At 38.2% G+C, this 68,053-nt stretch overlaps 1 protein-coding gene and 1 pseudogene across 1 annotated transcript; one reads left to right on the top strand and one right to left on the bottom strand.

The window, feature by feature from the left end:
- Positions 1-18,517: 18,517 nt before the first annotated feature.
- Positions 18,518-22,655, bottom strand: LOC146318486 (uncharacterized; annotated as a pseudogene).
- Positions 22,656-33,660: 11,005 nt separating this feature from the next.
- On the top strand, positions 33,661-58,318 carry cnpy1 (canopy FGF signaling regulator 1). The gene is made up of 6 exons (XM_084732706.1): positions 33,661-33,839; positions 39,938-40,040; positions 43,021-43,136; positions 55,593-55,805; positions 57,345-57,441; positions 58,167-58,318. Exons 2-6 carry the CDS (start codon positions 39,947-39,949, stop codon positions 58,205-58,207), a joined length of 561 nt encoding a protein of 186 aa, XP_084588832.1. The 5' UTR covers positions 33,661-33,839; positions 39,938-39,946; the 3' UTR covers positions 58,208-58,318.
- The last annotated feature ends 9,735 nt before the right edge of the window (positions 58,319-68,053 follow it).

Below are 68,053 nucleotides of genomic sequence, written 5' to 3' on the forward strand. Positions count from 1 at the left end.
ACACACACACACACACACACACACACACACACACACACACGCACACACATACAGGCCTCAGTGAAAGGTTCCGGTGTGGAGATGAAGGAGTGTGTCAGATTATTGTGACAGGCAGTGAATGAAGATGTTGGGCTGTTCAGCCATGGTACAGTTTCTCCTGCTGACAGCAACACACACCAGACGCACTCAGCAGAAATGCAGCCGTGTCTAGTGTGTGTGTGTGTGTGTGTGTGTGTGTGTGTGTGTGTGTGTGTGTGTGTGTGTGTGTGTGTGTAATATGCAGGCAGAATGTGGAGAATGTGTGGTATGTACAGTGACTGTATTTATCTTTAAACAGTCAACAGAGGGGAGAATGATTATAACTTCAGTAACACTGATTGAGAGACCCACATGAACCTGGACTGGTCTCAGGACAGTGATGAGAGACAGCAGGTCCTCCCTGAACACACCACTCTGCACACTTTATTTCAGCTGTTGATTTCAGTCCTGTGCACATTGGGTGGACCAGTACTGGCTGATGTATTTTGGACATCAGACAGTCCAGGATCAACTGGCATCACATTCTGATCACAGGAAAGGAAACTCACAAAACAAGAACAAACAAACAAACCCCAGACACCTATTGCCCCCTGTGCAGCAGCGATCAAGCTCCAAAAGCACATCAGAGAATTCAGCCTTCTGTCAGAAATCTTTATGGGCATTCACAGCCTGGAGGCTAAATGCAGTGTTCAGAGTGAATGTGAAGAGAGGTTCTGCAGTAATGGCTATTGTGGGTAAACCAAAGTGTTTTTTGAACTTAAAAGCATGTAAACATTTTCTAGTAGATACCCCTAAAATTGGCCAAATGTGACTTTTAATTAAACTAATTAAATCAATTAATACCCTGTGTTGGTGAGATGCCCCCCAAAACTAGTCTCTTACTCAGTGCAGTACAGCATAGGCAGTATAGAAAATTATTGTATAGTCTGTTCCAAAATCTATTTGATAAAAGTTAAATCACAGATAAACAAATTCCATTGCCAAGGTGCTCTTGATAAATGTAGAAAAAAATCAACTCAACTGCATTCAGCTCTAACGAGTAGCAACACAATAGCAGAAGTTAGCCGCTTCCAGTAAATTAAAGATCTGAGGGAATTTTTCTTTATTAAAAAACAGAACTCTGTTATTTAAAAGTATAATCTGCAACATAATCCCTTCCAATCCTCGCTTATGACCCACTAGAAATGTGTGGTGGTGATCCCTGCCCTCTGCCTGCCTTTCCTTATTTTTTTCTCATTGTTTCGCTGTGCTCTGGAAATTTTACCAACCCAGAACATTGCTGTTTGTGTACTGATGCATTTCGAAACAACTCAGACAAATCCTGCTAATTCTGTCTTTAACTTTCTGATTCTGATGACCATACTTATGGCAGCAGTCTTATGTTAAATCAGACTAGGGGATATTTTTGTTTTTTGAGATGGTCAGTGTGTCACATTATTTGATCATGGAGTCATTATTTTTTGTAGAGACATGGCCAGCTACTCATTGTGCCCTAACCAATCAAAGCTTGCAGTCTTTCTTGCGTGATGTGCGGAGGTGATCAGTGCGATATCAGCGACCAATTCACAGTTCCACCTGACAGCACAATGAATGAATACTTCTGTTTGGTGACAGGGTTTTCTGGTTGAAGGTGAAGCACACATGAGTACTGGGTGATGAAGGTTCTAGTCAGTATGGAGAAGGTGGGTGTATGGATGAGAAACACACTGTGTTCAATGGGTGATGTCACACTCACAGATGGGATATATTTGGTGTAATTCTGCTACCTGAGGGTGAGGGGTCAAATGGCAACAGGTTCACATCTTTAAAAGTTCTCTGGGCTTCTATTGGTTAATGTCTTGTAACAGGCCTGTAGAAGTCAAACTCGTGAGAATGTAAAACCTCTTTGTTGGGATGTCAAGGCATCCCAGATGTCTGCCATATTCACATAGTCACTTAAACCAGCAAGTGTCATGTCCAATGTTTGTTTTCACTTCCAATATCTGTCTGATGGCTTAAATATTAAATCTAATCTAACAGCATGTAAACATGGAGCACTACAACTGACCAATGAAACCAGGACAACATTCATGAGAAACAGCATTGTGCATTCATAGTGGTGCTTTGTGCTCTAATCAGTTCTATTACATTCCTGTCAGGAGAGGCAAACCAACTAAATATCACTGGAGCAGATTTGAAATGTCATGTTGTAGACTATGACAACAGGAACAGTGCCAAGTCATCTAGTGTGTAATCCCACGTACCAACATAGAGCGGGAGAGCTGTGGACAAGGTTAATTGGTATTTTGAGGAAAACAAACACTTGTAGCGTCACTGTAAACAGAAGGAGATGCGCTTGTTAAAACCAAACACTCCACATACAAACTAAGAGTTGGGGCCACATAGCTGCAATTAGATCAAGGTGAAATAGTCAGTGGTGAAAGAGTACTGAAAATCTGTTCTCAAGTACAAGTACTGTTACATTGCTAAAATATTATTCAATTACAAGTAAACATGGTGTTAAAAATGTACTTAAGTTAAAGTAAAAAGTCTTTGTCTCAAAAACTACTTTTTAACCGTCACCACTCCAAACTAGGTTTGCAAATTGTGCATTTTTCCTGAACCAATAGTTGAAAACACTAACAATCAATTAATCATTAGTAATTAAGTGTCTAAGTTTAATTTTCCTTATTCAAAAAACGGACAAAACAATGTCAGATGATGTGCAATTACTGCCATGACTATTGATTAAATATCCATGAATACATTTTTAGTTGGTAAAATTATTAACAGCAATTAATTGATTAATGATTGATCATTTAGATCTTTACTCCAAATGTGTGTTGCTGCAGTGTTTTGTTTTATTTTTCATCCATATGTCCTGGTTTTCATTGGCCCGTTTGTGATCAGATCACCCAACTGGCTACTAAAATGCAGATGAAAGATTTGGATAATAATTCAAATTGTACTCAGTACTCAACTATACTAAGCATTTAAAAGCAACTAAGTAGATTACATCTTGTAATGCATACATTCGAGTAAAAATACAGACTTGAAATTCTATTCATAAAAGTATAAGTACCCAAAAAACTACTTAATTAGAGTAATTTAAGTATTTGTAATTAGTTTTTTCCACCTCTGGAAATGGTTTCCTACAGGATTTAATAAGCCATAGCAACTGTCACCTGGTTAAAGGGAACTGAATCATGTAATCGAGGAAGATTTAATAATTGAACAAGTTTTAAGAATTACAAAATCAGAAGACCCCTGCTCTCCATAAACTGATGTACAAAGTGGATGCACTGTAAAGATGAGAGAGGTAATGGCCTGTAGTAGCCACAGAAATGCTTTAGGTAAACATGGGGCAGAGACAGACTGAGGAAGGGGCCAGAAAGTGGAGCAGCTGACAGGGCAATCTTTCCTCAGGGAAAAACAGTCATTGATCTCTCTTTCCTTCTTTCTGGAAGACCAGTATTGCAGATGGCAAGGGCGACAAGAGCATCTGCAGGAAGCTCCCGAACTACTAACTGGTCTTTGATGAGATCAGAAGGGGTTCCACTTACTTACTCACTCACTACTACGGAGCAGAAGGAAGATTCTAGCTCCTGCTTGCTGGTTCCCTCAGTCCTTGGTCTTAGCCCACCTTTTTCACACTGGGAAAGGATGGAGGCTAAAGGTCAAAGCATTTGATGTTTAGACTCTGCAGGAGCATTTGACAAGGAAAGGTGAGCAGGCACCTAGTGCTCCTGAATAACATTATGGACCGGCAGGTGTTACTCACAAGTTGGAGAAAGTGAGCTGAAAGGTTGTCAGAGTGGCTACTGGCTCTGGTTCACAGATGGATGACCTCACGAGCTGCTCACAGATAGCTGAGTGAGTGGAGACCTCCTGCCGAACCCTCCAGTGAAGGTAAGCTGTTGAAGGCGTGTATGGCATTGAGGGGCACTGGTTTGTGACAACAGCTCTTATGTGACTGGATCTGAGGCAGACAGATTGTACTGTGATGCTGTGAAGCAGAGTTGAACCCAAAAGTGTGACGCAACACAGACAACAAACAATCAGATATAAGAGTCTTCTTTTGTAATTCAATCAATTTTTATTCTAGAAAACTAGCTTACTGGTAAACATTTAACTTGTCAGTTTGTTAGGAGCCCAATACTCTGAACCTACAGCAAAGTCAAAGTAACAAGGGTCTGGACAGAAAGCTAATGGTTTTGGGCATCCTCTGTCTAATACATTTGGCAGCAGATCAGAATCACAAATAATTTATTGATCCCAAGGGAGAAATGATAAGGTGCCAACCATTGCATCATTCAGGAAGTGTTTTTGTTTTAAAAAGAATTCCAGTGTCAACTCTGACCTGCTTTTTGCAGGTTCAAACTACACCACATGTCTCTTATGTCAGATTGTTTCTTGATCAAATCTGATTAAGGTATAAAATACATTTTTCAGTGGAGCAAGGTTTCCTAAACCCAGAACATAAAGGACATTGTATTTGCCGACGTACCAAATTTTACTTCATACAACTCTCAAACACTTAATGGTAGATTTAATCCCTCGAGTATGTGTAGTAAAAAGCTGGCGCTGGATCAAACCTGACAGGCAATCTTCTTTAACGCTGTGAATCCTAAATTACAGCCCTTCGACTGAACGTCAAGGTTAATTCCCTCACCCAGGGTAATGAAATGATTCCACATGACACCTCCAATTGGTGCCTTTGGAGCTGTGCCCAGCAAAGGAGCTTCCTGTCACACAGGCTGTAAAATAGACATGAGATGGAAATAAAATTGGCAAGGCGAAATTTGCCAGGAAAATACCTTTTTTGTTATAAAAATCCCTCAAGCTCTGAATTTTTGTGCTATTAATTATTTTAATGTGGCAAGGACTGAAAAATAGACATTGTACAAAATAAAAAGCTCTTATACACACACACACACACACACACACACACACACACACATATATATATACATATATACATACATATATATATATATATATATATATATATATATATATATATATATATATATATATATATATATATATATATATATATATAGTGTATACATATATATAAACACATATATATACATATATACATATGCATCTATATATATATGTATATATATATATATATATATATATATATATATATATATATATATATATATATATACATATATAAAGGAAAATGCAATATGCACAGCCAAATTGTAATGTTTGGATGGTAGGACAGTAAATCTGGTAGTACACCAGCTGTCATGTTTATGTGGCAACCAATCTGCCATTTCCCTGCTCCCCCTCACTCCATGCTCCACCAGTTCAAATGCCCCCCTTAGCCCTCACCATCCCCCAAAAACCATCCAAATACCCTCCCTCTGCCTGACACCACCTCCCCCCTGCTCCCTCCCATCAACATGACTCTTTTGTGTTCAATGCCATCAGGCAGATAATGTCACAGGCAGCCAGCTTCATTGGCTCTGTACCTCAGTGTAGTTAGACCAAAATCAAATCAATTTACAAATGGATCTTTTCCTCTCTGTTTTGGCCTTCCATCCGCACTGAACTGCTGCTTTGGTAACATTCTCCAGGGTGGATTCACTGAAATGATACTCTCACGGAAATGGTCTGGAGAAAAAGTCAGAAAAATGTCGCATTTAGTAAACATCGATGTAGACATGGATTTTGGGCAAATTGGAAGTTCTGACTATACATGTACATGACTGCAGTGAACCATTTCCAGGTAGAAACCTGCTGTCTTCACCTAGAGACTGTTTTTACAGAGGAGGACAGAGGACTGATGGATTGCTGAACATGATGATTATTATTGTTATTATAATTATTATTATGTCACAGTTACATTGACCTTTGACCTTATGGATATAAAATGTCTTCACCTCATCATTTTATCCTATTAGATATTTGTGCAGAATTCTGTCATAATTTGTGCATGAAATCTTGAGTTATGGCAAAACTTGTGTTCAGTGAGGTCACTGTTGCCTTTCACCTTTGACCTCCAAAATGTAATCGGTTCATCTTTGAGTCCAAGTGAACAGTCGTCACAAGTTTCAAGAAATTCCCTGGAACATTCCTCAGATATTGCAGTCACAAGAATGGAATGAACTGAAAACATAATGCTTCTGACCATAAAAAGCATAAGGGCAAAAAAGTAATAAAAAGTAGGTTAGAAAAAATAAAGTATCAAAAATTCTGAATCACGAAGGTCCGCCAGCATCCAATCATGAATGTGCACCAAAAACATTAGGCTGATTGGTTCACAAATATTTGAGATTTTTGTAGGTCCGTTGATCATGAACACACTCGCACTCATGCACACATGGAGGCAATTACATGATCATCCTGAGAACAATCAAATGTAAAATGTGATATTTGTGTGAATCTTGATGTACAAATCAACTGACAGAGGAGAAAAGGAAGGTGTTAACTGTGGTGGAGCTGGTAGCTTGAATCTGAGGGCTAGCAGCAGGGGAAAGGACAAAAATATGACAAAACCTGCACAGAAAATAAGATGAGGAAGAGTTAAGGTAAGAGTGCAGAAGTGAGAGAGAGACAGTGAGTGAGTGCACAACAGATCAAAAGTTTCCAGTAGTATTCTTTGACAGTCTTGTCTTGAAGAAAATGTGAATTAATTTCCATCAACTATGCAATTATAAGAGTTGGTTCATTAAACAATTTTAGAGGAAGGTGGCACAAAAAGATGGCATGTTGTTGAAAAACATTGTTGAAAACACAAAATATGACAGGTATGATTATATCTTGTATTAATTTAAGGATATTGGTCCATGTCACTGATGTTTTCATGTCCTGACATTTTTCATCTATTGATATACCAACTTTTCCATTTTACATTCATTTCTCATGTAGCCATTTTTTAAAGGGGTAGTTCACCCAAAATGAAAATTCAGTCATTATCTCCTCACCCTCATGACGACTGAAGGTCACCTTTAGTTTTTTAATCCATAAAAGTTTCACAGGAAAATAATGCTGCAGAATCTCCCAAACAATGGAAGTTAATGGTGACCACTTTTCACACATTAAAAAAAACGGTAAAAAAAAATTAATAAAATAGCTCCATACTGTTTGTCTGGTGTAATTCAAGTCTCCTAAAGCCCCAACATGCCAAGTGGTCTACAAAAATGTTATTTACACCATGTTTTTAACCTGAATCTTCACTGTAAATCCTTAGCTTGGAGCCACGTCAATGTTGACGTTCACAGTGTCTGAACTGGGTGTGTGTGGTGTGACAGTGTGCAAACGGCATGTTGGGGCTTTAGGAGACTTGGATTATGCCAGACAAACTGTATGAAGGCATTTTGTGTTTTTTTCCAGTTGTTTTAATATTTGAAAACTGGTCACCATTCACTTCCATTGTTTGGGAGATTCTGCAACACTGTTTTCCTGTGAAACTCCAGCAGTGTTTTGTGGACTAACAAAATAAACCCGACCCTCAATCAACATGAGATTGAGTAGATAAACTGAATTTTCATGTTTTGGTGAATTATCCCTTTAAGTGCACATTGAAAACATGCATAAAAAATTGTGGATGGAATCCCACGTAGTGTCAGTCTACAATATTCTCAGTGTCAGATCTATTGATCCATGAGCACAAAGATCATTCTGAAACGGACTGATCTGAAAATGATGCTTCATTATAATATCCTTGCCAATACAACAAATGAGGAATACACAGTCTGACCTGACCAACTGTGTCCTTTGGGCAACCACAAAACATACAGAGAGGAAAAACAATTATCTTGTCACTGTGACACCTCATTATACACCAGTGAGAGGTCAATAATCCTTTCAGTGCAGTAGAGTTTATCAGAGCTGCTCTTTAGTTTAGATTGAGGAGCTCTGAATTAGCCGTCACTGATAGCTGTCACAGCATGTTAGACACACAGAGCACACTCTGCTGTCAAGGTCACATTGTAACAGTGCTGGTTGTCCACATGACACTAACAATGATTATGGATTCATTAACAGCTTTCAACATGATTGATCTTTTTTTAGTTTTACTTTCTTTTTCCGTTTGTCTCCATTATTTGTTTGTGTTTCAAGTGGCCCCCTCAAAGATTTTCTTTAAAATGAATCTGTTGAGTCACCTACCATGTTACCTTGAGGAAAGAAGTAATGTAATAATGATTACTATTTAAATATTTGCAGTGTCATGAACTGAGCATTCTGGCTCATCAATTGCACACTGCATTTTTAAAGTCACTGGGAAACAACAACAACCTCCGAGCACGCTGAAAATGACAAATTAGTGCCTGGGGGATTCGGGTTTGTAATGGGTGTTCTTTGGACCCAATAGCAGCACATAGAAAATCTGGGGCAGTTGGTAATGACCTTTATTTTAACAGAAACAGAACAGGAACTAGAGCTGATGAAGAAACACAGGTTGCAGTTCGCTCTATGGGCTAGGAGCCCAAACACAGTCTCGGGGTGTCAGACTCGAGGAACGGGTAGAGCCAAACCTGGACACGGGGACCGAGGGAGAAGACTGAGGGAGAAGACGTGAGCCCTCAGACCCATACAATTCCGTTCTCTTACTAGCAGGAGTGACAGAGAGAGGCTTACTGGAGGCAAGGTTGATGAGGCGACGAAGCAGAGGAACAGATGAGGAGTGTACAGCAGGGAAGTCGGGACCAGGCAGAGAACTGTGACCGACAGACACACCAAGCAGCCACAGGGACAGGCAGGCAGAAACCAGGAACGCAGAGACAGAACTCACAGTCAGGGACAGAAGGCTGAGGTGAACATCTTCGGGGTGATGTAGCCATTTTAAATGCCAGAACTCACCTCCTGACATGCAAATGTTCCACCAAAACAAGTTATCTTGAGACACTATTTTGCAGCACCACCATGACTGCATCCAGGACTTAGCTCCACCCAAGAGGTTTGTGTGTGTGTGTTTTTTTTCCAGCTGGACTAAACCTGGACAACTAGACTTAAATGAAGAAACTGTTGGATTTTCTGCACAACATTGAACTGAATAGGATATAAACCACCATCAAAGGTACTTTAAAAACAGGTAGAGAGCACCATCATAGCATTTAGTCTGCTGAATCCAAGGAAGAAGAAGGGAATGTTTTCCTCTGTAGCAAAATGTGCATGTGTGGAATTCTCCAGTGCTGAACTCTGTGGAGAGAGGTCTGGCTACACAATTCTATGAAATGGGTGATGAGGACAACATTCCTAGGAAAAAAATGCTGTATGATGTTGCTTCTGATGTTATCTCTATAAACAACACCATCCTTGTGATTAGGAGACAAATACTGAATCATCATCAGATGATAGACAATGCGGTCCAAGATTGCTGCTATGATTGTGATCTTAGGGGCCATAAAACAAGACAACAGTTACCTTCATCACTCACCACAGTGAGGTGATAGATGAAGAGCTGCAGGCAACAGGCTGCACATCTCCATTCTCAGGATCATTTCACTTGCATTGCTCTCAGACCCATGCCCTGTACAGCATAAAATCAGATCATGGTTGCTCACAGAATAATAGAAAAGGCAAATTATTGCTGATTTTTTATTATATAATAATACAATTGTTTGTTTTGAAGAATTCTGTGAATTCCTATGTGCCCCCAAATCAACAAGGACTGAAACTGAGACTTTAAATTTGGCATCAAGTTGATACTACACAATAGGGAACAGAATTGCCAGATTTACATTGCATTTGCCTTTTGGGAACACAATTGTGTGCTGCAAACGTGGCAGTTTCATTATTTAGTAAGTTGCATGTAAGAGTGTCGCTAAGGAAAAGGTCACAGGAACAACACTATCAATAAATTTCATCCCCTGGGGAGCATGACTGTCAGTAAAGTCTGATATTCTCCAAACAGGACAGACCAGCAGGGTAAACAATGGGCTGTGAAAGAAAAAAAAAATCAGGAGTTTGTCTCAAATTAATGACTGTCCACAGGAAATGAAAGGGCAGTTGTGGTCAGCAGTGGGTCGGAGCTATCTGGACCAATGTGATGGACAAAGCGACTGGCTCTGGATTGTCACTGTCATCCTGAGGCTGAGTGGAACAGAATGTAAAATATCAATACTAATGATAACTTCATGCAGTCACTTCAAACTTACTTGTCTAATTGCATGTATGGGACATTATACAGAGGTCTTTGATTTCTTTGAAATGACACTGAATCAGGATAAAAAACAATTCTTCCCTTCACTGAGTCCAGACCAGGCAGAGCTGGATTGCACTGGGTCCACTGACTTTGTGTGCTCAATGTGTCAAACTAATCTCAGTGGTACATTTTGTACTATGCATGTGTATCTATCTATATATCTACCCTGTGGCATGTGTGTTTATCCAAAAGACAAACACAGTAGAGGAACTGAGGCTGAACAAGTTGTCAATACACTCTCTCTAACCTGCAGGAGATAATAAAGCCAGTCCTATTCAAAATTTCCTTCACCCCCACCACTCTTATCTGCCTCCACCCTTCTTATGGGACGAGGGCATTCAAATTGATCCCATAGATCCGACAGATATGCTGAGAAACAGACTCATTCTAAATTCATTGGCAGACTCATTGATTAAAGTGTCACCAGGACACTACCTCTGCTATTGTGTTCCTCTTGGATTGTTTGGTTTTAGATGACAAACTGGTCAAGGCTCCACCACATCCATGCTGTAACCTAGCTGTGGTTCTAGAATCATGTCTAATCTTGTAGATGGGAATGTTTAAGAGGTATTGAATTTCAGGAAAACATCCAAACTAAAATAAAAAAATAAAATAGTGAGCTTTAACATTTGCAAGATCACTTGATAGTTAAAGATACACAGCCATGTTGCAAAATACTGGGGGGTCTAAGACCTCTTCAGTGACGACAGAGAACCCCTTCCAGCCTGATAAGCACAGTTTCTTAAAATAAATTATTTTATTTTATTTATTAAAGTTTTTATTTATTTATTTATTCCATCTATCCATCCATCCATTTTTGACATTTGCAGTTGTCACTAAAATGTCTGAGTATTAGTCATATAGTAAAACAATGATTCACAAATATGAATACAGAAAAAGAATATAATTAATTTGTGCCTAGTCTTTGCTGACATGGGTGGGAAGACTACAAATGAAGGCAAGATGAAAGTGTGGCCAGATGCATTTTCTACAAAAACAAGTGCATTCACAAAACACCTTTCATTTATGTGAAACAGCCATGCATGTGTGTGTTTCTAAAATTATTCTCACTAATATGGAATAAGGAATTCTTATTATAATTATAAAGCCTTATAAATCTCAACAAACCTGCAAAATGTGCATGGGACATGATCACAGCTGTCAGATAGTCTTGAACAGAGCAGTCACATGGCAGCTGGCGGAAATGGATGAGAGCTGACTTTCTGATGGGTTTATGCATGTTCAGCCTAAAACACACCCATGAATTAATCAAGGCACTTAGGTACCACTGATAGGTGTATCCCGCTGTGCCCTGCTTTTGCAAGGGGTGGGACAGGACAGGATAGCCTGACACCCTGATGGAAAATGGTGGATTTGAACACACCCTGAATAAATTAAATCCATTGCACCTTGCACATTCAACTTGTACTTTAGATCAGTGTAATATAGGGCCCTAAGACTCTTTGTGAGGTTCTTTGAGCTGAATGCTACCATGCTCACAATAATAAAACTAAATGTTGGTGCAGGTATAATGTTCACCATGTTCACAGTCAAAACTGAATAAGCCTGTTGGATGAGAGGTGAAATGTCATCTAGAACTCTACCAAGTCCAGTTGCCTACAACAATGTTTTCTTCGAACATGTTCACAGTCTCATTTCAGCATGTTAGCATGCTAACATTTGCTAATCAGCAGTAAATACAAAGTACAGCTGAGACTGACAGGAATGGCATTCATTTTACAGTTGAGCAAATTAAGTGAAATCAAGTCAAGGGATCACTTAAAATCAATTATTGTATAGATATCTGTACCAAATTTCAGGACAATCCATCCATATTGAGATATTTAAGTGAGGATTAGAGTGGTGGACCAACAGACAGGTAGACATTAACATCAATAGACCTCGGCATGGCTAGAAAATATCTGGTGAATGAGAAAAACTATTTCAGGAAGAAGCAATGTGTTAGGTACTGTGTTTTAGAGGATAATTATTGTGTTATGTGTGCCTACAGTACCGAATGAGTGTGATGTTTCCTGTCTTTGTTCAAAACAGTCACATAATCCTTATTTGCCCATTTGTCAGTAGACAGATCACATCACAGGTATGTGCTTACTTTGACCTTACTCTCAAACAGAGCAAAGTCAACCTTTGCCTATACTGCACATACACACCATACACATATATACAGTACACAATGTATATTGCTCATTTTGTAGTTTGGTCTGGATGTCTTGTGAAAGGTCAGCATATCTGACACACTCCTGCTGATCTAATGACAGTATGTACTCTGGTAGCTTCTGAGATAATACACTACATCAAAGTATCCTCAATACATTCTCCATTGATTAGTGGCGGTGTTCCTGTCCAGCTACCAACCTCACTCTTACCACAGGTCTGAAGCAAACTGAGAAGAACGTGGGGTCCAAAATGAGTGAGGGTCCCTTTCTTTGTTGCAAAAATGTGTAAGAGTATGTTACTTTCTGTGTTTCTGTGTCTTTCTATCTTTTAAAAAGTACTTTTTTTGTTGTTGTTTTCTTTTTACAAAAATGTGTACTAATGTCAGTATTAGTATGTTTGAAAAAAATTAGAGGCTTCCAATTTGATCTTAAATTTATTATTTGTCAAATAATATGCATTTATCACCAAAGTTACAGTACAGTTACTCATTAAACAACTTTTCTTTAAATTATTTTTTGGGTTTTCATGCCTTTTATTTTATTGGACAGCTGAAGATATGAAGGAAAGGGGGACACAGGTGGGAGCCAAACCCACAGTCGCTGCAGAGGACCCACAGCATGGAGCTAACATTCCACCAACTAGAGCTGCCAGGCCACTACTCCTTAAACAACTTTATGTCCTTTTTGCAGTATTATCTGTTTGGGAGGCAGTTTGTTTCTTGGAACACATGAAGGAAATTCACCTAAATAAACACCAACATTGATGACCAGCAGCATAAAGAGTCTATATCAGGCCCCAAGGCAAGATTTTCTAAGTTGGCCCTGCTCGTCACAATAAGATGTAATATGAGGTAATGTAAGAAGTGAATGAAATAAGTGAAATAATGCAACAGCAACATGCACTGCACAGCTGACACCAAAGAGAACTAATTACAAGGAAAATAAACTCTTGTGATATAGAAGAGGAGTAAACATAATCAGCAACAGAGCACCTCAACACAGTTGAACATACAATATAATCAGAGAGTGAACCTGCACATTATTCATATCTGCATTAAGGCATTTGCCTATAAACACAAAATTCAAGTGTGTATGTTGATTGTTGGTCAATTATTTTTGGAAGCTTTGCCTTTTCATTCTCAGCTGCTTCTTTCAATGTTTTTTTTTGTGTTCTTTTGTGTTTGTACTTCACTGCTTGTTTCTCACTTATTTGCTGTATCGATACTTTGGTAGCTAACTTTTCTAAATGTATTTTGTCTTGCAGTAATATTGTGCATGTTCACTATTGCAATAACACAGAATTCCACATGGGCACACTTTGTACATTTTTAAACATCAAATCCCCCATTAATCCTAATTTAGGGTATGAGTCAATAAGCCATATGCTCGTATACATGAACTTATTTTGTGTTATTGTGATGTTGTTTATTTGGTTAATGACATCAAGTTTGTGATGCAGCTGAGTAACCTTTTTGGCTCATGAAAGGGATAGTTCACCCAAAAGTTCACCCTTTAGACACCACCTATTGCTAAATTGATAGTAATAAAAACTTTAAAAACTTTACTTAATCTTTTTAGATAAGAGGTTGCATGAAATAAATTTATCTAAATCCAGATATATTTTTTAAGTTGAGTGTACTTATAATTTTTAAGTAATTTCATCTTATATTTATTCTTTTGGCTTACATATTATGAGTAGAATTTACTGTATTTTTTATGTTTAGTGTACTAAAAAGAATTATTTATATTTAAATCAATTTTAATGTTTTACTTTTGCATACTAAAATTGTGTTTAATCTAATTAAACATTTTTAGTTATTTTTATTATCTTAAATTTCAATAGATTCTATATTCAGACAAATAAATCAAACCAAATATGTTTAACTCTTACATCATTACATCTTACATTATTATCATGGTCCAAAACAAGATACAACACCATTTTTGCAAACAAGAGTATCAGTGATTCACATTTTATAACAAAATGTACTAGTACCATCTGCTTTTTAAAAAATACTACCAGTAAACAAGTTCCATTCATAACAAAAAACAAAAACAAAAACAAAACAAAAACAACAACAACAAAAAAAAAACACTGCTGTTGAGATAACATCTAGACACTCAAACTGAAAGGACACAATGAGTGAATATAATATCTTTTTTTCCACAAAATAAGCACTTGCTACACAGTAAAAAAAAACAGAGTGTCAATTTAACTCTTAGAGAGTTTAATTTAACTCTGTTTCCGATAACATTTGGTCCCATTCAAAATTAGAGTAAAATTTACCAGTGTCAACTTTTCAGAGTTATTTCTACTCAATTCAGTGTCAAAATGAACAATGAAATGTGTAAAAATATTTAACACTGAGGTTTGTTCACACTGTTCAGAGTAATATGATTAAACTTTATAGAGCTAGTTTTACTCAAAATTTAGTTTGTAAAATGACACTCTAATGTGTAATAATATTTAATTTTTATTTCTCTACAGTTATTTTTTACATCTAGGTGATATGATGCTATTTTACAATGATGCTATATATATTACTGAATTGCTGTGATCTAACATATAAAATGGAAATAAACACAAACACGTTTACAGTAACAACTTGCTTTAATGCTCACCAGATGAAGCAATATGGGACACCAAAGAGAGCTGTGTCATTCACTCCATATGACATATGTATGTCAAAAGGCCTGGGATAATGCAGATTGTCAACATGAAAGACAACAAAATCTTGCTTTGTCCTGGTCACTTCATATGCATGGAAATGTTCTTGAAATGTTACTGTAAATAAAGGCAAAGTGAGAAGCAATAATTTCTCATGTATTATCAGAACTGACTCAATCTGGTAAAAGAGAGGCATTTCAGATTCAACTTTGCCACAAATAACCAGATGAGGGCGGTAAACAAAACCATTGTGTTTAGCCCAATTCACCTTCATAACTTGAACACTGGAGGGCACTTGCATTGCCTTGACAATTTCAGAACCTCCTTTTACCATTTCTAAAGACACCATTTTTCCAGGACCCATGTCTAATCATCTAGAAGTCATTGAAAATTGCCAAATATGTGCCAAATGATGCTGGTGTTTTTTGACCAGCATTTTGGTGATATTCTTAAATGACTTGAGCTGAATTGTGCTTGCCTTTATAGTACATGCACCAACTATGAAGTACAGGTCCTATTTTCTGGATGCAGCGGGGATAAGAAAATGGTGCTTTAATAAAAGTTTTTTCTGGGGATACAATGTTTTGAACAGTTTGTGGTGTTCCACAATCAAATGTTTTAAATATACACACAGACCTTAAGATAACATGGGAGAAAATAAAACGTTCATTATTTATAGTAATAAAAGACGTAGGCCCCAATGTTGGTCAGTAGAGGTTACCAAATCTCCAAAGAAGAGGGGAACATTCCTCAATAAACACCATGACTGACCTGCATTCAGTCCCAGATCATTAGACTCTCCACCTAAATTCACAGCAACTGGCCTATTGTCTCTCTCCATGAATCCATAATCAAAACTTTGTATTCTTGAATTCAGCTCCCCCAGTGTAACACGCTGTTCTTTAAAATACAAAAACAATAGCTTCAGTTCGTACTGGGCCACCCCTTCCAAAATGTCATGCATCACATCAACTGAGAAGTTCTCAGTTGTGTGAAAATATGTCAATGAATTCAATGAACTTGACCTCTTCACACCAAAAACATAAGGAAGAGATGGATTATGAGCCATTTCTTGACAGTGAGCAGTGTGGGTGTCTTTGGTGTGCAACACTATTTTGGAAGAATCTTCAGAGAATTCTGTTTGAAAGTCATCTTTTTCAGCTAAACAAAATCTGCAACAGTACCTTGCACTGAAAGACTCCACCAGACCAAACAAGCTATGTAACCCTAAATTATCACCAGTAACCTGAACCACACTGCCATAAACACGACCTCCATATAGTGGAATCTCAATACCATCATTCTCTAAAACTTTAATGTCTCAAACAACAGGAGCAAGAATTTCACTAAAACCATACCGTTTAAGATCTTGTGCATGAAATAAGGCACACAGGTGTATGTTGGCCAACATAGAATTCCATTGTGGAGAGACATTTCTTAAGGTAAAATATATTGCACCCAGAGGTTGCGCTAGACTTTTTCATTGTCTGTCATTTTGACTGACAGGGTCATAAAAATCCTGTCATAATCTATTTTTACCTGTCACTTTAATTTTTAAAATGCTAATAATTACATATTCAATAGCATTTACTTTTCATTCATTTTTAATTAATATTCAGTCCAAACAAGCTGAACAGAGAATCCACACCGTACCCCTTTTATCAACACCATCATCATTATTGGGCTTTTTGAAGAAACTTCAGCTGCTGACACTCAGCTGCCGTGACACTAGGTGCGTTTGAGATGATCCAGGCCTGCGCAGAATTGATCAGCAGTGATCGCCGCATAGTGCATGCCGGTTAGATTTGTGTCTTGACTTGATCCCGACTTGCACATGTGGGCAACAATAACCTCACGAGATCGAGGCGGCCACAGTTTGTAGTGCCAGATGCCGCAGCTGCTCTCCACCGACTGCAAACGCCTGGCTGTCACCTGATTGAGAAGCTGACAGGCTCTGATTGGCTCCTAATTTTGACAACAAACACCACGTGTTGTATAAAATACTAATTTTCTGTGTAATTGTAATATTTAACACTGGATATATTAGTCTTCTGTTGTGCAATGAAGTTTTAATCTGTCAGCAAGCAGATATTTTGTGTCTGATAATAATAAAGGTTATATATATTTATATTTATCAAAAGAACATTTTAGTGCTTTACAAGGCAGATAAAAGAACAGATGTTACAAGCGTCAAAAGGAGGATCTCTTCTATTTTAACTTCAATCAATGATCAAGAACGCACTTTATTTCTTCAGCTATGATCATGATCTGCAGACTACAGGTAACCTACAGGTGATCTAACAGGATGTTCGTGTCTCTTCCTCTACTCTCTTGTAAGTCTGTTGAAAACTGTCCGACTTGACTGCAGCTTTTTGTCTCCACCTCCTGCTGCGGCCTCCTGATCTCGTCTGCTCTCCAGGCGAGGCGCAGTTCATCTTGAATGTACCTAATAGCTAATTAATATGCTCACTCGCCACCAAGTGGTCAGGGGTGTGAATTGCGACCTGTCAAAAAATGACAGATGACCTTCAGATTTTTCCGTCACCGTTTTAAAAAACCGGTCAACGACAGAAAATATTCGGTTAACACGACCCCTGACTGCACCCAATTTATGAATACCTCGCTTGGAACCAAGAGTATTTGCAACCTCGAAGTCATCATAGAACATTTGGATCTGCACTGTGTGCTTTTCAGTTGAAAACAGAGGGTGAGTCTTAAATAGAGATCCATCACAAATATCTCTGAGTCTAGAATCATCAGTGTCTGAGTTTTTCAACATTTCAGCAATATGCTGACTTTTAAATATCAACTCCAATGTAGATAAAATTGGAACATACATGAATTTATCTTGAACAACTATCTGATCATATGTTCCAGTCTTTTTATTTCACCTTGTGTCAAATCTTGAGCCAATTACACATTCAACTGTTTCTACAGTTTCCCACTTGCCTGATAAAAATTTTGATCGCTTGTATCTGAATTAAGAATTGTGAAAGGATTCTCTAACTCCTCAAAACATGCTTCAACTTTCTTGCACGTTTCAGTTTCTCTTTCATCACTAAATACATGCTTAATGACAGTTTCTTTAGCATGCTGCTGGATATCTTGAACAATCTCTTCCATGGAAATCACAACAGACACCTGCTACCTTTAAATCTGAAATTTCAGATGCACAACTATTTACAAGAGGTGTAGAAGACACTGCGGAGTCTGCCTCCAAATGTTCAGACAACACATTAACATCAGTGTTATTACACTCAACACTTTGGTGTGGTGAAAAATCACCTTCTTGAACAGAATCAAATGAACCGCTTACATGGTACTTATTCAGATGCTTTCTGAAGCCTGAAGAGCTACCAAATGAACGTGAGCATCCCTCTTGGCCACATTTAAGATGAAGAGTCCGGCCTTAAGATGCTTTATAAGGCTGTTTGGTTTCCCATGGTCACTTCTGCAAAGAAAACACTTCATTGTTTGATCTCGACACTAATGCACCATTTTTGATCGCAACTCTGCAACTCTGGGAGTTTCCTTCGTTTCCCCCAATGTCAATATTGTAAATGATTGTTTGCAGAAACGTGAAAAAGTTAGCCAGGGAAGAGCTGCATGAGGTACCAAAGACGTAATGGGCCTTAAAAAGTTTGTCCCACTGAACCTGTTGCCTTACATGGAAGTGCATACTTTTCAATCACAATAAAGAAGGTGTGAACGCTGCTTCTTGCAGGCCCCTGAGCGAGGAGGTAGTGCTGGCTGCTTTGACTGATGTTACCGAGGTGCTGTTGTACACTGGTTCCAGCCTACAGCCAAAAATTCAACAGAAATATTTAGTGACCAACCTCTGACAATAGAGCACTGTGCATGAAATTGAGGTGATGAAAAGTATATTTTAAACAACTGTTCAGCATACTTTTATGTATCTGATGAGGTGTTCCACAGCCTGACATGCCAACATCTTCCCTGGCCTCTTCCTTCCCTGTGCAGATGGTGGCAGGAGATGGAGGAGCAGGAAGATGGCAGACATGTCACTGTCCCAGCCTAAAGACCAACAAAAGTTAGGTTAGCATTAAGATAAGATTTATTTGTTACATACACAATAATACAATGCACAGTGAAATGTGTTACTGTGCTTGTTCCCAGAAATAATGAAATAAAAAGACAGTGTAAGATATAAGAATATCAGATATATAAAATATAAAATATTTATGTCACATGTACATTAAATTGGCACAACTACAAACAATAGCAATTGAAAACACCCCCTGTCTTACCATCCTCAACCACAGCAGTTGACTCAGCATTGTGCATTAAATCCAACAGCTCTGTGGTGGGTACCAGTCCATGGCTTTCTGTTATCACTTTTGTCTTGAGATTGGTGGGCCACTTCTCTAAGAATTTGTTGGCTGTGGCCTCCCTAAACAGCAGTCGGAAATCTTGTTCTATCTGTAAAGCAGAAATACAGTGCATAGAAAGGAGTGATGAGAGACACTGCATTTGTGATGCCCACTGATGTGTGCACACATTTGTGAACTTAAATTATTTTTTGTTTCTGTATTAGCCCTTTGGGACAATATCTGACGGTAAAGCTATAAAGATGTGCTGCCCCGTTAGTTACTGTGTAATACAGATGGCTTACCAGTCCTGGTGTGTCTAGAAATCTTGGGAAGACTGAGAACACATCTGCTGTTCTCTTTTCATCATTGACCATTGAATGACAATAACTGAAGGTAGCTTTCATCTTCTCACGGACAGTGTCTACATCAGCAGAGTGTTTCAAAACAGCAATAACTGCTTCCACATCCTCATCAGATGACACTTTGTCAGCAGTGAAGGGTCTAGGTTGACGACAGCCTGGCCCACCAGCTTAAGACAAAACACAATTTTATTGACTCCTGCCTACACAATTCATCAACATCATATGTAACTGATAAGTAAACGTACTTTTGGGAGATTTGCTGACAGAGGCACCTCTTTCCTCTGCAGCTTTTCTCTGAATTGTCTTCAACCGCCATGCAAGGTATCCTGAACCGCTCTCTGGGTCGTAGTACTGTTCCTATAATTAAATACATGCAGACTGACTATGCTATCAGCATTTCTAAGGGCAATTATGTGTTAAATGTTGTAAGAACAATTTTACTTACATATCCATGTTGTGAATAGGGGTCTTCCAGATATGGAAACAGAGCAACTATCCCCTGTGCGTACATCACTCTGACACTTTTAGGGGGGGGGGGGGGGTGTCCTAATGTATGAATTCAATGATGACAATCACTCAGTTAGACACAGTTAAAAGCAATCTGAATAGTAACAATGTTTCTTTATAGCCTACATATATGATTCTTACCCAGGTGTTTGTGTCATCTCAGCACCAAGTATGTTTATCATCTTTCTTCTGGTGGCATCTTTCAGAGAATGAGTTTTTGCATATTCTTGCATGATGTGTTCACCACCAGGCTTTGTTGTAAGGATTTTTTCAATCAATTTAAATGGAAACAAAATATGCAGTCACAGATTTTTAAACCATATGTACAACTTGAAAATGGTAAGAACAATAATGATAAATAATAATGATAAATAATGATAATGATAAAAAACACTCCTCATTAAATGGAACAAAATCCAGATTAGATTTAACAACAATATCCACTACCCACCACTTTTGCCTCATAGTTTATGTGGCATGGCCTATTAGGTTCACTTCCTTCGGCAGTGGCTGCTTCTTCAGGAGGGTCACACATCGTGAAGTTCAGAATTATAGTATCTTCAGATGTTGCTGAGCATGATGATGATGATGATAGAGAAGCATCTGTGCATTAGGGAAAATGAACAAAACAGAAGCATATTAAATGTAACTGTTATTACTCCCATCCCAACCATTCACATATGTGAATGGTCAGTGATTACTAAGTTGTTCATTGATCAACATGACTCGGAGGGTTCCAGGTGACTCCTTCACTATTTTTCAAAGACCTCTCTGTCAATTGCTGTGTCAGATTGGTCTACCACCTTCATATCTAGCTGCCTGCCTTCTGGTATGTTAAATTTTAGGCACACTGAAGTAAAGGAAGGACAAGGATATTACAGAAATTATAACAAAACCTGAAAACTTTAAAGACCTTTTCCTTCTGATGAGAATCAAAATGTCAACTAAGTAGAGTAAGCCTCATGTTTTCACAAAATGGTGTTGTGTTGACGCTGAAATCAATAGGTCATTCCCATCCATTTTAAGGCACAGCAGAAACAACTATCAACTTAGATAATTCAAAAGGAATGGTTTCATGATGAATTAGATGTATCAACCAAGTAAAAAGTTGTGATATTGTTTTATCCTGATGTACTCACTAACCTTCTTTCATGAAGGCATCTAATATTAGGTCAGACAACCTAACACACTTCTGCTCCCTGCCAAACAAAACATGCTGCAGCATATTCTATTAAAACAAAAAAAGGGAAAAATAACAACAAAGAAAAAGCAGCTGAACAAGGAGTAACCTATTAATGTGCTTATATTGTTCCATAACCTGAGCCTACTTACCAACTATCGGCCCACTCTGATTGCAATTCACTTCATTACTGTGAACAACAAGGCAAAGTTGATATAGTTAGGTTGTGATCAAAAACTCCATCATCATCATCATCATCATCATGCTAAATTATCATCCCCAGAGTTTCTCACATATTTTGGAGGAACTATGGTGGGTGGTCTGGGGCCATGCTCCCCTATCAGAAAATGTCTACATTTTTAAGTCAAATGGATCATTCTGGCAAAATTTAAAAGTCTATGGTAAAGACAAAATAGTTCCTTCTAAGTCCATTAAGTAGTAGAACAGAAAGACTTAAAACGTGACTATTTTAGTAGGAGTCCAAGAGAACCTTTAAATATTTTTGATTGGGAAATTACATGCTCAAAGTTGTCCAGTTCTTCTCCAAGCAGTCCCTCTTTATCTTAAGTTTTTCAAAAAGTTAACAGGGGGATATCAGATAAACCGCTGATTCTAGAGCTCACTGCCATAGTTAGCTCAATAATAACAATCGTTCACGTTGTACAATTTACGACGTTCCCTAAACATCCCATAGTTACAGAAGCGGCTATAGTAGCATGAGTAGAGATTTAGCTAACTTCGGCGACAGCGGCTCACTACCCGCTGTAAACATACGTTATAGCCAAGCATTCGTTGTCACTTTACGGGTGAGCGCGTCTCGCTGTGCATAAGCACCACTTTACAGATTTATTTTACTTTATTCGTCATTCGAGAACGAGCAACAGTACAGTGTGCGTGGTGCAATGGCTGTGGCACTGTGTAAAATGCGCCACTGTCTGTGTAATGTTAGGCACCTGCATTCAGAAAAAATATGTAGACTAGTTAACACGTTACATACTGCTGGTGCTTCTTAACTACTGAATGAGAAGATGTCGAACTTATGAACTGCTAGCAAGTTAGTTGCTAGTTGCATGACAGTGTCATCCAACATAGAGATAGATGTTGACAACATGTCCTCAAATGACATCTATGAAATTATAAAACCGTGTTTAGTTGAAAAACAACTATTACACGATGTTACGGACACAGGAATATTAACGTTACTTACCGGACTGTGGCACCACTCCAGACAAGTCCCATGGCATGTTCCAGCAGATCATTCAGGACGTCATGCAGACTGGCCAGCCACCTACTAAATCAAAATGATCGGGAGGGCCAAGACGGCAGTGGTGTAGGTGAGCGTGTCTTTTGCTCTGTAGGGTGCTTCAGAGGTTTTGCAGTTATACAACCGATAAAAACTCTGCATTTTGCACAAAGACAGCACACATGTGCTAAGCTAACCAACTGTGACATTCTTGAACCGAATGGTGAAAAGGAAAGGTAAGAATAGCTCATCCACTGCAAGCACCATGATGGAGGGAGCCGACGAAACTATCTCAAACTCTCCTTCCTGGGGAAGCATTGATAACATGACTGCCACTGAGGTAAACGGAGAACAAACCTGAAATAATTCAATCAAAGAGGTATGGTATATTCCAATCCAAATCTTCAATTTGAAGAGTTTGAGACTTTGGCGATTGCTCTCCCAGATACTCCACTGAAACCTCTGACCAAGAAGGTGAAGCGCGCCGATCCTGGCAGCAGAGAAAGCGGGGAAATTCTCTGTCGGAGAAACATGACGATACTTTTCGCTCCATCTCTGACATTAAAAGAGCAACTGAAGCTACCTCAAAACAGCTGGAGAAGCTCACTTCAACTGTTCAACAGCTTACCTTAGACGTCAACCAGCAAAAACAAGGGCTGGTTAATGTGGAAAAAGTGGTCCGAAAACTACAAGAAGAAAATAAGGCTCTGAAAGCAGAGGTAGCTGAATGCCAATGGTACAGCAGAAGATGGTCTCTGAAAATACATGGAGTGAAAGAGGGCGAAGGAGAAGACATCAGGCGCAAGATTGTGGATATCCTGGGCAAAACTGCCCCAAAGATCCGACAGAGCCTGGAGGATGGGGTCAACATTGTTCATTGCGGATGGAGGCGGCAGGACGACTCAAATAGGTCTACCATTGTCCTGTTTGCAATGAGACGCCTTCGAGATGCTGTTTGGAGAGATGCCAAAGGCTCCAAGTTCCTGCTGGAAAACCGACTGAGAATCACTGAAGCACTGTCACCGGGGGATAAAGCTGCACGGGAGAAGCTGTGGCCCTTCATCTTCATTGACGGAAAAAAGTTGACCCCTCAGAGGTAACTTGAATGTATTATCTGAATTTCTCCCTTCTTTGGCTGTCTTATCACTCAGGAAAGTCATTGTAGTGGGAAACTAGGCCAGTACAGAACACTGATCATATTGACTGATTAATAGTATATTTAGTATATATTTAGTATATTTGTTTATTTATTTTTTTCTATCCCTGTTTTCCTTTTTTCTTAATATTGAAATATTTATAAAAAAAAAAAAAGAAAGAAAAAAGAGTTAAAAGAAGAAAGAAAAAATAACAACAAAAACGGTTCATTGGTTGTTGTATATGTACCCTCTGGCTTACTTTTTATTTTTTGCCTCTTTCCTGGACCTGTATTATCACTAAAGAAGTCATGGTTGTGAACAATTAAGCCAATGTAGTAAACTGACCGTTCTATTGCTTGATAAGCAAGGTAGAAAGGAAGAGAAAAAAAAAATGTAAAGTATAAAATGGTCAGTTAATGGTATGTATATTTCTGCTCACTTACTACTTTCTTATTGTTTTTTCTAGTCCTAAAAGTTTATTACAGAATACTGCAGATTTGTATTCTAAGCTGTCGTTTGACAAACCTTTTGAACTGGTTGTTAACCGCCACCTCTTCTTTGGTGGACCTTTCTTCAACACTTTTCAAGTCGTAAGTTCGTTTATTCTCAGGTATACCTTGTCTATAATTTTCTTTATTATATGGAGTTTATGTTCAACTCTCTCAATGTTATGTCCTTAAATGTCAGAGGTATTAGGGATAATACTAAAAGAAAAGCAGTTTTTTTGTCATGCAAGAGGTCTGAAGCAGATTTAATCTTACTACAAGAAACACATTCTAGCGACTCTGATACTAAATTTGGGAAATCACAATGGGGTAATGTCAGTCACTTCAGCCATGGCACAAACCACTTGGCCGGGGTATTGATTTTTCAACATAAATTTAAAGGGAATGTTCTTGAGTTCATATCCCCTGATTCTGGTAGATGGATTGTGTAGCGCCCTGAAACATGTTATTTCAGTTATTTCTTTCTTGCTAATTTTATATCAGTGTGTTCAGTTAAAAACATTCCATTTAAATAAGTGTTTTGGTTTAGTAATAGTAGTAGGAGTAGTATTCGTATTAAAATTATTACTTACCTGGATACTTACCCCATGTGACGGGAGAAGAATTGTTGTACTTACCCTTTAGAAGAGAGCGCTGTCACTTTAAGAGGGAGAGTCAAGGAGACGTGTAGAATGCAGGCTGAAGCAAAGTATGCTTGTACTGAACTGAGGATGTACGTTAATAAAAGTTGCAAAAAAGAAGATGAACGTGTTTTTTTTGACAGTTCATTTTAAGGGTGCAACAATTGCACTTGTAGTAAAGCAAGATAATGCCACATTCATTGTTTGTAATATATATGGTTTCAACTCTCAAGCCTCCAACAAGGTTATATTTAATGAAGTAATCTCTAAACTGAAAGGATTGCAACACAAATATTTAGATCCATACATAATTCTTTGTGGAGATTTTAATGAATGCCCAGATGAAACGACAGATAGATATCCGCCCAAACTTAGTCCAACATCACAAAGTACTAATCTTATCTCACTATTTTGCTCCAGCCTCTCCTTAACTGATGCTTGGAGATTTTTCAATCCCAACACAAAAGATTTTATATGGTGTAATAATAGGCGGTCCTTAAGATCAAGCATTGATTTATTTTTAATTTCTTCTTCAATCCTACAATTCATAAAAGACATTAATCACCTTTATGCCCCTTTATCTGACCACAAACAAATAACTTTGAAAACTTTCGGCTTCTCAGGAGACCGTTGGCATGAGAGGTTACTGGAAACTTAATAATTCTCTCCTAACAGACAAACAATTCAATGGTACAATTAAGAATTTGGTAAATGAAACTCTCAATGATGGTGTGAATAATAATTATAGCAAAAAATGGGAATTCTTTAAATACAAAGTAAGATGCTCGGCAATTAAAAGAAGCAAGGGATTCAAACAAGAAAGACAAAAGCATTAAAATGACCTGACTGAAAAGCTCACCCTTTTGCTCTCTAAAGACAATATCACTCAAGAAGAAGAAATTGAGTTAAAAAACATTCAGATGCAGCTGGACCAATTTTACTTGAATTTGGCAAAAGGTGCTTTTATTAGATCAAGAGCCAAATGGCTAGAAGAAGGCGAAAAAAAACAAATTATTTTTTTGCACTTGAAAAAAGAAATATTAAAAGTAAATTGCTATTGCTTTAAATTGTATAGCTGTTTTATGTCTTTTAATCTGTTCTTGTATTTTATTTCTGTACAGCACTTTGGTCCACTGCGGTTGCTTATAAAGTGCTTTACAAATAAAGTTGGATTGGATTGGATTGGATAAATCCTTAACTGCTCTATATATTAACGGTACTCTCTCAAAAGACCCGAAATTAATTTCTGACTTTGTCACTGACTTTTACGGAAACCTTTACAAATCTAACTTTAGTTCTAAAGACTGTGCAACTTTCTTAGAAAACATTCAAACAAAGATTCCTTTAATTACTCAAGACTTTAAATCCACATGTGAATCTGACCTATCAGCTATTGAATTCAAAAATGCCTTATTTTCAGTGAAGAAGGGGAAATCGCCCGGAGTTGACGGTTTATCTGTTGAATTTTACACCCATTTTTGGGATCTCATTCATTCCCATTATTATGCATGTATAATGAATGTATCACTCAAGGCGAAATGACTCCATCTATGAAACAAGGCATAATTTCCTTTATACCCAAACCTGAAAAAAATTCCACGATCATAGAAAACTGGCGACCAAATTCTTGCATTATCATATGCTAAGAGATTAAAAAAAGGTTTAGACACTATTATCAGTGAAACTCAAACTGGGTTTATGAAAAATAGACACATTAGCTGCAATATTAGACTTATATTAGACCTTTTAGATTATTCGGATGCTGTAGACTCTGAAGCACCTCTTTGAACATAACTTTCTCTTGCATTCCCTCAAATCTTTTGGCTTTGGAAATAGGTTCATTGATATTGTCTCCATGCTCTATAACGACATTAACAGCTCAATGATTATTAATTTGAGTACTTCTAAGAGATTTCAAATCAACAGAGGTGTTCGGCAAGGCTGCCCCATCTCACCCTTCTTATTCATTTTAGTCACCGAATTATTGTCAATCCACATCAAAAATGACATAGACTTTAGAGGAATCTTGATTTTTGACAAGGAATTAAAACTTTCCCAATTGGTGGATGATACTACAATTTTCTTAAGAGACAAGGACCAACTATCTATTTCTATTAACTTGATCAATCAGTTCTCCAGTGCCTCGGGCCTTAGATTAAACATGTTGAAATGTGAAATTTTATCCATCCATGACTGTGAATACTCTTCAATTGAAAACATTCCTGTTAAAGATTCGGTCAAATATCTAGGCACTTACATAACGAAAAATCAGATAACCAGACAGCACCTCAACTTTGCCAGTAAAATTAATAAAACAACCTAAATTTTTAATCTTTGGCTGCAAAGGGACCTTTTGATTTACGGAAGAGTTCTATTATCTAAAGCAGAAGGTCTGTCACGCCTTGTATATCCCTCTCTATCTTTATTTGTTAGTAATTTGACAGCCACACAAATTAATGAAATATTCTTAAACTTTATTTGGAAAACTAGATTGCACAAAGTTAGAAAAGCAGTTCTCTCAAAGGACAGAGATGAAGGAGGCCTTGAAGTATTAAACTTTGTTGATGTTGTTAATACTTTTAAACTCAACTGGCTAAGGAGTTGTTTGTTGGATTGAGACTCGATCTGGTACTTTATCCCGAACCATATTTTCAACCAAACTGGTGGCCTATCCTTTCTTTTAAAGTGCAACTTTCTACCCAACAAACTATCAATTAATCTATCTAAATTCCATCAACAAGCCCTTTTAGCATGGAAGTTAGCCTTTGTCCACAATTTTTCACCTCACAAAACTTTCCTTTGGAAGAACTGTAATATACTTAGAAGGAATAAATCTTTGTTCTTATTTAAATGGTACCAAAGAGATATTCTTTTTGTCTTTAATCTTTTTGATGAGAATGGCAATATGTTTACATATGAACACTTTATTTCTGTATATAATTTCCCTGTTCCTTTCAAAGAATTCAATGCTGTAACCCAAGCTATTCCAAAGGAGCTGTCTCATGCTGTGAAAAATCATCTGACTTTCAATGGACACGAAACTGCTCAACCTGCTGATGTTGGACGGACTAGAACTGAAGGACAAGAAGTGTAATAATAAACATATTCATCAAATATTTCAGAGAAAGAACAATACTGTACCTAGAGGGAAGTTCTTTTGGAGCTCTCAGATTGTGGACATTGGATGGTGAAGATCTTGGCTTTTACCACACAAATATAGCATTTCTTACGAAATCAAAGAAATTCACTTTAAAATTTTACATAAAATTTACTTTGTTAATTGTTTTATTGCCAAATTTACAGAAATAGATGATTTATGTTCTTTTTGTAACCAAAATACTGAAACTATTTCACATTTTTTTTTGACTGTAAAATCACAGAAACCTTCTGGTTAGATCTTAATCTCCACTTTTTCAACTCTACCAATATCCAATACTCCTTTACATTAAGAGATATCATATGCTACTACAATAACAAAAATAACAAAGATTTTGATTTTTTATTAAATTTTGTAATTCTTCATGCTAAATTCTACATCCACAAACAACATTTTTTTTACCAAATCTTGCCCCAATTTTAAAACCTTCCTTTTAGAATTTGAACACACTATGAAATCCTTATGTCTTATTGAAAACAATCAAACTTACTGCTCATTATGAAACATTTTTCCCATCCTCTGATTAAAATCTGTTTACTTATTTTTTTTTATTGTCCTGTTATAATGTCTTTATGTCTGTACCAACATTTTGTAAAGTCTTGTATCTTTTATTGCACTGTCCTACTTGTGGTGTACCTGCTTGTTAACACTTTACTGTTCAATAATAAATAAATAAATAAATTAATTAATTAATTAATTAAATCAAAATGATCAAGTTGTTATAATTAGGAGCTATATACAAAATACATTACAGCAAAAGAAACACTGTTGCTGCAAATAAAGCAGTAGAAGAAGAATGCTGTCAGAAAATGACTGATGGACTAAATGCGGTCTTAATGCTGCTGTTTATTCTAACATGAAAACTGCACATTAAACAATAAAACTCCATACAGCAGATTTAAACATGAGGAAGTCTGTCTGACACTGTCCTATGATGACAGAGACGTGGAGATCACTGAAGTTTCTGACCAAACCAACATAAAATGAGTGCAACTGATTTAAGATTGTCTGTGATAAATGATGATGAATTTTCTAATCAGTGATCTGATCTGCAATATCACCAAGACAAAACAGTAAAAAGTATTCAAATTCATTATTTTAGTATGTGGATTATATACCATGTCAATTTAAAGTGTTAATATGATCTGGAGCAAACGGGAAAAATGACTCTGCATCACCAAACAGAGGTTACCATGACAGCGCGATGCTGCTGTTACATTACATTATGTTACATTTTTACATTATATGGATTCGTTCAGTGATATTACAAACATACAACTCAGCAACTTTTCATTTTTAATGCCTTCCCTCAGTTTATAGGCTATTTTGCTCATAAACAACCTTATAAGGACAATAATTAGTTAAAGAACAGTGCTTTTTACAGACGATTTAATCTGTAACTCAGAACATAACCTGCTCCCGACCAGGTTATGAGTTTAGCATCATGGTGATCTAGCAGGTTAAAAGAGAGCCACCTTCATGACACTGAAAATCCTGGCTTTAGACTCAACATAGCTCGCTACCCCATTCTCTCCATTCTATTCATTCATTCAGCCATTAATTCATTCATTCATTCAGTGGGAACCACTGAGTTTGAAGGTTTTAAATGTTTTAACCAAACTAGAAAAATCACCAGAGAGAGACAAATGTACCTTATATGTTTTATGTTTCATTATATATTTTATTGGTGAGTGACATTAGTTTTTTCTAGTAATGACTTACCAGACTCCCAAATGAGATGTCCAGTATTTTCACCAAGGATGCCTTCTGCTCCTTTAAGGTTGACATCACTTGTAGTCTGTGTAAAATAATTACAATTATTAAAATATTCCTAAATATGTAAATAATTATGAGTAATCACAAAAAGTTTGTTAAGTGCACTTAAAGGTGCACAATGTAAACTCCCCAAGGAACTGTGATCTCCACATTTCCACATCACACAAACATTAAATAAATAGAATGGGCAGACATTTAAAAGTTTATTGAGCTTAGTGACCAAATACGTTCCAATTAGACAATACCTAAAAGTACCAACACAGTGCACACATCAGATCACAGCAAATTAATTTGTTGTTTAGTCAACATTAAATAGTGTCAATAAAATCTGCAACAAATAGCAGATTAAGAGATTCGGTCAAAGAACCCCTTTGAAAATGGTCAAATTTGGTCCATTTAGCCAAATTTTGGAGCATATTTTTTGTCTATTGTCTTATTTTTTTGTATCAAAAATGTTTTTAACTGTTTACAGGACCCTGTTTAAGTAAAAAATATAACACACCCATGGTTATAAATTGCTTGTTTACCAAAAATGCAGAGCCTGCATGTGCAGACTGTCTGAGCATGTCTGCACATGCACAGAACATATATGTGGAAATTAAACTGTACATATTTTTTTAATTATTTTTAACTGAATGAAATAAACTTGTTTTAAACAAGGGCAGTACATTTTAAAAGTACTTAAAACAATTAAGTAGGATTTAATAACACATTAAAATCAATGAAATAAGCCAGATGAAAACATGTAATATTTACTGTTTCAACACTGTTACTGTTGCAACACCGTTAAATATTATTTACACCCGGACAACTTAACCAGCCTGGATTTGTCTGGCTTTTGGATGTACCACACCACTGCATGTCACACTGTACTGAGGTCAGTTTCATCTACCTGTGCAATGAAGACCTCGACATTATGGATGACATTCAATTAGGAACAGCGAAATCAGGTCAACTCCCCCTGTGAAGACACCACCTGGCTCCCTGTCTCACAGTTACCAACACACAGACACCAACACACACACAACACACACAACAGACACGTATGAATGATCTAATACCACACTGTAAAAATACTAACTGAAAATGTTACTTAAGTAGAAGTATGTAAGTATAATCAGGAAAATGTACTTAAAGTATTCAAAATGAAAGTACTCAATGCAGTAAAATGCCCCCTGTGACTGTCTTATGAGATCATTAGACTCAGACAACAGAGTCTAATGGTGGCATCTTTCAAACATGCAGCCAGATCAGCTGATGCACTGCTGCGGGTGACAGCGAGTGACCGTCCCATGAAGAGAGGAGGACAAGGGGGATGAAATCCATGCAACAGCTGAAACTTAGGGCTGCTCCTGGATAATGTGTGGTCAGGAAAATGAAACGGATGAAATGGGACTCAAGCTGGCCAAGCAACAGGAAACCAGAGACATGCTGGATCTGATGGTTGACTCATATTACGAGCTGACAGGACGTGCAGGAGGAGGGAGGAGAACAAGCGCACACTTTTTCTTTCTACTACTTCCTCATAACATGTCACTTTGAACTTTGACCCTCTTGCTCATACAACCCATCACAAAGGATTGTGAAGAAGAAGAAGAATAATAGCAAGAATAGCAAGAAGAAGATGCTGGCTTGCATACTGCAAAATGTGACTGGATTCTGTGGGACATCGTGGTACTTTCCGTATATTGCATTTGACATACTGTGTATTGGAACATACTCACTGTGTGTTTACATCAACAGTGAATTGTCCATATTATCATCATCATCTTGTTGCAGCTGTTTACATTTAGTCTGATACAAATACAAAAAATCCACTTATTTCCTAGGTGCATATGTGTGTACAAGTATTTATTTTGTTTTACATTTTCACATTATTCAATTCTGAATTTAATTATCTATATATAAGTTGTATTATGTGTGTACTGAATCTTTAAATCCTTGAATTTTAAACTATTTTGTATTCGGGCTGCATTTAATGATTATATTCAGAATGGACTGGTCTTTTGATTATGTTCTCTATTAATCAACTGATTCTTTATTATTGTCACTATTACCGTATTTTTCGGACTATAAGGCACACTGGATTATAAGGCGCATTATCAATGAATGGGTCTATTTTCATACATAAGGCGCACCGGATTATAAGGTGCACTTCTTTACTTGGCGCAGGTCATCTTCTTGCTTCCTCCACTTCCGTACCATTGGTTCATTAATGTTGAATTCTCTTGCAGCTGTTCTATTCCCATGTTCTACTGCGTGACTGATAGCCTTGAGTTTGAAATCTGCTTCGTAAGCATGTCTCTTGACCGGTGCCATTTTGGGGTCCCTATACACACACCGTAATATTATGTTGAAGCACATTACGTATTACTCCGCGAGGCTCCTGACTACAGTAGCCGTAATGCTCCGACAATCCATCAAGTGGTGTGGCTTCATAGCTTACCAAAGTCGTACTAAAACATTTTGACAGATTTTTGAGGACTGTGTACCACATAAAATCGGTTCGAGGTCAGTAAGCACAACCAGAATCAATACATAAGGCGCACCGGATTATAAGGCGCACTGTCGATTTTTGAGAAAATTAAAGGATTTTAAGTGCACTTTATAGTCTGAAAAATACGGTAAACAGAGCTCATAATGACACCTTTAAATGACTTCTGTCTGTTCAACAGTTCAAACCTCAAAATGATTCAGTTTACTGTCATTTAAAAGACCAACATGTAGGATTTAGTGTCATCTAGTGGTGAGTTTTCAGATTGCAAACAACTTGTCTCTCCCTCCCCTCCCACAAAGCAACAACAGTCATTTAAAAAATAAAGGCAGGACGTTGCTCAAAAGGCACCTAATTTTACCCACTATCCTTGATTTATGTGCCTGCAGTGATTAAAAATAATATAAGCTTAAACATTGACGGATTACTAATTAAGTATTTTGGCAGGTACTTACTTCTTCCCTGTATTCTATTTTTACATTAGGGGTCAGGTAATTATACAGTTATGAAAACATACTTCTGAATATTATATTGCATTTCTGCCAATAAATCCATGTGAATCTTACACACTGACCTTTAAGACAAGAAAATCAGTAGTAACTAAAGCCATCAGATAAATATTGTGAAGCTAAAAGTACAATATTTGCTCCCTGGAATGTTGTGGAGGAGTATATATGCAAGTTAAGTACAACTACCTCAAATCTGTACTTAAGTACAGTACTCAACTAAATGTACTTAATTGCATTTCATCAGTTTAGAGTAATCAACAAATACTCTAATTCACTATACAATACTTATGAGAAATTGTTCCTGATATACAACACCACCTAGCCTATATATGGTTGATGTGCATAGTAAAACTTGACTTTGTATTCATTACACTATATAGACCTTTAGTAACAATCGTATTCTGTATTTGTCAGCAGAGACCTGTGTCCTGGAATGCGCCGCCTGAGACAGCAGCTGTTTGATTGGTCTGTGTGCTTGAGGTTTGAAACATGATTGGTTAATGCCTGACTTAACGTGGCTACACCAACGCCTGGCACGTAAAGACCGGTTCACTGTCAGCTGCGTCAAGTGAGCAGGAATGAGGCGGAGGAAGAAGAGTAGTGTGCTGACTGTGCCTTCATCATTGAAGCAGTTCAATCGTCTTGCATGGAGGCTAATATAAAGCAGTGGACGATGAACATTTTAGGAAAACTATTTGTACTTACTGTGGATTACTTCCGTCAAGTAAACTTGTCTCTCAATCCCCAAAGACCAATACCGACTGTTGGTCAATAAAGATTTTAATTTGAAAGTCACGACCGGAAATACAAAAATACTCGCACTTCAGTATGAATGAGCGCTGTCAGTACTGATAGATCAGTAACTCGTGCTGAGACAGAAAAGTAGCGAGTTGATGACAGCTCGTCATTACAGTCAGAACACCGATATCTTAGAGTCGGAACGAGCCCACAGGTCCGCTGTCAGCTGCAGCTTGTTCTGCTCGCCAGGTAAGAAAAGCTGCCTGTTAGCTCCCCAGCTATACCACAGCTCCAACCACCAACCTCCGCTGCAAAATGTAGTTATTTAATTTTGTCTTGCGTGAGGGCTAACAATCATGGCAGCAAGAACGAGATGAGATATATTTTTCGATTTGACCTCAGTCAGCCTACAGTTCGGCATGTACCCAATACATCAAACAGTCCGGATTAGAATAAAATGTAATCGATTTAATTGACTTACATGTCATTCTAAATTGACCAAAGTATGCAACCGGGGACTTGCACGTGATGTTAAATATTAGTAAAACACGACATTTTTTGGTAATAAAATTCCGCTTGTTGACACAAACGTTCATTGATTCGTAAAGTGTGTGAAGCGAGTGATTTCCATACACAGACAACTTGACGCACGTCTGGCCGCAGGTGCAGTAGCACAGCACTGCCAGGTTTCAGGAACTGGGGGCTCCTGTCAAACACCTGCTCACTAACGTTGTCTCTGTAGCAGGGGCGTCACTAGACCTAATACTGTACTGGGGCACACCTGGGGCACAAAGAATTCATGAGAGTGCGCAAAGTGCGTGAGAAAAAAAAAACATATTCAGCACTTATTTATCATAAAAAAACATAAATAGTTCTTTAAACTATTCAATCATATCAGACTATGTTGTTGCCTAGATCTTTGATTAACCACCTGAAATGTACTGCGGTAATGCATTTGTCCTACTTGTGCACTTTACTCTAGACTTCTAAACATCTGCAAATTGAACTTAATTAAACTTGAATGGTTTAAAAATTTGGCTCAGGACTTGTTGATAGGGAAAAATGTTTCTTCCTGAAGATAGACCATTTGAGAACCACTGCACCATCCATAGGCTATATCTGTCAACTAACACAAGCTTACTCAAAATCATCATTGATGCAGAACCAGCAGACCATAACCAACATTATGTTTCATGCTGATGAAACTCACTGGAAATTCCCCCCACAGCTCGTACAGCAAATTAATATGGTTGTCTTGATACCTGGAATAACGTTAGCTAACTTAGCATTAACTTAAGACAGACTTATGTTGCCTAGCTAGCTAGGACTTCACTTACCTCTCTCATTCCTCGCTGCTTTATCCCTGCTGCGGGCGAATATCTTTCTGATATCCATCTAGGAGTTACAGTTCGCGTCAAATCAAAATCAAAATAATATATTTAACAAGTTGTTGTCGGCTAACGTTACCTACCTCACGCAGTGATTCTCATCGCCTGCCCCCCCCCCCCCTCTCTCTCTCTCTCTCTCTCTCTCGCTCTCTCGCTCTCTCGACTTCGAGTTGACACTGAAGTATTATCAGCCGAAGTCGCTACACGTGAATAAATTACCATATTAATTAGCCATGTGCGCATTGTTTATGTGGAGTGAATACAGTAGCAATGAATTACCATACTAAGTAGTATTTGCGCTGTAGTCTATGCTATGTAGACTTAAAACTCTGAAGTGATTTTTTTTTATTGGTGAAATTTTTACTGGGGCACTGCAGATCAATACTGGGGCACGTGCCCCAGTGAAATCTGTCTGGCGACGCGGCTGCTCTGTAGTAGCGTTCGCCGGTCCTCTTCCACCTTTTGCGCAGTATTCCTTACAGACGGCCAGTGGTGGAAAGAGTGCAGAAAATCTGCGCCTAGATACAAGAACTGTAACATTACTAAATATTACTCAATTAAAAGTAAAAGAACTTGTGTTGGAAAAATACTCAAGTGTTTTTGTCTCAAAAACTAGGGTTAGGGTTAGGCAGAAGGTTAGGTGTAGGGTGCGAGTATAAGTTACTTTTTAACTCTCACAGTCAACTCTCTAAATTAAGGTTGCCAATTGTGTGCATTTCCTTAACTGATAGATGAAATTGCTTACAGTCGATTAATCATTAATCATTTGTACAATACAAAACACATCCACATTTTTTCTGTTTTGTTGTCATTTTTTTTCATTTTAAGATGAACTTTTCTTATCCCATAAACAGCTCCACCAGACTAAACAATGTGAAATGAGGTGCAATTACTGCCATTTCTAGACTATTGATTAAATATCCATGAATTGTTATTGAAATAAATAAATAAATTCTAATTGGTGATTAATTGATTAATGCTTAATCATTAAGAGCCCTGCCCCAAGCCTGTGCTACTGCAGCATTTAGTTTTTGGCCATATGTCATTGTTTTTATTGACCTGTTTACGATCAGATCACCTTATTGGCTACTAAGATGCGGATTAAAGGTTTTAAAATAAATTCAAATTGTACTCAGTGCTTATCTATGATTTTAAACGTATCTAAGTAGATTACATCTTGTACTGCATACTTAATGGGTACAAGTACAGACTCTAAAATCTACTCATAAAAATACAAATATCCAAAAAACTACTTAATTACAGTATTTTGAATATTTGTAATTAGCAACTTCCACCCCTACTTGTCAGCACTGCTAGTATCCTGTTAGACACTTGTGTGAAACTTTGTCATAATTAGCATGATCATGGTGGTCATGGTGACCTTTGACCTTTGACCATCCAAATTTAGTCAGTTCATCCTCAAGTCCAAGTGGTCATTTGTGTCAAGTTTGAAGAAATTCTCTGAAGGCCCTAACAAGAATGGGATGATCTGTAAACAGCTGTTGCTGCATGGAGCCATAAAAAAAAAAAAAAAAAGTTTTTTCAAGGTTTTTCAGAAATTGTGACTCCCAGGGGTTCTGCAGCATACAGTCATGAATGTACAGACAGATGAGGCTGATGGGTCCTGTAGTCTTAGAGATCAGCTGTGGACGAGCTCCAAGTCCATTGGTTGCACATTACCAAATAGTAATGCTGTTAACATCTAATAGCCCCTACACACTCAAATAGGAGTTTGACTTTGATTGGACCTCTTTCTTAGGACTGTGTGGGTAGTGAACATCTCTCTGACTCCTGACTTGTTTTAATTTTGGCTCATCCTCTGAACTAGGGATGAGTGATACTGGATTTTTGGATACTGGATGCTGATATTTTCCATCTCATTTTGCAGCTAATTGCAGAGAACATCAAGTCTCCTGTAGTGAATGAACATATTATTCTGCCTCTCTATCATGATGGCCCACTGGCAGATGCAGACATAAAATACAATGCTTTCCAAATGGACACATTTACTGGACAAAATAAGAAAACAAAAAACTACTGCTGGCAGTCTTTTTTTGTTTGTTCTTCACAAATGAATTGTCAAGATGTGGATAAAAAATTAAAATGAACTTTGCTATGTTTTTCACACACTTGAGAAAGCCTTCACACTGACAAACATACTGTGGTCATGAGGTCATGGTTCATAATTAAAGCATCATCTTATCAGCCTGTGACACCCAACAGGCTGATATGATGCCCAATGGGTTTGGGTCAGGTCAGGTCGGGTTATATTTCTCACATATTTCATGGGCTTATGTCAGATTCAAGCTGCACTCTTCTTCTTCTTCTCCTCATTATTATTATTATTATTATTATTATTATTATCATTATTATTATTATTATTGTTGTTGTTATCTGTAGTAGTAGTGCTAGTTATTTTTTTTGTTTGTTTGTTTGTTTGTTTTCCATTTTCTCCCCAATTTTGTTGTAATCAGCACTTATTGGCTATAATCAGGTTTGGGCTGAAATATGCTAATGAGGGACAGTGTGGCTAGTGTGGGTCAGTTTTGGACAGAATTTTGTTGATCTTGGGCCCTTTCAGGCTCAACTTTTCAGGCCTGATTAAAGGTGTTGCTATTTAAAACAAAGCACAATGGGACATGAGACGAGGAGACAAACCTGACTGGCTTTTAGAAACACACATTTCCAGAAATATGAAGCAAGAAAAAAGAGAGGATGGTATTTTCTTATATTTTAGGGTCTCAAGACACACTGAGGACACATATACAGCTCTGGAAAAAATGAAGAGAGCACTCTCACAAATGTTTCTTAAATCAGCATCTCTACATGTATGACAGTCAGTCCATTCCAGTGTTTGCTGGATTCCAAGACAAGCCTCCTAATTCTACTTAATGAGACACTGATTAGATGATCACCCGAACCAAATCTCATTTTATGAGGAATATTATAAAAACCACTGCTGTGATTAAAGATTGAGATTATCCCACCAAAATTGATTTCTAAACTCTTCCTAAGTTAAAATATTAGTGTTGTATTGTTTAAAAATGAATATGAACATATTTTCTTTGCATTATTCAAGGTCTGAAAACACTGCATCTTTTTTGTTATTTTCACCAGTTGTCATTTTCTGCCAATAAATGCACTAAATGGCAATATTTTAATTTCAAATTTGAGAGAAATGTGGTCAGCAGTTTATAGAATAAAACAAAAATGTTCGTTTTACTCAAACACATACCTATAAATAGTAAAACCAGAGAAACTGATCATTTTGCAGTGGTCTCTTAATTTTTTCCACAGCTGTATGTGACCTTTAAAGGGATAGTTCACACAAAAATGCAAATTCAGTCCTTATCTACTCATCTTCATGTCAATTGTTGGTCAGCTTTAGTTTTTTTAGTCCACAAAACACTGCTGGAGTTTCACAGGAAATCAGTGTTGCAGAATCTTCCCAACAGTGAAAGTGAATGGCGACCAGTTTCAAACATTAAAAAGAATAAAAGCATAAATTGCCTCCTTACTACTAGTCTTGTTTACACCATGTTTTTAACCTAATCACCTAATAACCTAATCTTCACTGGAGACCCTTAGCTTGGACCCATGTTCATATGCACATGCACACTGTCTGAACTGGATATGTGTGTTGTGACAGTGTACCAGATGAGCAATATGGAGGCATTTTATGAAATTTTTCCAGTTGTTTTTTTACATTTGAAAACTGGTCACCATTCGCTTCCATTGTTTGGGAGATTCTGCAACACTGTTTTCCTGTGAAACTCCAGCAGTGTTTTGTGGACTAACAAAATAATGCCCAATACCCTCAATCTACATGAGGGTGAGTAGACAATGACAGAATTTTCTTTTTTGGATGAACTATCCTTTTAAGCATGTCCTCTTGACCAGTGTTGTGCTAGTTACTGAAAACCAGTAACTAGTTACCGTTACTAGTTACTTTATTTCAAAAGTAACTCAGTTACTTTACTGATTACTTACACCAAAAGGTAATGCAGTACTGTGAAAAGTAACTTTTTAGTTACTATGAAAAAAAAGGTCTTCCATCAAGTTTTAAGTTAAGTTTTCTTTAACTCGGTTTCGGCATCAGAGTCTGTGTCTGTACTCTTAGCTACTAGCTTCGTCGCAGCATGTTGTTTCTGTAGGTGTTTCAGTTGCTATTTTGGGCAGTAGATAAGATCTTTGATCCAAGACACAACTTACATTTAACTAAAACGTTCTTGTCTTTGTGCTCAACAAAGGTAACGCCATGATGATACCAGTCTTGTAAACAGACACGCCCACACAGCGTGTCTTCTCCCGTCTCCCCGCTGACACACACACACACACACACACACACACACACACACACACACACACACACACACACACACATACACACACACACCACACACACACACAGGAAGATTCAGGACTACACGGCTCTGGCTGCAGCTCAGTCTCTAGCCGAGACTACACAAAAAAATAACGTAAAATAACGGAGTAATGCATCATGTAGTAACGTTAACTGAGTTATTGAATTTAAAAAATAATGCATTAGATTACTAGTTACTGCAAAAAAAAACGGCGTTACAGTAATGCGTTACTTTGTAACTTTGTAACGCATTAGTCCCAACAATGCTCTTGACATGTTTTCATAACACTAGTGGAAGAGAATACCCACTGATTCAAAGTTTACTATGCTGACTGTTTGAAGTGTGAAGTGTGTGCACAGGGTTACATATGCTTGAAACAAATCATCACTATACAAATCCCTTGAAAAATAATAAACAAATCAAATTATTGACTACTACATGATAATTCATTTGAATAAAGAAAGACAATTCCATCATATTCTTTGCTCTTTGAAATCCCTTAGCACTTAAACACATCAAAATGTGGCCAATGGTTCCTGAGAATGCGCTACTGTTTAATCTGACTGTAAGTATAATTGCCTGTCGGTCCTTTCAGGTTGTCAATATGGCCTCATGGATTATTCAGATGACGGTGATGGTGCTGTCTGTCTTCATCTACAGTGTCCAAGGGAAGAGGGACAAGGTGCTCTATTGTTCTGGTAAGTCACCAGAAGGGCTGCACAATTAATCACAATTGCAGTAAAATTGCAATATGGCCAAGTGCAATATCCAAATTGCAGAACCAGAACCAAATTGCTATTTTTTGAAAAAGGAATAAATGTGTGAAAAAACAGCCTTATAATCAGGTACTACAGTGCTGCAGAGATGCTCTGGCCAAAAAATTGTGTACTCCAGATGAAAGAAAACATGTTTGTTTGGGTATTACCCCAATAAATATCACATGTCTTGCGCCACATATCGCAATCAAAATTTCAGTCAAAATAATCGTAATATGATATTTTTCTCCAGTTGTGTAATCCAAGTCACCAGACCTCTGACTGAATGATTTGGGTAAATATATGATATGTGTATAATTAGTCTCAAAAGCCTCACAAATATGGTTCTGTGAGCTTGCGGCTAGAACCTCTTCCATCATGCAGTCACTGAAATGTTGGAATGATTCATAAATATAAACTGCTCCAACCATGGTCAGAATAAATTGCATATTTAAGCTCTCAGGATGAAATACACATTCATGGGATCTATTAGGAGTGGTGAAAAAGATCAATTATTAATTAATCGTGATTATGTTATGGACGAGTATGAATCGATTATTAAATTTTCAAAAATCGATTATTTTTTGCATTATTTTATTTTGCAAAAATGTTATCCCGCGGTCAACAGATGTTGAACGTCACGTGAGTGCGCCCAGTTCCAATTCGCAAGTGCGTGCAGCAGCCAGAGCGAGTGAGCCATACGAGCAGGTGGACGACGATCAACCAGCGACGAGCAATCAACTAGGGCTGCAACGGATCACAGTTGATCCGTGTCCCATACAGATCGCCCTCTACGGTTCGGCAGGCGTGTGATCCGCGGACCACATGTGAGCCTCATAGTTGTACTGTCACTGTTACCTTTGTATAAGTTATAATACCTGACATCTCAATGCAGACAGATGCTGCTGTGTGCAGCACATCTCTGATTTAAAAGCCGTCACATTGCCTTGACTGAAATCCAAACCATAACTTTTTTCACTGATGTAACTATGCTATCACCAAAGAAACAGATCATAAAACTGTGATGTTCATTGAAACTTTGGTGATATCAGCTGTCTTAACTTCTACACAGCTCCTCTCTGCTCACCGGTGCAGCTCTGTCTCACCCCGTCTGTGACACAGTGTGTCTGCTGATTGATCATGACTTCTAACCAATCAGATGTGCTGCTGTAGGTGGGATATTGAGCCAGACTACAGAGTGTAGTTGTATATTAGACTGTACAGTGTATAATGATCTAATATATGTATAATATATACATAGTACAGCACTGTATAAGTTTGAAGTTTTTAATATTATTACCATTATCATTACTATTATCATTATTATTACATTACATAACTATGGTGATAATTACAGACAGACAAAGATCAAAGACAAGTTCATTTTTAAAATAATTTAACTCTAATCCCACCACTTTTTTCTTTTTTGCACTACACAGGAAGTGCTTTGAGTTGTTACTCAATAAAAGAGTTAAGTAATTCAGCAACTGACTGTTTTTTTTTAATGGTGCAATAACTTTGTGGTGTATTTTGGGTTACTGTTGTCAAATGGAAAATCAATTATCGCTAATCGAGAATCGTTAATAATCGAAAATAGGTTGGTAATCGAATCAGGACCTCAATAATCGTAATCGAATCGGATCGGGAAATCAGACAGATTAACCACCCCTAATATCTATCCTCATTTCTGTGTAACTGCTCCTCTCCAGTTGTCTTGTCCTGCAGTATTTACCATCTGATCCTGTTGCACTTGGAACAACCTGAAAGGCCATCACACAAACATCAGCCCTCTATTACTAACAACTAAATGTATCCCATCATACAAAACTGGCATGTCTGTGCCTCCGTCCTGGGAAAAACAGTGTGAGACAATTAATTGTCACTGTCAATTAAAAAATGGTCGAAGGGCCACCCAGCACCTTATCAGGGGCCAGATTTGTCTCACACCCCAATGAAAGTAGTTCTTCTCCCAGGCAACTGCCTGTCTTCCACTGTGTCAACAAATCAAACAGAACAAACAAAAAGCTTGTTTAATTTAATTTTCTTCTTTAGATAAACTTTAATCTTTGTGTTTTAAAACCCCCCAAAACTTGTATTAAAAATATTGAGTGAACGTATTGAAATGAAATTGAATGGTGTAAAATTTTTTGTATTTTCAATCAAAACCATTTCACTATCAGGCATCAAAATAATGACAAATCACATCACTGTGATTCATTTTTGAAATACATTTTTTTGGTTTCTAAGACTTAAAGAGTCAAGTTTTTGTAACAGAGATACGTAAAACATCTCAACTAAAGATTATAGGCTGGCAGAACTTTTTAAAGTTTATTTCAAAAGTCAAAAATTTTGAGTTGGGCTCAAAACTCAAAAAACTTTTGCAGTAGGTCGCTGTGAAATTTTGAGTTATCTATTTTTTTTGCAGTGTAAAGTGATTGTTAGAATTTTGTCAGCTAAAATGTGTGTTGTGGCCTTTATCTGTGGCCTGATGCTTTTAATTCTAAATTTTGGCAGTGGCTGATCTTCTTGTGTCTCCATAAGCTTCCTATGGATGCCAAATAAAAAAAACCCAGAAAAGTCTTCAGGGAAAAGACAGAATTTAATAGTTGCAGCTCCAAACTGATTTTTTCCCCCCTTTTTTAGACAAAAATGGCTCTTTTGATCGTAAAGGTTGCAGATCCCTGTATTAGACTGACAGCTGTTGTCCAGGAAACAAAGTGTTAAGGAACTGTAACTATAAATAAAAATCTGTCTAACTCAAGTGGATGGTGGCGTCCACACCACAACTGTAAAGTTGAGTTGAAATGATTTTTAAAACTATATATTTTTATAGTTAGTCATCAGTCTTGGTATAGACAGATTTCTTGACAGTAAGCTGTAGCTTGTCTTGTTGCCATCACTGAAGGTCATCTGTGTTTCCCAGCATGCAGAGCGATTGTTGATGAACTGAACTACTCAATCAGTCAGGTGGATCCAAAGAAAACCATCAACGTGGGCAGCTTCAGACTCAGTCCTGATGGAACCATGCAAGACAAAAAGGTAAAGATGCTCTCACCTCACCACTCATCTGTCAACTACAGCTGGTAGTTTAATGTAGTTTAAGAACATGCTGAGCCACTGTTCGCTTATAGGGTCACAAAAAACTGAAGTCCTGTCCCACTTTTCTATTTTCTGTTCCACTATGAGGCTAAGGACAAAACCGATACTAAAATTAATATTAAAACAAAATGCTGCAAATACTAAAACATGAGGCACAAACGTGCAACAACAGACAGACAGAGTGGTCAGAATGACATCTGGTGTGGTTTATGTAAGCCATATGTGTCAAACTCAAGGCCCGTGGGCCACATCCGGCCTGCGAGATAATTTCATGTGTCTATTATGAATGGCCCGTCGGTAAATAGCACTCCCACCACTCATACTACAAGTCCCACAATGCACTGCGACAGCTTCCGTGCAACTCGAGAAATAAATCAGCTCGCATTCACGAAGACGCGAGCTTCTGTCAAACGACAATGTAAACAGGTTTGTCTGTTTAGGCAACTGACTCAATGCAAAGAAACACAAGTATATGAGGAGGGAGATGAGCTGCAGCTCCACCTGAAACCAGGTAAAAATAAAAATAAGACTGACCCACAGCAGAGAGAGAGAGAGAGAGAGAGAGAGAGAGAGAGAGAGAGAGAGAGACAGAGAGAGAGAGACAGAGAGAGAGAGAGAGAGAGCGTGTCAATATGGACAGATGTGTCGACTTGATATAAAAACTTTTTATGATCATGACTCATAATATTAATGTACACTTATGTGGTGCGCAATTTTTTTACTCCAAGTCTGATTTGTGTACTTTTAAATACTTAATTGCTGCATTACTGTAAGTCATGATGAAGAGTCCAGACTCTGTCTCTACTCTTCATCTCCTCAGTGTGTGTCAGTGTGCAGTTTAACCTTTTCATAAAATACTGCTGGTTCTGTGGTGTTACATTTTAAATCTGAAGCCTGCAGTGCACCATAAGAAGCTACAGTTGACTTTTCTGTTGAAGTTCTCAGTGCGTTTTGGCCTTAATGTTAAATTGAGCAGGTCAATATGTTCATCTGTACCTGATGGACTGATGGGTTTGTAATATTATTATATGAGCAGATTTTTATGCCAAATGCAGTGCCATTGAGGGTTTGCATGATTAAAATGTGCAATATCTTGTGTGCAGACAAAAAGCAAGCATTTTCAAATGTAACCCCCACCTGGATATGTGAGCTGAAATATTCTGAGCTGAAATATTCTTGTTTTCCTTTGTTATTGTGGAAAAAAAGTATTTTAAATCTTATTTATTTTATTGAGGAAAAAGTTGTTCCAGTCTGGCTGTTCAAATTCATATTTCTGAATAAAACAGTCAGTTTTAGACTGTTCAATAAATCTTAATCCTGTTTGGCCCGTTTTAAATTTTGTCCCCTTCTGTGATAGAGTTTGACACCCCTGAGGGATAATGTGGAGCAAGCGGGGAGAAATAAACCCTGACAGTATGATGTGATTTATTTCTCTATAGTGACCTGCTCGCTCTACATTATCCCGCTTATTACATGGCTAATTACTAAAGAAATCAAAAGTTTGGCATAACATGTTAATTTAAATCTGATTTTATTGATTTAGAAAAGATTTCATTGCTTCCACTTGAAAAAATAGTACGTTCATTTCTATGGCTGGAACTGCGTAGATAGCAACGGTAACTCAACATTTAGTATTTACTTCATGTCTGTCTTCTTTAATTTTGTCAATTTCCTTGTCATCCAGCTCCTTGTGTCTTTTCACTTCTCTTTCTTTCTCTGCGTTGTTTTCCTCTCCTCTTCATTTCTTTACTGGGGACCGATCAGCCATTAACCATAAATCCAAAGTTTCCTTCTCTCCAAATAAATCAAAATTGATACTGAAAAAATATTCAATTTTTTTTCTGATGGAGCAACAGAAAATCAGTTTTTGGCCGCAGGGTGTAGATGTGTTTCTGCGGATTGATATGACAGGACATGATCCGCCAGAGTCGATCAGAACGGTGTCCATAACAACAGTCTGCTATTCATAGCAACGGTCTGCTATACAGAAATAACAGACCTTAGAATGCTGTGATTGACCAATCAGAATCGTGCATTTGACAATGTCATGTAATAAAGTATGTTAGCATACTGTTGAACTTTGATTTGGTCTATTTGACCTGTACATTCTACTTGTCCTGAGGAGTACTACTGAGCTTGTGAAAATAGTTGTATGATGTCTTCTGGAGGATTTTTGGCAAGTCTGAGAAACTATGATGTCAAAGTGATGTGGTCAGGGTTATACAGACCTTTTTACAGCCAATGTCATCGAAAAGCTGTGCACACCTATTGGCACCAGAAGCAGCGGTCTCCAGCAATCATCCAGATGAGTTATCAAGCTGCAAATGTTGAATCAAACATTTTATCAGTACCAAAATCAAGAAAATGTCTGGTTGTTGCGTATATGATAGGTCAGAATCGATATTCCACTGGTCGACATAAGTTGTACAGAATTCTGACAGGACCACCACCGTTTCAGAACGATCAGCAGTGTCTATGGCTGCAAGCTATTAAACATGTTGACTGGACTGGGGACATGATCAAAAATGCTCGTATTTTGCATGTCATGTTTGACAAGCTGTTGTTGTCCGCCATACTCCAGTTGCCAAACTACGCGCGCAACTTGCTCATTGTTTGCAAACTGTAGAAGGGTCTATATGAGGGCTTTAAGACTCTAAATTCTCACAGAAAACCTGTGTTACAAACTCAGGGCTACCAATTTCATGCAGTGAAAAACAAATTTAGAATTTGCAGTGGGAAGAATACACGGACTGCTAATGAATATAGAATTTGAGGAATGTTAAACTTAATGGGTTGAATCCTATTAACACAATTACTCTCAGATGATGGAAGTTTGTGTGACTGAGGATATGTGGTAGCAAGTACAATTCAGTATCTGACCATTTGAATGGCAGCCCTGATGTTGGTTAGAACTATTGTTAGTGCTCATTAAGGATATTGTATTTATGTCATCCAGATAGATGATCTAAGTGTCCTTCATGGTGCTATTAATGCTGCTATCTGTGTCACTCTCAGCGTCTCATTAAGCAGTTGTCTAAAGGTGGATTAATTTAGATATGAATGCTAATTACTCTTCTTGTGCCCCCTGTGGGTCCTGCTTGGATTTCATTTAGTTTGCCCCCTAGCTGTGTGTGTGTGTGTGTGTGTGTGTGTGTGTGTGTGTGTGTGTGTGTGTGTGTGTGTGTGGTGTGTGTGTGTGTGTGTGTGTGTGTGTCATTTTATAGAAAAAGCAGTATGTTTATACAGCCAGAAGTTAAGCTAACATGTTTACTAAAAAACTACTCTGTAGCCTACTTACCCATGGTAGAAGGACAATAATCAGGAAAAAATGACCAAATAAAATCTGAGCAAGTCAATGACATCAGGTGGGTAAAATGCTCTGCCTCTGAAACACAAGACACTCCTGGTGGGATATGAAGCCAACTGAAGGACTGTGGAATTAAGGTGTAATGATTTACAAAAAAACACATCCACCTACTTTTAGCAGCTATAACATACTGAGATCAGAAAAATATTCAAGTATACAAAAAGAATTTCAAAACAAAAATGAGAGTTAGATGTTCTAAAAATACTCAGGTGATTTACTACTGAGTCTCTATTCCATTGAGACAGTGTGCCATAACATGACAAATCCTTTTCTACCTATATTCAATTGAATACAGTACAAAGATAAAATATTTAATGTTCAAATGATGTTGATGCCTGCCATCACCTTTTCTTCTGACAACACTCAGGTAGCGTTTGGAGTTGATGTTTGGACAGTACAATTTGTTCCCCTTCTTGCTTGATATACGACTTAAGGTGCTCAACAGTCCATGGCCTCTCTTGGCCAATTTTGTGCATTGTAATGCACCACACATTTTCAATGGGAGACAGGTCTTGACTGCAGGCGGGCCAGTCTAATACCTGAACTGTTTTACCTACAGAATGTGTTTTGGCATTAGGTATATCACACGTATAAGATAACAACATGTTCAGCTGCAGCAGCTCTGCTTCCACTCATCCAAAAGAAAAAGCAGTGATGCATGGATCAACCCAGTTTACTCAGCTCAACTCTGCACGTATTTGGAGTGCAGCTGAGCCTGGTGGAATTTAGCCATGCAGTTTTCCACAAAGTGGTGATTCTTGCCCCATCCATGCTTGAACAACTGAGAGTTCCATACCCAGTCATAATACTATCACATGTCACCTGTTTACCTGTGGAATGTCCCAAAGAAGTGGTGCAGACATCAAATTCAGATTTGGTTTATATTTACAAAAAGAATATGGTTAGTCAGTTTTGAACACTGAATATCATACACCGATATGCCAAAACAGCCCTGACCCATCGAGGCATGGACTCCACTAGACCCCTGAAGGTGTGCTGTGGTATCTGGCACCAAGATGTTAGCAGCAGATCCTTTAAGTCCTGTAAGTTGCGAGGTGGGGCCTCCATGGATCGGACTTGTTTGTTCAGCACATCCCACAGATGCTTGATTGGATTGAGATCTGGGGAATTTGGAGGCCAAGTCAACACCTCAAACTTGTTGTTGTGCTCTTCAAACCATTCCTGAACCATTTTCGCTTCGTGGCACGGTGCATTATCCTCCTGAAAGAGACCACAGCCATCAGGGAATACCGTTTCCATGAAAGGGTGTACATGGTCTGCAACAATGCTTAGGTAGGTGGTACGTGTCAAAGTAACATCCACATGGATGGCAGGACCCAAGGTTTCCCAGCAGAACATTGCCCAAAGCATCACACTGCCTCCACTGGCTTGCCTTCTTCCCATAGTGCATCATGGTGCCATGTGCTCCCCAGCTAAGTGACGCACACGCACCCGGCCATCCACATGATGTAAAAGAAAGTGTGATTCATCAGACCAGGCCACCTTCTTCCATTGCTCCATGGTCCAGTTCTGATGCTCACGTGTCCATTGTTGGTGCTTTCTGTGGTGCACGGGGTCAGCATGAACACCCTGACTGGTCTGCAGCTATGCAGCCCCATACACAACAAACTGTGATACACTGTGTGTTCTGACACCTTTCTATCAGAACCAGCATTAACGTCTTCAGCAATATGAGCAATAGTAGCTCATCTGTTGGATTGGACCACACGGGCCAGCCTTCACTCCTCACATGCATCAGTGAGCCGCCCATGACCCTGTGGCCGGTTCACCACTGTTCCTTCCTTGGATCACTTTTGATAGATACTGACCACTGCAGACTGGGAACACCCCACAAGAACTGCAGTTTTGGAGATGGTCTGAACCAGTTGTCTAGCCATCACAGTTTGTCCCTTGTCAAACTCACTCAAGTCCTTACACTTGCCCATTTTTCCTGCTTCTAACACATCAGCTTTGAGGACAAAATGTTCACTTTCTGCCTAATATATCCCACCCACTAACAGGAGCCATGATGAAGAGATAATCAGTGTTATTCACTTCACCTGTCAGTGGTCGTAATGTTATGCCTGATCGGTGTATGTCTGTATTGAATTGAATATATCATCAATTGAATGTATCATTCATTCATTTTATTCTGTTTTTATTTATGTTTTATACAGCATCTCAACATTTTTGGAATCAGGGCAATACAAAAACAAATATTAATTTGTGAAAGCCCATAATAAAATTATTCTAGAGCCCCCATTCAATACTTCAAGCCTCATACTAGAATTGACCATGGTTGTACAACTTGCCAACAGAAATCTTACTTTAAAAAAAAAAAAAAAAAGTTTCTTCATTTTGTTATAAATTGTCAATTCTATGATGGACGGACACTCCTATTTATTCATCTAACTGTGAGTTTTATTTGAATGCATCATTGCAACCCAGATGAGTTTTTTTTTTCTGGGGTAGCCAGTTTTGGGTTATCATCATATACATAGTTAGCAGGCCAGGATAGTGCTGTTCCAGATGAGCTTCTCCTCTGCCCTTAGCTGACACTAGCCTCCACCTGTTGCATTGTTTGGTCAATCAAATGTTACTGAGCCACAGAAGAAGCCAAACCTTGATCCCATGCCCTCATGGCTCCCTCCTTTTCAGCAGCTTTTGACCTGATGTGAATTGGAGAGGGAGGGATGTCACAGCTTAGATGCCATCAGTGAGGAGGATTTGCAGGTTTTAAGTCTCTGCTCTTTGGCCTCCTCACAGTAGGACTTCCTGGGGGCATGGGGCTGCTCTGTGGCACAAAAGTTAAAACTGCCTGCTGCAACAATGACACATTTAAGACCTCCAAAGACATTGAACTTAGTTAGAGCAGCAAGCTGATCTCATAGTGACCGATGGGAAGTCATGCATTGAGAATGAGAGGATGCACAATGGCATGCTGACACAGTGACACATAATATCATGGCCCAGAAATGTGACTGAGTGAGGTGACATGCACTTTACAGATTTTTTTTTTTTTTGTAAATATTCTAAAGAGGAAGTGTATTTTATTTCTATTGGGATCTCCAAGGACTGGTTCAACATTCTGAGACATACACTTAATTACTTTCTTTCTGAAAGTGAGATTAGAGAATTGATATTAATCTGGTGTGCTACATCTAGATCTTAAACAGGATGTGGTTAGCCTAGCTTAGCATTAAGACTGGAAGCACGGGGGAACTGCAAGCCTAGCTTTTTTGTGTGTGTCATTTTTGCCCTTGTGGACAAGTGATAGTAGAGACAGTCAGAAAACAGAAGAAATGGCTGACAGGCAAGAGGCATCTCCATCAAACATCTTAACCGTTCAGTGTACCACATATCTGTTCATTTACTGAGTAAATGTAAAAATGACAGTTTGTGGCATTAAGGGGATAGTACACCCACAAATGAAACTTAAGTCATTATCTACTCACCCTCATGTTGATTGAAGGTCAGGTTTATTTTGTTAGTCCACAAATCACTGCTGGAGTTTCACAGGAAAACAGTGCTGCAAACAAGGAAGTCTGTGATGACCAAGTCTCATAAAACCCCAACATGCCAAGTTGACTTAAAAAAGTAATTTACACCATGTTTTTAGTCTGAATCTTCACTGTAGATCCTTAGCTTGGAGCCACATTCATATGCACATTGTCTGAACTGGGTGTGTGTGGTGTGACTGTTGTGGAGATTGTGCACCACCATTTTCCTGTGAAACTCCAACAGTGTTTTGCAGACTAAGAAAAATAAACCTGACACTCAATCGGCATGAGGGTGAGTAGATGATGACTGAATTTTCATTTTTGTGTGAACTATCCCTTTAAGGAAAGTTCTGTCCAGGAAGCATCTCTTAATGGGAAACCTGTCAGGGATCATGTCCTTTTACTTGGGAGACAATGTGAATATCTGTATACCCTTAAAAAATCCACCAACCAATACTCTGAGCTCATTAGTTAGCATGTACAGCATCTTGTTTGTTTAATCTGTGCCCAAACAGAGATGTGTGCTTTTATGGGAGTTACACACTGGATATCCACTGCAGTCTCTGGCTATAGTGTGGTTCACCAGTTTCAGACAATGAATCCTGGTTTTGGTTTTGGACTCTGCACAGGCACAGTGGTACCAAACCTGACAACCTCAGTGTAAGGAGACTCCAGGAAGCTATATGCACTGTTTGTCAAAAAATTGTTCCAGTGCTGCCTGAAAAATTTCAAACTGTTGTTTTTACACTCCTTTTTATGGAGAATTTAAATAAAACATGATTGTACATGAAAATATGATGATTAGATAGTAGGCTTAGTAAAACCAGACTTTAGTAGCCATGAAATATGGAGGCAGAGGCTAGTTGTCAACGACTAGTTTTACTGCTTTCATAGAATTTTGAACTAAAAGGCTCAAAGAATCTGGATGTTTGTGGAACTGTAACATTCATACATGGTACGTAACCTACATGGAATATTTGGTAGCCACAGAGAAACTTTTTGTGATCACAGGCCATCAGGCCATGGTTAATGTCAAACTCTGGACATGATCCCTCACTGACGTCCCACTGAGAAATAGTTCCAACATGTGTCTTTCCTTTAAGCTACTCTTTTTTCTCTTTTGACCGAGCCAGGCTAGCAGCTTCATGCGTACCACATCCTGACTCTGGAGTGGAAAAAGCAACTAAGCTTATTTTCTAAAATCCGTTCCCTTTTGCTTTTTGGTTATTGAAGTTTGGTTGTATGAGGTATTTATCCATAGTAAGTGTATTACCTATAGTAGATGGCTGCCGGCGAGCCCTCAGTTTGGAGAAGCAGTAGGAGTAACAAAGTAGGAAGCTTAGCAATGTGCTGCTGTGGACAGGAGCAAAATGTATTTCAGACACCAAGAAGTGTTTTAAGTGCTGTCAGGAGAGCATTTTCTGACAAAAAAAACTGCCATTATATAAGCCAAATATCACTCTCTTTCACTCAGACAGACCCCACTGGCGAAAGGAGTCATTTTACTTGGCAGAACACAGGAGCAGCTGGTCTACTGCTGCCTTGATTTGTTTTTGTGTCACTGTGTATTAAAAGTTAAGTTATGCTGTTAGGTGGTTTCCCATCCGAAAAAGCCTCTGACAGCAAGGTGAAGTGGTGAAAATATTCTAAATATAGCACACACTTAAACTGATACAGATTTTCTTTTTTACCTTGTCCACAGCATTACCTTGCTTTGCTTCCTACTCCAGTACTCCTGCTGCTTCTCCAAACTGAGGATGTGTTGAGCTCTATCTACTGTGGGTAATAAACTGACTATGGATACTACCCCACTTCAAATAATCTGACTATCCCTTTAAGCATTAAGCCAGGCCTCACATGTTCTCCATCGTCTTCCAACCTGCAAACATTAACTAGCTTAAGGCTATGATTCCATGCTGCTCTAAGGATGCACACCATTTGCAGTCAGAATTGCCAGCTAATTACAAATCGCCTTAATATTTCTCTCTTGTCATAATGAAGTGATATTATTATTATCATCAGACCTTTATCATGGACATTCTTATTCACTTATCCATGCTTGCTTAAATGGCATAATGGCCAAAATGACATTTCAGCTTCTCCGTTCACTCACTGTTTTGATGACAATATTATTATTATTATTAATTTATGGGTCTTCACTGGCCCATATCACCAGGACAATGAAATTGAAAGGCTGCTGTCCACAGCAGTGCAATAATGGCTCCCTGTCCAATGGGAATTGAATGGAGGATGGCATCCTTGAGAAGCCTATTCTCTGGCCCAACCGGTCGCCCCCCTCCCCACCACCACCACCGCCCCCACTCATTCTTCAAACAACACTGTGACTGACAGCTCCCTTTCAAAAGGCTCCGACTGGCAGGGAAAGGGTTTAATTCCAAACCATTTTGTAGCATGGCATGATAATGACTCAAACCCAAGCCCATGGGCTGAACTAGACTGATTTGCTTTGTTGTATTGGACTTATTCTTTTTTAATGGCTTTTGAATGAGATTGAGCATTTAGTTTAAACTAAACTTTCAAACTTATTTTTTTATCAAAGTCATATGTGATAAGAAAAGACATGTGGTGTCCCACAGATCATCTGTTTTTTGATCATATGATGTCAGACATTAAGAATATAATCAAGATTTGATCTGTATATTAAGCAAAAGGACACTTATACTTTCTACCCTACTGCATTCACCTCACAGTTTTTTTTTTTGTGATTATTTTTTGGGGTTTTTGCCTTTATTATGATAGGACAGCTGAAGATATGACAGGAAGGGGGGCAGAGAGAAGGGATGACACACAGCAAATGGACTGCAGGCGGGAATCCAACCGGCAGCCGCTGCAGAGGACCTACAGCCTCAATACATGGTGTGCTCTATTAATTGACCTTTAGGGGTGCCCCCCATTTGAATATTTTTAATGGTCAATATGTGCATTTTGCTGATAACACTAGTGAACTTTCCCAAAGTTTTCATAAAATTCTGATTGCAGAGGTATTTTTTACAGGAGTAGACATTATTATTAGAGACCCAGTCAACAATTAATTGAAATGAACGTTTTATAGTGTGTGACTGAAATCTAAACAAGCATCAAGTCCAAAGGTCTCCTGAGGAAACCGCTAATTAAAAACTACCAAACTAGTTTAACAATGTTATCTCTTCCATTTTTTTTACCTAATCTCCAAATCCTTAAAATACCTCTGGAGGCTTTAATCATTCCCACCATGATAACAAACTGATTGCTGAACCAAAGCATTTCCCCAGCAGTGTTAAGACATGACACACAAAATGAACCAAATGAAAAATACAAACAGAAGAAAATCATTGTTATATAGTTATAAGCAGGACATGAGGTCAAATATAGCCTTAAATTTTAAAGTTAATTCTTGACCTTGGGAAAAGTTGTTAATAAACTTAATTAATGATAGTATGAATAAAAATAAATTGATAATGGCTGCTAAGCTATGTCCATAATGAACAAGCAAACTCCATCTGCAGATGAAATGTCAAAAAAAAAATAATAACTGTGCTTATACCAGACAATAGCCTATACAATACGTTTTTTCCCTCTTCAGTCAAAACTTTATTTCCACAGTGACATATTGCATATTATCTTTCAACATTGCATAACCTGTTTAACATATAGATGTAAAGGCATGTTAAACACATACTTGAATATCAGACACCATGTACTCATAAAAGTATTCTGTTATGTTTCAGATCTTTATTTGATAGTAGATCAATTAAATTCTACTTGTTCAACAAGATTCTTAACGACGGATTAATCTATCATTGATTAATCATTATTGTCCCAAGTTTTCCACCATCCATTACTATTTTCATTTAAATATGTCAACCTGCATTTTTCAAATTTTTTCTGACAGCACATCAGTACATAATGAAAATAATTAGTCACACAAGACATGATCAGATATAATCACTCATTTTATTCATGCAGTGAATGAAATGTCACCACTGGTGTCAAAGTCATCACAAGCAGATTTTGATTGATAGGTGAACCTCATCGTCATCGGCCTGTGTGACCTACATCTCTTGGTGCTCGCCCTCCAACCTTTGGCCCCGTGCTGTAACACATTCTGTTCACCGGCCAACTTCCTTCCTCCTTAGCACAGCACTGCTGTCAAGCTCAAGGGATCTTGTGCTAAATGAATGCGAAGTTAAAGAGGTGGGGTCGACCTTTAAGACAGAGGGATTAGTGATTGCTTCCATTTATTTTTTTACTGTGAGAAGCTAAGCAGAGGAAGAGGCAGAAAAACCCAACGAAAAGGAAGGATTTGGTGGAAGACAGATGGCGAAGAGGCCCTTTGTCGCTTTGTGACATCTCAAAGTGTGTGTGTGTGTGTGTGTGTGTGTGTGTGTGTGTGTGTGTGTGTGTGTGTGTGTGTGTGTGTGTGTGTGCACGCATGTGTGTGCGCATGCGTGTGTGTTTGTGTGCGTGCGTGTGTGTGTGTAATGTAAGCAGTGGGCTTGGCCTAGAAGGGAACACAGCCAATCCTGAAAAGAGACAAAAGGGGTCAGAGAATAATATATCTACATTGTTACAAAATCATGCTGCAAGATGCCCTTCCAACCCTCCCCTCTTCCTCTCTGTTCTGTACCCCCCCACCCTGCCACCTTTTGACCAAAGGAGACAAGGAAGATTTCCTCTTTGATCATTGGAGGATGGAGGGGGGATGGAGGGGGGATGAATGGGCCCAAAAGAACCAGCAGAAGCTGTGCGGGGACCGAGGAGATGAACTGTTTGTCTTGCACTTGGCTTCTGTTGAGGCCTCCTGCTTCTCCCATCTCCTCCACCAACCCCACCCTTCTCAGGAAATCAACCCTCCCATTTTACCCCTTTCACCACCCCATCCTCGGCCCCTCACCTCCTGGGCGTCACCCCTGTCACCCTCTTTCCTTCCGGGGATGGTGGGAGCAGGGCACTGCACCTGTCTTAACCCGTCTAGACACCACCGCCTCACTGTTTTGTCCTCAAAGGGGGGAGAGGAAGAGGACGATGGAATTTGGATGGTGAGGTGGGGAGGGTATGCACTAAGGTTAAAAGTCAGAGTTGGAGGGTGAGGTTTGTTAGTGAGGATGGAGAAAACGGAGCGGAAACAAGAGGTCACCTTGCTGACCCTCACAGAGGCCGTGGTGTAACACAGCTGACAGCGGGGTGACCCACACTCTGAGGACAACTGTCAACATCACAGTGCTGCAAAAATAGGCTTTTTGTTTGTGTGCTTTGGTTGCCAGGGCACTGATACAGGTGCCATCACAGATTCTGAGGTGTATTCTTAATATTTTTAGGTGAGGCTAATTTTTTCTATTCGTATTTCTAGTTTTCTCTGTGTGCATTTCCCAACTACATTACACTTAGTGTAGGAGACAGAGGGCTAATAAGAGAAATGTCGTGAAAAAAGATCGAGGTCAGACTGGAACCCAGGACGTCAACATACTCATGCCACCAAACAGCTCATCGTCTCCATGTTTTTCTCCTCTCTGTCGGTTGTGTGGCCAGATACCTTTTGCTCGCTCAGAGACTCACCTCAGCGAGCTCTTGGATGGGGTGTGCAACAGCATGAGTGACTACGCCCTCCACATGGATCCCGACACACAGCTCAAACAGTACATGAGGTTTGCTCCCAGGAGCAGTGGGGCCATTGGGGACTTCCCTGATTTTAAAAACTTCCAATTCGATGGACCCGAGGCATCCAACGCCCTGAAATTCGCAGTGAGTGCACAAGAGCATAATTACACTGTAGTATATACACTGTAGTGTATACTGTAATCATGACCATGGACTAATCAACATGTGTAGTTTGGAGCAATTTACAGATCATGATGGATTACATCAGCAAATTTGGGTGTCAAGTCTTTTTTAAGTTCTCGTAACTACTCGCTACTTTCAAATGGCTAATTCACTCTATTACTCTATGTGTTATAATTAAAAGATTGGCTTATATACATATACATATACACACACATATATATGTATATATGTATACACACACATATATATTTACATATGTGTGTGTATATAACAGCTTTTAATAATGAATTATACAATACAATTTTGGAATTAAATTTATACAACTGTGTATAAAGATGGACATTCATCTAAAGAAATATTACAACATACATGAAAGGCTGGTGCAGCTTCTAGCTGCTAGCTTTGCTGCATTATGTCATTTTGTGTCATATGACTAAAGCATTGGCAGTGTTTTTAATGAATGGGGCATTTGGATTATGTTTCCAGTTGCATTACATCTAGAGCGCCTCTACTCCTCTCACAATCTGCTAATACGATAACTCATCCATTTAGATTTTCACAGATTTGAATACAACTTCAGTGCAGTTTCATACAGATCTTACTGATCATATTAAGATTTATTGACCTTATTTGTTTTTCATGTAACATGGTTGATATAACATCCATTCTAGTAAAATATATTTGGTATCTATATGACCAGATCTCCATTGCTAAAGAGGTTTGTGACTTTAGTAGGACTTAAGTATATATTTAAATAAAAGAGTTACATAAATAAAAAATATTATATATATATATGTATATATATATATATATATATATATATATATATATATATATATATACATAAGTCATGGTTGAATTAGAGCAGTGCAATGAATTTGATGATCATGCAAGAAAACAAAGTGTAAAGAACAGAGTTGAATTGTTTCACCTCAAAGGCTCTAATTTGTGTTTGTGTCTTAAGACTCTCTATATCATCTTAATCAGAGTTGATGGGTGCTTGTTTGCCACACTGTACACCCTTGCAGATCTGGTTATTGAAGACAGAGCTGAAAACACTCTTGAGCTAGATTCAAAATGGGAGCTGCCCATGCATTGTGTAAGATTTTGAATTCAAGCCTTATTCAGCTTGAACCTGAGCCTGCTGCTCGCCTGCTTTTACACATTGTATTTTTGAGCAGGTCACGCTTAAAAAAATTCAAATTCTCTTCAAGACTACCTGCTGAAATCAATGAAATTAAAATCCAGTCAGAGCTGGAAGTACATATCAAGCTCCCAGTCAAGTTGTGACCATCGAGTTGTCAAAATGGCTGAACAGTTTGGCAAACAGAGGGGAAACATAGTCACCGCCCTGCAAACGGCGTGCAACCACCATTGTGCAAAAAGACATAGTGTGTGTGTGTGTGTGTGTGTGTGTGTGTTGTGTATGCATGGCCGAGCCGCCTGAGCTCTGTTTCCCCCAGGCCAAGTCTTTCTTGTTCGCTTGTGTTTTTGTCTCAGTGTGAAACGGTGGTGGAGGAGCTGGAGGATGATATCATCTCTCTGTTCAGCCAGGACACAGAGCATGTGCACACCGAGTTATGCAACAGAATCTCAGGTATCACAGCTTCTTCTTCTCCATCTTCCTCTCTGCCACACATATAATGCAGAAGCTTGTTTATTTTCATCCTCCTCCTCCTTCCACACAGGATAACCATTTCAGGCCTTAAGTTAAGTGGAATCAATTAGAGCAAAGACTTCACATTTTAGAATAAAGCTGAAAAGATCCAAGAAGAATTTAGCTGAAAAAAATCATCCAAAGATTGTGTTTGGTCATAATAAACATGTTTGTAAATTGTAGAAAAATCATTTCAAATCTGTTTTTCTTTGTTTCTGTGTTTTAATATTTTAATCTCAATCAATGCATTTCCCTTTTCTACGACATTTGAAGATGACTGTTAAGTATTGACCAGTGGTTAATTTAGTCAGATTATATTGCTAATTTTTCCCCGTTGGCTTTGGCTTCCACAGCCTTATGTAACAGCAGAGATGAGAGAGAGAGGCCATTTTGTTACAATCTCTAAATCAGCTGAAAGCCGCTGCCAGTGCACATGTACCACTGTTTCTGTCAGGTTTATTCCAAAAAAGATCAGTATATAGAGACATCTAACAAACAAATTCAAGGCGCAAAGTCACAGTCTGAGCACAGAACTGTCCCCTTTTCAAAACTGATCATGACAAAACACAGCTTTGCATGTTTTCATTGATCAGTTTATTCATGTAGACAAGTCATTTATCTCAGCGCACTTATGCATATTTTTGTCTTTCTGTTTTTGATTTCAGACTACTGTAAAGACAGCAGTCACACAAATGAGGAGTTATAGTGTTGGATATTTTCAGTGGACGAAGGTGGAACCAGCGTTGGCCTTTAACAAAATCAGCTTTTCACAAATAATTGACAATCTTTTGAAATAAATAAAAGTTGAGAAGCCATATTTTGCACATTAGTTTTTGTCTGAGCTTGAAACTGATACACCTGCTTGCCGTTCACTAATGTCATAGCAGAGTAATGTGCTGCCAGCTGCTGGCTCAGAGTTTTTGTTGAGTAACTGCTTCTTGCTATCTTTGAGCTGCAGGAAAATTAGAAAAATAAGAAAGTATTCTAAATAGAGCTGCGACCATTAGTCTATCAGCTTCTCCAAATGTTCTGCTTCTCTGTTTCTATCACGATTAACTGAATATCTTTGGGTTTGGGACTTTTAGTCAGACAAAAAGACATTTGAAGATTTTGAAATTTGTGATGTGTATGTTTCACCATCTTCTGATGTTTAGATAGACTATATAGTGACTTAATTAATTGAAATTTAAAAAACAGAAAAAAAAATTGATGATAGAACAAAACATGCTGCCTTTATTCAACACTGTAGTTTGTTTAGTTCACAACAATTTGTTCCTCCTTGTTCCTCTCTAGATGACATAGGTCCATACAGGGACACGGTGTCTTGTGCATTGTACTGTGCTTTAGTCTGTGTGACGAGCTGCAGCTCAATGAGGATACACAGCTTTCAAGTAGACAAGTGTCTTCCCACACAAACTAGCAGGTGTACAGATGAGAGCAAATGTTGAAGAATCCTTTGTCTGATTGGAGCAGATACAGCAGCAGCTGGGTGATGATTGGCTGGGGCACTGTGTATTGATATGCTAAAGCATGCACATCCACAGGGGGAGCATGTTTGCATCATACTGAAGCTGCTTTTAACATATTCAAATATTACAGGAAAGTTTCTGTACTTTGAGTAACAAAAAGATTAGGTAGAGGCTGATGGAAGCGTGTTTTGGATGGAGGGTGAAGTAAAGAACTAAATCTCAATGGTTGTTATGAATGAGTCAAAATCAAGAGGAGAGTCAACTATAATCTTGAAAAAATAAAGGCTGTTGAAATCAGCAACACTGTACAATTCACTGATAGTTTGAGCAGAAATATTTCTTCCTTTCATGTAAATATCATTTATTTTGACATAAGTGATGCGGTGTTCATTTTGTTGACTAAAAGTTTACGTCATTGTTTTTCACTGAAAAAAAAAGATGATAACTAAGTAAAACTTAATTTATGTTGACAAAAATTAGGATGTAATCTGTCGACACTTTTGTCAACAAGTAAAAATGAGACAAATTGTTAGGGAAGGGACATACAGGGACATACAGATACATGTCACATTTCATGTCCAGTAAAACTACTTTGTAAAGTATGTGGAGTGACAATCGCTGGTAAAAAACAAAACCAACTTAAAGTGACATTAAGCCAACATTCTGAGCTGTTGTGTTCTCACTAAGCTGAAATACAATGAAGCTAAAGTAAACCACCACTGTCCTGTAATGTTAATGATTAGAGGGGGGTTAAAATCACAACATCAATTGAAAAACTGAAGATAATGAGTATAATGTTTGATGGAGCACAGATGTGTCATTCTTAATGTTAATGTCAAAAACAGGTTAATAGATGTTTCCTCCAGGATTATACAGTAAAATGAGAAACATTTAAATAATCCGTTATTTAAGTCAAGCTATTAGATTTTAGTTGACTAAAACTAGACTAAAACAAACAACTCAAATGACTAAAATATGTCTAAAACTAAATGGCATTTCAAGTCACAGGACTATAACTTAAACCCTATATTCTCAAACTGTTTTACGTATACCATTGGTGGTACACTAGCTACTTCTAGTGGCAGAAATATTTTCTTAAAATGGAATAAATAATTAAAAGAAATATGATATTATTAAAGTGCTGTAAGTAATAATAAGTAATAATAAGTTTTGACTTTCTTCTACTTTTGTCTCAATATGAACCTGCTACATAGTCAAGATTATGAATGTAGCATGCTCATACTTTATCCATTATTACCAGCAGTTAGGAGCTAAACTGTGACAAGAGGCAAGATAGTAAGCAGTGGTAAAATGAAAAGACATAAAAAATAAATGCTTCAAAAACACTGCAGTCGTGGCTACAAACAGGAACTATTACGCAGAGGAGAATACTTCAAGCAGCTCTCTTGAAAAATGTTGTTCTAGTGAAATATCAGTGAAGCCTCCACAGCACCTGCTACCAACAAATGGCACAAAGCAGGTGCTACTTGGAGAGTTTAATATTTTCTGAGGTGGTACTCGGTATAAAAAGTTTGAGGAACACTGACTTCAACTAAAACAAAATTAACACTGAGGTGAAGCTCACCCACCAAAGCCTGAAAGCCTACAGAAGACTGGACTCTGATCATGAAGCAACATTTGTCAGGACTTCTGTCATCCAGACAACTATTGAAAAGCTGTTAAGACAGAGTAATTCAACCAGAATGGAAGGCATGATTCCACACCACATAGCAGCTGAACCATGCATCCATTCCATTCTCTTGTCAGCAGTTTTTTTTTATGTGAATACCAGTGGGTGTGACCACAGCACTTGCACTTAGAACGTTTGCGTATTGCTTCCGTGAGAGTTGGTCCAGGTTCACACAGAAGTTTTTGTGATTATGTGGCAGAGAATGACTGGATTTACAGCTTTTCTAAAATTTTAAAAATTACTAAATTACAATTCAGGTGTAACAAATTGTGATTGTAAAAAATATCTATATCTAATAAACAGTAAAAATAAGTAATAAAGATTGAATAGTTTATGATAGAAACTTACGAATGCTTAGTTTTAGTTTAGATTACAGCTGATAGTTTTGGGAATATTTATGATGGCCAATCAATCCATAATTTAGCAATTTCAATTCAGTTCAAAAGCCTGACACACAATTTCTTTCAAACTCCCACCAGGTAGCTGTTCACTTGCTCCCTAAATTTGACAGAGAATACAAAATGTATGGTGAATTTTTGGTCATTGCACACTCAAAGAAGCACAGCCTGGTGAAATTCTGCTTTCTTACCGTACCATGTGCCAATTGAAAACAACATCAGATGTATCCCTCTTAACAAAAGTGTGTATCCAAAGCCTGAGATATCATACTCCTCTGTGCTGCAGAGCTCCATCACTGTCCAAAAACTATTAAAAACACACCAATGACCCACACTGTGGCACTGGGCTACACATTCCCTTATTACCATGAACACACACACTGTAGTTTATTTTCATTTATACCACTTACACCATCCTATTATCCCGAATACACCACACTACACTGCTGCAACAAATGTGGATTGAAAATAGTCCCCAACAGTTGCTCCCGTTAGAGTCACATTTGTTAAAAACTTCATTGTCCAAATTTTTAGGAAATAACTCTAAAAAAAATAAGTATAATATGTAAAAAAAACCCTACATATTTCAATTAAAAGTTCACAGTCCAAAAGTGCAGACAACCACACAGTGGTTTCCACAAGGTCCTTGTAAAATACAGTGTAACAGAGCTGCTGTGTCTGTCTTGATAGCAGTTTGTGCTTATTATTTAAAACACAAATCACAACCAGAAAAAAGCAGGTGGTCCCCCTTCACAAGATGTCTCTCCTGCTTAGCTAAATACATAGCAGCAGTCAGTGACGAAGCCCACCAACACTGTCATCATTACTGTGTTAAACTTTCAGTCTAGATAAACACAAGTTCAAACAACTATCTACAACTCTTAATCCCCCACACACAGTAGATCTACGGTTCCTCCTACTGCACGCACCTCCTAACCCTAATTGTCAAAACTCTATCCTTATTACATGCTAATATACACATACACATTTGTATTTAGGAGAGACCCCTGGAGACTGGGCTTCATGACCCATGTGAAACCAAAAGTCAACACTGATTTAAAGTTTTAAGTTATGTTACATCTCGTGACTTTAGGTTACTTGTTACTGGTGTTCTACCTGTGTACACATATGTTGTTTTAGGGGTCATTAGCGAACAACATATGTTGTTTTAGGTATGAGGAAGAGTTGAGTATCTTATATTACATATTCTTTTACATTGTTGTACTATACTATATATTATGTTATAATGTTACCACATTTCACCTTATACTATATCCCGTACTATATTATACTTAACTATGTTATTGTACGTTATGTTAATATGCTATATTGTTTTACTGCATTCTAGATTATTGTGACTAGCATGTTGGTGGAAATGTCTCAGTGAATTGTTAATATGGTTCTCAGTGGGTTTGCCACTATAAAGGAACTTTGTATCCCTCACATTAGTGTATGCAGTTGCAAAGCCAGAGGGAGCATCAATCAGTACGTTCTCTTGCGCTGATATATTCCTGCTGACCAGGACTCGGACTCAGACACACATTTCTTTGTTCAGCAGAGGCTTGAATTGAAGTGTAACGTTCGCTGCTGTGTGACAGCAATGTCAGATGCCCAAATATTTCCTCATTGAACATGTAATGTGAAATATCATGGGTTTGGACGGGCAGGTTAAGTGAGTTAAGTTATTAATAACTTACAGAAACATGGTGTGCCATAGTCTGCCCTCTCTTCCTCTCTGTCTCTTTCTTATACTCTCATGTATAAGAACTGGCACTTTTATTGCACTGAGCTGTGTTGAGTCATACCCGAGATGGACCTGCTCCTGAGTGGGGCCAGAGATCCCAAGATGCCTCCACGCAGGCTGCGGTGACGTCTCAGCAACTGCAGCCAACCTGTGTCGACTTTCCCTTTCTCCCCTCTAAACAAGCGCATGGTGTGATACTCAGCTCGTGTGTGCAGGAGAGAAGAGAGAAAGATGATTCTAAAAGTGTCTGTGACAGTGTGTTCAGCTCTCAGTTCTTTAGAAGCTAATCTCTGTGGTTTTAAGTTTAGTTTGTCTCCTGTGTCGCTGTTTATACGGTCAGGTAGCTGCTGTATTTTACTGTCATGTTCACTGTGAGCCATGTAGAAGTTGCTGCTGATAAAAAACAAAAATTTCCTGGTTTTGTTGCTTCATTATAAAAGCTTTTCAATAACACAGGACTTTTAATGTGAAGAATTTATAGGAAATTCAGTGATTATTTGCTGTTTTACAGCTGCTCGAATCGAGCTGAGCTGCTCATCTTCAGTCATGAGACAGACCTTCAAATGGGTAGACCTGTTAAAATGGAAATGCCATGCTGAGCTCGCATGAGTCAAACTGTCATGCCAAGCCATGCCAGCACATATATATGTTTATGATATATATGTATATACAGGCCTTACCACAGAGTCAACTTGACATTAGATACAGTGCTGTACAGCACAGTTCGGCACAAAGGAAATTCAACATGAACATAGTCCACAGAGCACCATTTGTGTTCACCTTGTTCCTAGACCAGCAACAGGAACTCTGCACCTTCTCCCCTGCCCACTTGCTCTCCTCTCTGCCTAGGGATTGAAGTCCCAGTAGGACCCATACAAACTCAGTGTGTAGCTGCCTGTCTGCAAATGTCACACCTGTTAGTATTTCCCACAGCCCACGATTGACGATTGGGCATTTAGTTAAACCAAGTAGAGGTACTCTGAGGGCATAAATGTTCCTATTGGAGAGGAAAGAAATCTTATAAAGCCTGCTATTTGCTCAGACAAATCTAACAAAGTCTAAAGTTAAAGTTAAAGGGAAATTCTCAGTCCAGACATCTTAGAACACAGACATGGATCATGGAAACAAGCTAACAAGTTATTAAAACTCGTTTAGAAGAGAAATCAATGGGGAGTAGTAATAATGCCCATCATAGTTTGGTCCACTGTAGTTACTCTGCTTGTGTGCACAGTTTCATGTACAATAAGAGATTATTGTGATTGACAAATCGCTACTATGGCAGTTGGGTTCTGTAGGCCATTCTCATTCCCAAGTTGTGAAATACAAACAGTTTTATCATGCCGCTCAGTGACTCATACAGCTGCACAGGGCAGTGGTTACTGCCTGCATGGAATTTAAAGTGACCTCAGTGTAAACCCCTCTGTGGCTGTATGAGGCGCACAGGCTGTAGTATAAAGAATGATGGAGGAGGTGTGGTGGATGACTCAAACAAACTTTGGATCCTCAACCATTGGCCTGTTTCAAAAATCAGGTTTAACAAACTTTGAGTCTAATCCTGAACTCTGAGCTGACTCAGCCTGAGAGTTTTTGTTCCAGAACAGCTGATCAGAGTTGGTTCAGTCTACTCTGAATGTTTACTCTGAGCAAAGCATGTGCATGAAAGCCGTGAGGGGCAATGGGTAAATGAAAGGCAGAGCCTTTGTTTTAATCCAGTGGAGTATGAATATGTGCCAGTGTAGACCAGGACATTCTCAAAAAAAACAGGAGTGAAGAAAGGAGTTAATACTGTTACATTTTATTCACTGATGCATCATTTAGCACAGTGATTCCCAAAGTGTGGGCTGGGGCCCACTGGTGGGCCGTGAAAGCCCTGGAAGTGGGCTTGAGAGGTCATGAAATAAATAAATAAATAGGTTTTTTTTTCAAGTTTCAAGTTTGAAATTACCATGAAATACTTATATACCAACAATATATAAACTATATACTATAATATACTCTTAATACTGATTAATTTAATAATTAATTTAATTATTATTTTTTAAAATAAAAAAGGGCACAGAACTAACTAAACCCAAGGGTTTTGAAATTTCATGTTATTCTTTATTTATCTGACCTAGTTTAACAGGTGTTAGACTGTATTTTGACCTGTTACATCAACACCAGAATGTATCTTATATCTTGGCATTGGTATGATGAGTCTTGTGTGTTGTTAAAGGTTTCGCTGGGCTGTAAAAGCTCTTCACACTTCAAATTTGGCCATGGCATTCTTAAGTTTGTGAATGGCTGATTTAGCAAACTAAAATGTCCAAAATGAAATACAGAAATCCTGCTGTTGTTAGCTGTTGTAATCTGACAGGGACAAAAAGCAGGTGGCAGCAACTGTAAATGTGGATCTAACAGATAAGACATAGTTTACTGATGGACATCTGATTGTAATGTCAGAGTGCGACCCAGTTATTATGACTCTGCAGGTTCAAACTGACTGTACATTTTTAGACATGTATTTTATTTAAAAATCTTGTTCAACAGCAGTTGTTATTCAAACATGCATAAATATTTCAAATATTTAAATATTTCATGTCAAAACATATACAGACAAATGCAGCCTATATTAATAATCTCCCTTTTAAACTACATTTAGTCCAGTTTTAGCATCTACACCTGCACCTCAATCATTGTCACTCACAAATATTCACATTATCTCCAGCATGATATGATTACTGTCACAGTATGACAAACGATTGATCACCGATCAATGTTTTATACAAATCAGTTTGATTTTTAACAATGATTATTACAGTAATGTACAGTAAATGTTTCAGCGCAGGCGAACAGCTGTCTTGATGTCCACAGAGTCACTTGTAAGGGACAATGTGTTGATTTTAATCTGAGCTGAGGATGAATCCATGATGTCACAGATCACTGTCCGTCCTTAGACTCATGACAGATGGATCAGAAGGTGCTCATGTTAAAGTCTGTGTTTATAGTGGTGTGTCAGGCTCTATAAGAGAGGAGTCAGAGAAAAACTGTTAAAGGAAACCTGCCTGCAAGCAGGTTAGGTTCACAGTTACCATGGTAACTGACCCAGAGTTTAAGTTATCGCTCTTTGTGAAACAGAAAACCAGTTTCCCTCATCTCACACTTAACCAGCTCAGAGTTTTCACTAAACCTGCTTTCTTAAACAGAGACCAGGAGCCCGAATACATAACATTACATGCATCACGCAACTTCACGTAGGTGACGTCATATGACCTACGTAACATGACATATTTATTTTAACCTGACATGATCTTTTCCCAAACCTGGTGGTTTTGGCACCTAAAACGAACCAAAGTGTAATTGTTTCACAACAGTAATCACGTGTTAAAAAGCCTCTCTGGCAGCATCAGGAGTGGACGAGCTGGGATGAGGACAGATTAGATTGTCAGTCTCAGTCTCAGTGGACAGAGTCTGAGATTCTGCATCCCTGTCACCATGCAACTGTATGATTCTGCAAAAACCGACCGTTCTTATGACTAGCAGTATTTTTGAATGATAACTGTGGTGAAGGTTTGGGATGATGTTGGTTATGGTAAAAACGTTTGCAGATTGCAGATCTGTGATGGGACATGAACTCCTGTTTCCTGCATCAAAGTGTACATGTCTTCACCCCGCTAAGCACGACACCCTGGCTTACTGCGTAAAGGACACTCTGTGTCCTGCACTGACACTGAAAATTGGACTGGGACGTAAATAATGAAGTGCACAATCTTTCAGTATGGACGTAATTCCTGGGATACTGGGCAGCCAATGAGATCTTTGTGGCCCTAGAGGCAGCTCTGTTTCTAGGAAATACTTGAACAATGAACTAATCCTGATCTGAATATTGATAATTGAGCAGAGCACTATTTGTTACAACTGGCAGGTTTATCTGATGCCACAGGTATGAGATACTACAGGACATGTACTGACTGTGACTGGAGAGGATTATGACGAAGGTTTGACTACTTGATAATTTCTCAGCAGTTGTTTTTCTGAGGCTCAACAATCACTTGTTGAATAGAAACCCCTTTGAGACAGTGTGATTTTGTATTCTTGTATCCTACTCTTATTGCATAAAGTTTGGTCACTGAGCTGCAACATTAACTTGTATTCTAACAAGATTAAAATATATTTGTCCTGGAGATTAGCATAGTTAAGTCTCCCTCTTTTTTTGGCTTTTGGGGCGGCTGCAGCAGGCTTTGATCAGTGTTGCGCGGCGAGGCCCAGGCTTGGCCTGGCCATCCGAAGCCTGGGTGTGAAATTGGTCTGATGTCATCCCCCATTCTCCACCTTCACCAGCTTTTAGCAGCCGTAATTATATTTCCGCCACAAAGCCCCCGTCCCCTTCATTCCATATTCCAAGTTTGACTAGGAAGCATTTAGAGAACTATGGCTAAATTACTCAGTGGGGGGAAGGGGGACTGGATGGGCCGTCTTTTGTCTGACGGAAACACAGGGGACATCAATACTTTGTGATATGTACTTTTCTTTTCTTTGCTCGTCTGCCCTTTGCCTCTGCCTGTTGGAGAGGTTAAGTTTATGACAAGGGAATGGATGAACTTTGGGTGAAAAAAATTTATTTGTTTTCCCTGATACTTTTAGCCAGAAAATTACAGGACCTGTTGCTGAAATCTTGCCAGAGACAGATTTAACAACAATACACTAGTGTTTCAACAAGCAAACATGACACTTGGCTTTACTGTTACTGTTCTCTTTTGATTAATATATATTTAGAAATATATATTAATTACAACATGACAAGTGCATGCAGATAAATTCTGTGGTATTTGAAGCCAGTGTTGGTGGGAAACTTGTACATCTACTGAGTGTTTTTGCTGCTTTCACTCATCCTTGAGAATTGGGCCAAATCTGTATTTTGGGGTGTTTCCTTTTCAATTAGGCTGATTTGAAGAACAAACTCTTGGCTATGAAACATGATTTCATTCTGTATTTAACAGTTTTTTTTGTTTTGTTTTTTTTACAGCTAAGGACTTTAATTATGTCAAGTCCATCAGACATAGTATAAAATATAAGATTATTTCATTAGCTGTATAATCAAAATGTCAGATATATTTTTATTCAAAAAGTAATGTTGCCCACTTAAAATTTCTGTTGATAATGTAATCTATCTATTGGGATAAACAACATTTAACATCATTTAAAACACACACACATACATATATATATACATACACATATATGTGTGTGTATATGTGTATATATATATATA

Source organism: Lutjanus erythropterus, chromosome 12 (assembly GCF_056507025.1).
Source record: "Lutjanus erythropterus isolate fLutEry1 chromosome 12, fLutEry1.hap2, whole genome shotgun sequence".
NCBI classification, from domain to species: domain Eukaryota; kingdom Metazoa; phylum Chordata; class Actinopteri; order Lutjaniformes; family Lutjanidae; genus Lutjanus; species Lutjanus erythropterus.

What these genes read in the sequence shown, in the direction of transcription:
- cnpy1 (XM_084732706.1), top strand. Translation starts at nt 39,947, where the DNA reads ATGGCCTCATGGATTATTCAGATGACGGTGATGGTGCTGTCTGTCTTC. An exon ending in CAAGGTGCTCTATTGTTCTG is followed by an intron (nt 40,041 to 43,020) that starts GTAAGTCACCAG and finishes TGTGTTTCCCAG; the next exon opens with CATGCAGAGCGATTGTTGAT. An exon ending in CCAACGCCCTGAAATTCGCA is followed by an intron (nt 55,806 to 57,344) that starts GTGAGTGCACAA and finishes TTTTTGTCTCAG; the next exon opens with TGTGAAACGGTGGTGGAGGA.